Here is a 59,647-nt window from a genome sequence, read left to right on the forward strand (position 1 = left end):
GTGTTTACAGTGTGGACACGCCCCCCCCCTCCTGCACTGACGTCATATGATTTGTCTCCTCACCTTTGCTCATGTTGTTTACACGGTGGACACGCCCCCCTGCTACTGATGACGCCAGCGAGGATGCAGGAGCACATGATGACGACGACGGTGCAGCTGACATTTGAGGAGTGACAGAAGCAGCACTCCTCAGCGAGCTGCCCAGGCAGAGAGGTTCGACCTGCATGTATGGGACAAGCAAATATGATTTAATGACAAAATGTGCCTAACATGATGTGTCTAACAAGATAAAGCACTATCATAACAAAAATGACACAGACGAGACTTATTCTGGCCGGCGGGACGGCGAAAGGAATTCTCAAACAGTATCAAGTAACTTATAGACAGTTGCATCTCGTATGTATAGTCTTGCAAACGTGCAAATGCTCGGGACACGGCTCTGCAAAGTATTTTATTTCTAACTCAAGTTAGCTGTGAGTTTACCAGCGCTAAACTAGCTGGTTAAGGATAGTTGGCCAGCTGCCCAGCTACCTGTTGTGTTTTTGTTGGTTGCCGTTTTCTTGTGGTTGTCTTTCTCACTTCAGTGGTCATCCTGCAGTCTCTTTGTGGTCACGGCGGCACGGGGACAGGGATGGGATGGAAACCATTCCCGCTACCTTTAGCTAGCTGAGTTGCTATGCTAGCTAGCAACTTGACGTCTCTTTCAGCAGAAGCTAACCCGATATGAGTCTCAATAACCAACTTGGCTTGTTACATTCTTGATATGTCGGAATCTTGGCAGGTTGCGTGTGTGTGGTGGTCAGGCGAGACTACAAAGTGTAGCGCGCCGACCAAACGCTTGAGAACCGCTCAACCCCACATCCAATCCCAGGACGGCAAAGGCATGTCCCGTCCTACTCTGCTTCTGATTGGCTCTGGGCATGAGGAGGTTGGGTTTAGAGTCGCGGCGTCATCTCCAGAGCCATTCACCTCTTCGGGGTGCGCTATTTGACCCGCCCTTCTCTGCCTCTGATTGGCCTAGCGTCAAACGTTGTTCATCCACGCATACATTCGCCTATCCTGCGTCTCTATATTTACCCAGGATGGCGAAGGCATGACCCACCCTTCTCTGCCTCTGATTGGTCTAGCGTCAAACGTTGTTCATCCAGTCACATTCGCTTAGCTATCTCTCTATTTATTTATTTTTATTGATTTTTATTGAACATCAATACAGAGTATGCCACTTCAATAGGAATAAAATAAATAAAAAAACAAACGGACAAACAAACAGGGGTATCATGTTAGAATAAACTCAGGCATTAACAAAAATATTTAAATCTTTACAAATATTCACAGTTTTTAAGGCTTTGCTGTTCTTGAGACCACATAAAGTTTTAATGTAATGTCCAAATTCAACTTTGAACTGTTATATGTGTGGTTTCTTGGTAGTCCACTTGCACTTATGTATATATTTCCCATATAAAATAAAAAGGTTCAAAATAAATAATCTTTTACAATCAATATCACTCTTTTCATAAAAAAATATAATGTCTCTTTTTTCTAGTGAACAGTTGGACCAGTCAGCTCCTTGAAGAGACACTCTATCTCTATCCAAAATAATTTTGCACATAAACAATCAAAAAATAAATGACATTTAAATTAACAAAAATTATATACCTTTTTTGTTTGTCATAAATACAAATTGAATTCACCCAAACAAATATGATACTTTAGTTTAGACTGAGAGGGACTCGTGTGAAATTTAGACCAACTACAAGTGTGACGCTCCGCCGCCCTCTAGCGGTTCGTCCACGCGTCGCACTGCACTGCACCGCACCACCCGCAACGCACTGCGCTGTTTCCGCGCAGCAGCGACGCAGCAGAGGCAGAGAGGCAGGCCGGGCGCGTTGTTCCGGGCACGTGACGGCGCGGTGGGTGTGTCTGGGCCGCTGATGTAAACACCGAAGACGTCTCTCTCTCATCCTGTCTGTCGGATCAGAGCCGCAGACAGCGGACCGAAGCGGACGGATTAACCCCAATATATCTCTCCAGACGTTTCCCCTCGCTGTGTGCTATGCGCTAAAGCGCGCACGGCGCCTGGGCCATGGACTTCTACATCAATCTGAAGGTGAATTTCAGGGGAAATGCCAAGAACTTCCTCCTGTCGGGATCCGACACCAAGAGCTGGGAGTCGATGGAGGCCATGGTAAGCCAAGCCAAACCGAACCGAACCGAACCAGGCCGGGACTCGTTGTCCTCACACAGCAGCTGGACACACCAGCACACGTCAGCCTCCCGGTACCAATATAATAACCCGATCACTCATCGATTTCACAGTCAGGAGGATCGATCATGATTTGTGACATTGCATGGTGTCACATCGGTGTTGTGTTAACCCCTAGGGAAAACAGCTTAGCCTGTAATAGGTTCGAGCTAGAGGCATACTGTAGCTACACATCACATCAAAAACATTACGTAGCCTATAACGTTAGCTAAACAGGTTACAACCATGCAGTAAAGCCGCGACAAGAGATAAATGGCATTAATATGTGTGTGTATACACACACACACACACACACACACACACACACACACACACACACACACACACACACACACCATAGAAGACTATAGAGAGAGAGAGAGCTGTGCATTTGCCTTATTCTAGGTTATGGGCCTATGTAGGGCTTGGCGATGTGGACCATATCTCTATATTTGTAGGCTGAATGGCGATACACCATAAAATATCTCAGTATTTTCTATGAAGTGGAAAACACAAAGACTGTGATCAAAATAACATGCAATGACAGGGTTTCCTTCCCTGACTATTACGGTGCTGCCTTTCACCAATGATTGACACAATGAGATTTTTGATAAATAATCATAACTGATGTGGATATAATAGCTAGTGGGTAGTCTCCAAACCCCTCAGCCTATAAAACCAGGAAAAAACAACATTTATGCCATATCACCATATTACCATATCCAAAATGTAAGACAATAGTCTCGTAGCACAACATTGATATATTTCCCAGCCCTAGGCCTACGTCATTATACGAGATATGAGATATCCAGCATTTGACATTTTGACATCTGCTCTGAACAGCTGTTCACTGGCGTGAAAATAAAAATCACCGTCTATTACTATTGAAATTATTCATCTATTATCAATCTGAAGCATTTAAATCACAAAAGAGTCACATTCCAGACCATGCAGTGTCTGTGTTCCAAATAGGCTACAGTGAACAACAGCTAATGACTGTTTTCAGGAGTAATTTCACATATTAAATAGGAATACCACAGAAATAAATACCATTATGAGATACTATATAGTATGATAAGTATGATGATAAGGATGCTATAAAATCATGAGTGAGCAGACCACCACAGACAAAATCTATCTATCATAACCACCACAGACACAGTTTTAGTACCTACTGTATATATCAATGATATAGTAGGTAGGGATGCATTGATTGAGAAATTCTGGGCCGATACAGATACCAACAATTTGGCCGATAGCCAATACTGATGTGTTTTTGTCCCCTCTCCCTTTTGTGAAACAACGAAATCTTCATTATAAACAAACAACGGAACTGTTGTAAAGTATTTTGTGGCAGGGAAACAAAGAAATCTTCATTATAAGCAACATAACTGTTTTAAAGTCATTCAGCCCTTCATCACACTGTTTGAATGAGCACAAATTCAATCGTTTATATATAACCTTATTTCACATGAGATAGAAACATCTGCCACTGCCATCGGTGAATGTCATCGAATTTGCTGATAGGCCGATGGCAGTCAACAAGGCCAATACAGTGTACTCCGTCCCATATATTGGTGCAATCCCTGGCTAATATTATAGTGATATCTCTCATTGTATGGACGGACGCCCGACCAAACCGGAGGCAACATGGCGGCTGGAACCTGCGACCCCCGTGTTGGTAGGCAGGGAATACAGTATATCCCGCTGCTCTGCACTACCCGGACGCCCCATGTGTTCTCTTCTCCTAGTTTTTGTTCAAACTCTTTCATTAGTGAGAAAGGCTCAGTGATGTAAACGGTCACTTCAGACCTCAGGAGCAGCTCAGGAGCTGCAGTGTGCCAGCTGGATTTATCACCCTTTTCACTTAATAGAGAGTTTCTTCTCTACTGGTCACTGGGCCAATATAGAGCCATATGATTTCCGCAATGCAGAAAAAAATGGTGGAAATCATGGAATTTTCCATAATTTGACTGAAATTGACAATTATTTCATAATTGGGGTGTTTTGAGAGGGGGGTCCGTCTTGCGTCACCTCCACAAATGAGTTTTTTCACTTTGAGGAACATGTCAAACAGGCTCAACAGTGAAGTCCAATTTGGAAGAAAAGGGTCCTGGTGGATCAACAGGTGAAATAGGCCAGTAAACAGGTGTATGAATAGGCCAGTAAACAGGTGAAATAGGCCAGTAAACAGGTGAAATAGGCCAGTAAACAGGTGTATGAATAGTCCAGTAAACAGGTGTATGAATAGTCCAGTAAACAGGTGTATGAATAGGCCAGTAAACAGGTGTATGAATAGTCCAGTAAACAGGTGTATGAATAGGCCAGTAAACAGGTGTATGAATAGTCCAGTAAACAGGTGTATGAATAGGCCAGTAAACAGGTGAAATAGGCCAGTAAACAGGTGTATGAATAGTCCAGTAAACAGGTGTATGAATAGTCCAGTAAACAGGTGTATGAATAGTCCAGTAAACAGGTGTATGAATAGGCCAGTAAACAGGTGTATGAATAGTCCAGTAAACAGGTGTATGAATAGGCCAGTAAACAGGTGTATGAATAGGCCAGTAAACAGGTGTATGAATAGGCCAGTAAACAGGTGTATGTATGAATAGGCCAGTAACAGGTGTATGAATAGTCCAGTAAACAGGTGTATGAATAGGCCAGTAAACAGGTGTATGAATAGGCCAGTAAACAGGTGTATGAATAGTCCAGTAAACAGGTGTATGAATAGGCCAGTAAACAGGTGTATGAATAGGCCAGTAAACAGGTGTATGAATAGTCCAGTAAACAGGTGTATGAATAGTCCAGTAAACAGGTGTATGAATAGGCCAGTAAACAGGTGAAATAGTCCAGTAAACAGGTGTATGAATAGGCCAGTAAACAGGTGTATGAATAGTCCAGTAAACAGGTGTATGAATAGGCCAGTAAACAGGTGAAATAGGCCAGTAAACAGGTGTATGAATAGGCCAGTAAACAGGTGTATGAATAGGCCAGTAAACAGGTGTATGAATAGGCCAGTAAACAGGTGTATGAATAGGCCAGTAAACAGGTGAAATAGGCCAGTAAACAGGTGTATGAATAGGCCAGTAAACAGGTGTAAGTAATTAAATTTATATATATTGAAAACTATAAATTAATTGATATGAAATATCCTGAAATATGAAATAAACCTATAATACTTATGTAATAATTATATATAATGTAAGAATGATAGGCCAGGTAAACAGGTGTATGAATAGGCCAGTAAACAGGTGTATGAATAGTCCAGTAAACAGGTGTATGAATAGGCCAGTAAACAGGTGTATGAATAGGCCCAGTAAACAGGTGTATGAATAGTCCAGTAAACAGGTGTATGAATAGGCCAGTAAACAGGTGTATGAATAGGCCAGTAAACAGGTGTATGAATAGTCCAGTAAACAGGTGTATGAATAGGCCAGTAAACAGGTGTATGAGATAGGCCAGTAAACAGGTGTATGAATAGTCCAGTAAACAGGTGTATGAATAGGCCAGTAAACAGGTGAAATAGGCCAGTAAACAGGTGTATGAATAGGCCAGTAAACAGGTGTATGAATAGGCCAGTAAACAGGTGTATGAATAGGCCAGTAAACAGGTGAAATAGGCCAGTAATCAGGTGTATGAATAGGCCAGTAAACAGGTGTATGAATAGGCCAGTAAACAGGTGAAATAGGCCAGTAAACAGGTGTATGAATAGGCCAGTAAACAGGTGTATTGAATAGGCCAGTAAACAGGTGTATGAATAGGCCAGTAAACAGGTGTATGAATAGGCCAGTAAACAGGTGAAATAGGCCAGTAAACAGGTGTATGAATAGTCCAGTAAACAGGTGTATGAATATTCCAGTAAACAGGTGTATGAATAGGCCAGTAAACAGGTGAAATAGGCCAGTAAACAGGTGAAATAGGCCAGTAAACAGGTGTATGAATAGTCCAGTAAACAGGTGTATGAATAGGCCAGTAAACAGGTGTATGAATAGGCCAGTAAACAGGTGTATGAATAGTCCAGTAAACAGGTGTATGAATAGGCCAGTAAACAGGTGTATGAATAGGCCAGTAAACAGGTGTATGAATAGTCCAGTAAACAGGTGTATGAATAGGCCAGTAAACAGGTGTATGAATAGGCCAGTAAACAGGTGTATGAATAGTCCAGTAAACAGGTGTATGAATAGGCCAGTAAACAGGTGAAATAGGCCAGTAAACAGGTGTATGAATAGGCCAGTAAACAGGTGTATGAATAGGCCAGTAAACAGGTGTATGAATAGGCCAGTAAACAGGTGTATGAATAGGGGCCAGTAAACAGGTGAAATAGGCCAGTAAACAGGTGAAATAGGCCAGTAAACAGGTGTATGAATAGTCCAGTAATCAGGTGTATGAATAGGCCAGTAAACAGGTGTATGAATAGGCCAGTAAACAGGTGAAATAGGCCAGATAAACAGGTGTATGAATAGGCCAGTAAACAGGTGTATGAATAGGCCAGTAAACAGGTGTATGAATAGGCCAGTAAACAGGTGTATGAATAGGCCAGTAAACAGGTGAAATAGGCCAGTAAACAGGTGTATGAATAGTCCAGTAAACAGGTGTATGAATATTCCAGTAAACAGGTGTATGAATAGGCCAGTAAACAGGTGAAATTAGGCCAGTAAACAGGTGAAATAGGCCAGTAAACAGGTGTATGAATAGTCCAGTAAACAGGTGTATGAATAGTCCAGTAAACAGGTGTATGAATAGGCCAGTAAACAAGTGTATGAATAGGCCAGTAAACAGGTGAAATAGGCCAGTAAACAGGTGTATGAATAGTCCAGTAAACAGGTGTATGAATAGGCCAGTAAACAGGTGTATGAATAGTCCAGTAAACAGGTGTATGAATAGGCCAGTAAACAGGTGTATGAATAGGCCAGTAAACAGGTGAAATAGGCCAGTAAACAGGTGTATGAATAGTCCAGTAAAGAGGTGTATGAATAGTCCAGTAAACAGGTGTATGAATAGGCCAGTAAACAGGTGAAATAGGCCAGTAAACAGGTGAAATAGGCCAGTAAACAGGTGTATGGATAGTCCAGTAAACAGGTGTATGAATAGTCCCAGTAAACAGGTGTATGAAATAGGCCAGTAAACAGGTGAAATAGGCCAGTAAACAGGTGTATGAATAGTCCAGTAAACAGGTGTATGAATAGGCCAGTAAACAGGTGTATGAATGGGCCACTGACTCCCGCCGGCGGGGAAACCAGCCACCTGGCTGGAAATCCTCCAGGAAAACATTGGCACTCCATGGAGGAGGTGTTTTCAGCACCTCGGACAGCTCTCAGAGCCAGGTGTGGTCTAGGTCAGTGGTTCCCAACCGTTTTTTGTCTTGTGTACCTCTTGAGGTTTTTGCCATGCCAATAGTACCCCCTCACTCATGTTCTTAATTTGTTCTATTAAACTCACATCAAACTTTTAGTAGGCATAAAATCTGATTATTAAATGTAAATAATTTAAATAACTCCCCTTTAATACAATTCTGACAGTTTTCAATTGGAAAAAGTCATCAGTTTTACCAAGATGGACCTATTACTTGGAATATTGTTTTTTTATCATTTTGGAAATAAAATGTAATCCCCAATCGTTCCAAGTACCCCCTGCAAGCTGCTCAAGTACCCCTAGGGGTAGACGTCACGTACCCCTGGTTGGGAATCACTGGTCCTAGGCCCCGGCTGTGGACAGGGTTTCAGCACCTCGGACAGCGCTCAAGCCTGCAGGACTGACTCCTGGGCTGGGTAGTTATAACAGCCGTCTCCTGAAACCATTGAAGTGAATAGGAGTGTCTTTTTACAGCTTGAAAACAAAAGTCGAAAATGTCCGTTCACTTTCTCCAAAAAGTTCTGTGCTGCTATTTCAATTCAAACTTTATTCAAGACACACACAGGGGGGGTCCATAGTGAAGAACACATAAAACATATAAAAAACAAGACAAAAACAAAACAATAAATCAACAGGGCATATATAAACAAGGCAGGAACTTTCAGCCTTATCTCTGCACATACAGGCTAGAGCGCCAGTGTCTCCATAGCTTAGATGACAGCCTAACAGAGCTCTTGGCAGGATTAGAGAGTGATACAATGATGCTGTTCACAGAGTCTGTTAACCTGTATATAAATCTATACATCAGGTTTGGTAATACAGCAGGGCAAGTGGGTACATTTATTTCTACAAACATTTGACTGGCACTACAGCATCTTGGGGCTTTGAGCAGTAGCCTCATGCAGTCGTTATAGGCCACTGTCACTTTTTGCAGACTGCCCTTTTTGTAGTGTCGCCACAGGTGGGCCGTGTATAGCGGAGTGCAGTAAGCTTTAAAAAGTGAGATTTTCACTGGTACTGAGCAGAAATTGAATTTGCGAACAAGCATGTTGGCTTGGGCATACAGTTTACGGCGCTGTTATTTTATTTGCATGCTAATGAAGTGATGATTATGAGCTGTGGTGGCTGCTCATTGGTTCACAGCAGGACAATTGTGGGTTCAAATGCCGGCAGATTTCAACGAATCCCTGCGCAGCTGTCGCCAGAATAAAACATTTGAACTTGACGTGTCCTGAAAACACAGGGATATCTAGAATATCAATTTAAAGCAAAACGTCTGCAAAATACATTTCTAAAACATTTACCTCTACAATCTCAATGTACAATTTGAAACAAAACGGTGCTTAATTTTAAAACCTTGCTGCTTTTCTAACGTTAAATGCAAATAAAATAACTTTGTTTAGGTTTAGGCAAGTAAAACAACTTGGGTTGGCTTATGGTCTGGGTTAGGCTTAAATAACAAAAAGTTAGATATGACTCACGGTTGAAATGTAGACTTAGGAAACACACTGTGACCATGACTGGAAGACGTTTTTCATCACATCTGCTTTACTAAACACAGTTTGAATTTGTGTTACTTAACGATCGATTTGCGCTCCATCTTCTGATTTCTTAAGTGTTTTCTAGCTTTAAAAAAATCGTAAAAAATTGTGCAAACAATGTAACCCGCTTCCTTTCCTAAAAAGATCAGCCGGTCTATGGAACCAACATGGCCACCGCTGAAAACAGCCCGGGCAAAAGTCCAGAAAGCCCTAAAAAAGAAAAAGAAAAAGTCTGTGTGAGGAGAGTCAGACCTCTGGAGAGGAAACCTCATTTCTCTGAGTGCTGCTGAGTCACAGCTGTCACACATCAGCTGAGAGAGAGAGAGGGGGGGGGGGGGGAGTGAAAGAGGGAGGGAGAGAGAAGGGGAGAGAGTGAAAGAGGGAGGGAGAGAGAAGGGGGGAGAGAGAGAGGGAGAGAGAGAAACTGAGCCCTCTCTTCCTCTGTCCCATGGCAACTGAATGAAACACTCATCGACATCATCACACACACGCTAGCCGCACACACACACACACACACACACACACACACACACACACACAGTCACTGAGTTATCGTCATTGAAATGTCTGAAATTCTGACTGCATTGTCTCCCCTTGTGCTCCAACTCTCTCCCTCCCTCTCTCTCTCTCTCTCTCTCTCTCTCTCTCTCTCTCTCCTCTCTCTCACCTCTCTCTCTCTCTCTCTCTCTCTCTCATCCCCTCTCTCTCTCTCTCTCATCCCTCTCTCTCTCTCTCTCTCTCTCTCTCCCCTCTCTCTCTCTCTCTCTCTCTCTTCTCTCTCTCTCCCTCTCTCTCTCTCTCTCCCTCTCTCGCTCTCTCTCTTGCAGGTGAAGCGTTCGTTTCGGCCTGTGTAACCTCCAGCTCACCTATTTTGATGAGGAGAACGAGGAGGTGAGAGCATTCTCACAGCTCATCAATTACCCACACATCACTTTGCCTCCCTTGACAGTCCCCAGTGGGCTGTGTGAAGTATTGTCCGTTGCAGGGATTGGCTCCTGTATTTGTGATGTCACAAATCACTGGTTGAAAATGGCCATTTCAGTGTCAAAGAGAAACCTTCCACTTTCAGCAGACTATTATGATTATTATTATGATTATTATTATTATGATGATTATTATTATTATGATGATTATTATTATTATTATTATAACTGTGTCACCAAAGCAATTCACAAAATCAAACTGCTGCCAGATGCCAACAGATAATGTCATCGTCTTCCCCTTTCTTCTCACAGGTGTCCATCAACAGCCAAGGTCAGTGACAGAAACAACAACAACAACAACAACAACAAGTAGTAGTAGTAGTTTATTCCTCATTGCATAATAAAATCATACAACGAAATTGCAAACTCCCCTTTGTGCAAACATACAGTACAGCCAGACAATACACCAACCATTCACCAGACCCCACAGTAGATAGACTTAATAATACATAGGGGAGTAATGGTAGTAATAGTAGTAAATGACTATGTAATATACATCTATATATATATTCATATATACATATACAACAACAACAAGCTCCACAAGCAAATTCATCAATCAATGTGTTCTCCTGCATATTAATGTCATGTTAAAAGTGACTGTTTCTCTTTTCATTCCAGCCGAGTATGAAGAGGCGTTGAAAGTAGGTTTGAATTTCACAAACCATCCATATTTACAGAGTTCTAGAAACGCAATTAGTACATCTCTTCGTGTATTAGAGGTTCCCATAATGGCACTTTTTTGCTTTTTCATTCTGTTCATAAGGCAAGTTGTTAGCAATGTGGCTAAGTTGTTAGCAATGTGGCTAAGTTGTTAGCAATGTGGCTAAGTTGTTAGCAATGTGGCTAAGTTGTTAGCAATGTGGCTGACACACAACAGCTGCAATGTGTTGAATCAAGGGAATTTGACTCTATTGTTGCTGCACAGAACGTTAAGTAGATGCTAACGTGAAACTGAAGCGTTTCAGTGGCTGGTTGAATACAATTTCTGACTATATTGTTCTTTCTCTGACCGGCAACTGAGAAGAGCCCTACAGCCTATGAGATATATTTAACTTTAAACCAACTGCATCCTGTTGTGCTTTCACTTGAAATGACCTCCCTCTTACAGTCTGCAGACACACCAGCACTCCTAAGGGGCACTTTACACGAGGACGGTTTCCTATGGAAACGGGGAATTATTGTATCGTTAGTGGCTCCCGTTAAGACGGCGACGGTGAATTCGCGCTTAGGAAACGACACATTTTAAAACCACCCTCCAGAGTGAAATTGTTAGAGACGCTTCCCGCTGAGCGCTCCATGTAATCGCTTTGGAACGGCACATTTCAGAAACTCTGACGTGCCTGTAGCATGCCTGCACACGCGACACACGCGATTACGCCATAGCCGTGCGCGAGTTGGCAACCAAATACAACGTCAGTATGAATGAAGTTTGGCAACACTCAGAATTAAGCTACACTGCGGCCAACTTCAGTTACATGTTCAGAACGTTACTGCTGCGAGGAGCCGATGGCTGTACCTGGTCAGCATTTAACGTTAGTTACAAAAGCAGTCGACAGTGTTTTCTCACTGCCAGTAGCAGTAGGGTGACAGATCACAGTCAGCGCTCCCGGTCCTCGCTGCTCGTTAAAGATTTCCAATAGGCGTTATTCTGATAAACTGGTCACATATATGTTACATTCTCACCCGACAAATATTAAAACTTTAACAGTTTGTTTTTTTTAGCTTGAAAAAAGCTTTTGGCAAGTCTAAATGACTGCGGAAAGTGTACTCTACTTCCGCGTTTAAAGCGAAATTACATCATGCAGAAGCGTCCTTGTATGGGCAAAGAATAAGGTGATCACACTGCCACCTAGCGACCTGGCATGTACATTACGGCATTTTAAAAATTCAACAGCGCTCATGTAAACAGGGATAAGGTGTGAAGGAAAAGGTGTGAAGGAAACGCTATTGTGTCGTTTCTTTCAGAAACTGTCCTCGTGTAAAGGGCCCCTAAGTCTGCAGACACACCAGTCGTGAAAGCGCTGCGAATAGCCACAAAGCGCCTGTAAGCACAGGCAGTTTGCCCTTGTTAACAGCCCTGCAACGCCAGTTTTGGCGTCTGGTCTATTTTTTCCGTGAGCCGAGAGCGATTGTGTCAAGTTGGTTACAAGAACAGCATAGAGCATCTGGTAAATTGTCGAAAGAAAACACATTTCAAAATAAAACACCCTGATTGATAACAGCGTCTGCTGTCCAGCCTATATTCTTGTCAGTTGTGTCGACAGAGGGAGAGAAAGAAAGTGAAACCGGCACGGAGCAAAGCACATCTGGTGTGAATGGCAGGGCTCCTGCTCGAGTGTGAAGATCACATTTACTTTTTATTAGTATTTATTTTTTTAATCTTTATTTATACACTGAGAGCAATGCTCTCTTTATTTATACAGGGGGAGTGTCACTGAGAGCAATGCTCTCTTTTTCAGGAGCGCCCTGTTCACATTCACACACACATTCACACCTGGAAGCTGACCAGTACAACCACAGTCTGATCTGTGGGCCACTGGGCAGCTCCACTGGAGCAGTTGGGGTTAAGGGCCTTGCTCAAGGGCACCTCAGTGGTGGTAATGAGGCAGGGGAAAGCACTGCTTTTCACTTTCCCCACCCAGATTTATCCTGCTCATCCCAGGGATTGAACCGGCGACCACAAGCTGGCTTCTCTAACCTATAGGCCACCACTGCCCCTACGTTAGGCGGCCCTTTCGGAGCCAGTGTGTTTGTGCCGTTAGGAACCACTTGTTTGAAGTCAGTTGGGGACAGTGAGCAGCATCAGGTGACACTAACTCAGTGACTTGTTGTGTTTCCCAGAGTGCAGCACGGCAGGGGAACCGCCTGCACATGAACGTGTATGAGACTCGGGGCCAGCCGGCACGCGTCCCCACCGCCAAGGCCAGCGGGGCGGAGCCAAAGAGAGGCTTCAGGCCCCCGCAGCACTGCCCCGCCCTCGCACAGCCCACGCAGCACTGCCCCGCCCTCACACAGCCCACGCAGCACTGCCCCGCCCTCACACAGCCCACGCAGCACTGCCCCGCCCTCACACAGCCCACGCAGCACTGCCCCGCCCTCACACAGGCAGTCAGCCGCAAGATCCAGGCGGCCGTCCCCGAGCAGGGCATGGTGAGCCAACGCCACAGGTCGTTTTAGGCACATTCTTGTTGGGACTATGGATCGGTCTGTATTACCATCTTTTCAAAAGTTCATTGATTAACCAGAGAGGGCGCTGCTACATCATTTGAGTGTTTGCCCTTGTCCCAACTCCAAGGTGATCTTGAAGGAACTGAAGGGGACCAAAGAAGAAGACAAGACTCCTCCTGCCTGGTTCACCTCCTATATGGAGAAGGTGAGAGCGGCTTAATGGAGACGTTTAGGGGTGGACAATAAGTCACCGTTATTAGTAGCGATGGGACCGATCCGATCCAATATCGGTATCAGGTGCCGATACTGACATAATTCACGGATCGGAATCGGGGATTTTTTATTTTTTTATTTTTTTGCAATCCCAGCCGTAATTTGCCCATGTATAATAATATCCTTCTTTACCTTGTATGTTTTCTTAATTTTGTCTGCTTTTTGCAAGGTATATTTAAAAAAAAATCTTTAATTGGCCAAATCTTTGCCTATACTGTATATTCAAGAAAAATATCGGTATCGGAATAATATCGGTATCGGCAGATATCCAAATTCAGGTATCGGAATCGGAGTGAAAAAATGTGGATCGGTACATCCCTAGTTATTAGCGATCGTATCGTATCGATCAAATACATTTCCGATATTTTCAATAGACATTATTTACAAGAATCAGTCATGACTCTGTGCAGCACGCTTTCATTACGCAGAATGCAATAGACTTGGCACATGTTTTTGTGACATCTGTTGTGACATAAATGGCCGTTCTTGGCCGTTTTCCCTGTGGCCTTTAAACCCTTTGCACACATTGTTTGTGGTGGTAAGGTACCAGTTCTTAACTGAGCACATAAGTACATCGGCCCACTCTTTCAATTAAACGTTATATAATGTTCTGTCAAGTAACTTTTTTTAAATTTAATCATAGTGTCTGAGCTTTGGCTTCCAGCAGATGCAAATGCTTAATCTGAGTTTGACATATATTAATCTGTTAATCTGTCCCCACTTTATCCTTAATCTCCTCCTCTGCCACCCCACCGTCTCCGCCTCTCCTTTCTCTCTCTCCTCTTCTTCCTTTCCATCGCTCCTGTGTCCACCTCTCCTCCCATCTCTCCCTCTCCTTTCTCTCTCTCCTCTTCTTCCTTTCCATCGCTCCTGTGTCCACCTCTCCTCCCATCTCTCCCTCTCCTTTCTCTCTCTCCTCTTCTTCCTTTCCATCGCTCCTGTGTCCACCTCTCCTCCCATCTCCCTCTCTGCAGTTTAAGGACCAGGTGGTGCGGGAGGCGGTGGAGAAGATCTGCCGGGAGTTCTCAGGCCAGTGCTGCATCCACAAGCCCCTGGGCGGAGGGGGAGGAGGGGGAGCCGGGTCAGGCAGGGGCGAGGCTGGAGGAGGAGTGGAGGCCCAGCAGGTCCCTGAGGTGTCCTCCTCCACCCTGCCCGGAGCACCCTCCTCATCGTCCTCCACCCCGCCCTGCTCCTCCTGCAGGGGGCAGACCACCGGAGGAGGCTACCAGTGCAGGTATCACACCTGCTCCTAACATGTGTCCTGGCCCTGTTCCCACCTGGTATTAAAGGAGAATTACGCTATTTTTCAACCTGGACCCTATTTTCTTTTTCTTTTTTTACATATAACTAAGTCATGTCAACACAAATCTTTGAAATTGATGCAGTATTTTATTGACCAAGATCGCTTCAGTGGGCAGCCGCTTTCCCCACATCTCTTGTTTCTTCTTTATTATTTTGTAACTATTCCAATCCTCACATATCCATCGTCTGGAGGTGACAGTGTGATGGAATCGCAGGGCGCATTTAGTGAAATAATTCAATGTTCATAAGATTCAGCATTGAATTCTATCTTTCGCTGTGGCGCTGATTTGAAGAAGTAGTATTTAAAATCTCAGTTAGCATGGCCACACTGAAGTATTTCAAAGCTTTATATATTAATTAATTGCAATGTGTAGTCTTCAATCAAGTCTTCAAATCTTCAAAGCTAAACACAAAACTTAAAATATCCTGTCACACTAGAGAGTCACACCTTTGCCCCCCAAAATGGTACAGTTGGCCTCATATTGGGGAAACCCTAGTGTGCATTATGAGAGTGCATGGCTGCTTTTGTTTTCCTGGTATCTGAAAGCCAAGGATGGGAGTTAGTTTCTGTTCAGCAGAACCGCATCCTCCAGGTCCTGCTGCCTGTATAAAGACATGACTGAGTCACACAGTAACTGACAGTCCTCAGCCTCTGTCTGTCTGTGTGTGTTCACTGCCCTGTCCAGGTAGGCTTCTGCACAGTTGACCGTTTTGGGAGTTTCTGTAGTTCTCTGGAGTGTGTTGTTTTTAGATGGATGCTTATCTTGGACCCAGAGGTTGTGTTAGACTTTCTCATTGTGTCATTGTCATTTTGACAGACAGGGTCATAAACATCCTGTCATAATCTATCATTACCTGTGTTAAAATGATCCTGTTGTAATCTATCATTACCTGTGATCCTATCATAATCTATCATTACCTGTGTTAAAATGATCCTGTTATAATCTGTCATTACCTGTGTTAAAATGATCCTGTTATAATCTATCATTACCTGTGTTAAAATGCTCCTGTTATAATCTATCATTACCTGTGTTAAAATGATCCTGTTATAATCTATATTTACCTGTGTTAAAATGATCCTGTTATAATCTATCATTACCTGTGTTAAAATGATCCTGTTATAATCTGTATTTACCTGTGTTAAAATGATCCTGTTATAATCTATATTTACCTGTGTTAAAATGATCCTGTTATAATCTATATTTACCTGTGTTAAAATTATCCTGTTATAATCTATCATTACCTGTGTTAAAATGCTCCTGTTATAATCTATCATTACCTGTGTTAAAATGATCCTGTTATAATCTATCATTACCTGTGTTAAAATGATCCTGTTATAATCTATCATTACCTGTGTTAAAATGATCCTGTCATAATCTATCATTACCTGTGTTAAAATGATCCTGTTATAATCTATCATTACCTGTGTTAAAATGATCCTGTTATAATCTATCATTACCTGTGTTAAAATGATCCTGTTATAATCTATATTTACCTGTGTTAAAATGATCCTGTTATAATCTATATTTACCTGTGTTAAAATGATCCTGTTATAATCTATATTTACCTGTGTTAAAATGATCCTGTTATAATCTATCATTACCTGTGTTAAAATGATCCTGTTATAATCTATCATTACCTGTGTTAAAATGATCCTGTCATAATCTATCATTACCTGTGTTAAAATGATCCTGTCATAATCTATCATTACCTGTGTTAAAATGATCCTGTTATAATCTATCATTACCTGTGTTAAAATGATCCTGTCATAATCTATCATTACCTGTGTTAAAATGATCCTGTTATAATCTATCATTACCTGTGTTAAAATGATCCTGTTATAATCTATCATTACCTGTGTTAAAATGATCCTGTTATAATCTATCATTACCTGTGTTAAAATGATAGACAGCCTTCAGATTTTCCTGTCATTGTTAAAAGAAATCTGTGAAATACGGAAAATATTTGGTTAACTGCTATCATTCCTACCACCAGTTTCTCTGTCAATAACTCTCCCTTTCTCTCATTGCTTTCCTCCCTCCATCTTCCCCCTCCCCCCCTCTCTCTCTCTCCCCCTCCCCCTCCCCCCCTCTCTCTCTCTCCCTCCCCCTCTCTCTCTCCCCCTCCCCCCCCCCCTCTCTCTCTCCCCCCTCCCTCCCTCTCTCTCTCCTCAGTGTGTGTACATCCTGTACTCTGTGTGAGCCCTGCAGTTTCTCTCATGATCCCAGTCACAACCTGGTGAGGGCCAGGACTCCTCTGTCCATCCCCGAACACGGATCTCCTGCCCCGGACCACAGCAGGTAGGAACTACGTTACTATTGCTTTCACATCTTTGTGCTCATTTCTATCAGTGGTATTAAGCATATGTGACCATTGGCAAGAACAACCGGAATTATGGGAATTGTGGTCTTAATTTTGGGACACAAACTAACAAGACCAATGAGAACGCATAAGTGTCATGTGCTACTGTGACAAAGCTTTATGCTGAAATGCAGTAGCTAAAGCAGTAAGGAAATAAAGGTGTAAGTGAGGTTATTGCCCTCCTTTTTATGCCTCCGGTGGTGATAGCAGGCCAGAGGCATTATGGATTCGGGTTGTCCGTCCGTACATCCGTCCGATGTTCGTTGACGCGATATCTGAGGAATGCCTTGACGGAATCTCTTTAAATTTGCCTCAAACGTCGACTTGGACTCAGGGATGAACTGATTAGATGTTGGTGGTCAAAGGACAAAGTTCAAGGTCACTGACCTCACGAACGCCATTCCCAAGGTCGTTGATTTCGATATCTCAGGAATGCCTTGACGGAACTTCTTCCAATTTGGCTCAAACGTCGACTTGCTTGGAAAGGATGAACTGATTAGATTTTGGTGGTCAAAGATTAAAGGTCAAGGTCACTGTGTCTGTGACCTCTCGAACGCCATTTTCAAACTCGTTAACGCGATATCTCAGGAACGCCTTGATGGAATTTCTTCGAATTTGCCTCAGATGTCGACTTGGACTCAAGGATGAACTTATAAGATTTTGGTGGTCAAAGGACAAAGGTTAAGGTCACTGTGACGTCACGAAATGCCATTTTCAAGCTTTTTGACCTAACGGAGCCTGGTTTTTTAATTAGGTCATTAGGGCCGATTAATGGCCGAACTTGCGATGCTGTACAAAGGCTGCAGCCTCCATCAGTCATCACTGCACAGGTATTCCACTAGTTTAGATAGTTGAAGCTGTACAACAGATATATTGTAAATGGAATGTCTTTTCTTGCTTGTGATCTCATTTTAGATTCAAGATTCAAGATTCAAGATTTTTATTGTCACTCCATGGTACAAGTATCACGTGTGAAATTCTTGTGCTGTGAACTCCGTTTACAACATAGTACAACTATAACAGGGCATTTGAGTGCAAAAACAACAAGAGACACAACAAGCAATAAGGCAGTATAGTGATAAGACAAGTCAGAGACAGTGGCATATTCACTGCACATAGGTGCACATGTCGTGTGCATACTTTAAACGTGCTTAAACATTTTAAATTCGGCGTATTTGACATACAGGTGCCAATAGCATATTCCTTATTAAACATACAATTAAACTTGGCGTTTTAAATTCGGCGTATTTGACATACAGGTGCAAATAGCATATTCCTTATTAAACATACAATTAAACATTAGACATACGTAATGGTAGCAGCTACAGTACGGTACAGTACGGCTACTTCACTATTTGTGTATGTTAAGGAGTCTCGTGGCCTGCGGGAAGAAACTGTTCCTCAAGCGATTTGTGCGTGCTTTTGGAACCCTGTATCTTCTCCCTGAGGGTAGCAGGGAGAACAGGCTGTTGTGGGGATGGTTTGTGTCTTTGATGATCTTCAGGGCCCTCCTGAGGCACCGCTGTTTATACAGTTCATGCAGTTCTGGCAACTCACATCCTGTTACGCGCTGGGCCGTGCGTCTCACTCTCCGTAGCGCCCTGCGGTCCATGGTGGTACAGTTCCCGTACCAGGTGGTGAAGGCTTTCAATGGTGCCTCTGTAGAAGTCCGTAAGGATTTCTGGCCTTAGCCCAAATTTCTTCAGGCGCCTGAGTCCGTGTATTCGCTGTCCGTGTATTCGCCGTGTATTCGCTTAAAGAAGACAATTTGTTCATGTCTGTGCTCCATTTGTCTCCTCTGTGCCTGAGGATGTGCATGCTCTCCCTCTGTGCCTGAGGATGTGCATGCTCTCTCCTCTGTGCTCTGCAGGTTCTACAGGCGGGGGGACCGTAGCTTCCGGAAGGCGGAGAAGCAGCGGCTGAAAGCGGAGAAGCGGCAGCTGAAGGCGGAGGTGAAGGAGATCAGGAAGCAGCTGAGGATGGAGAGGCGGGGCATACAGTGGAGCTCCTCCCACCGGGACGGAAGCTCCTCCCCCGTCCTGCTGCAGCCCCGCGCCACCCAGCACAACAGCCCCGAGTAGGTTACTGGGAAAACTGGAGGAGATTAGAAAACATAGGCAAGTTAGGTGGAGGACACACTACAGGAGAAGAAGTCGCACTCTTCAATGATCCCAACGTGCTTTTTATGAAGAAAATGATTCAGTTTAAAAAAATCCCAAGACACATAGTTCAGTTATGTTTATAGCCCCTTATCAAATAGCTTCATCACAGTTATATATATATCTACACACAACATAGGTTACCTACAGCATACATATTTGACTAGATTGTATACATTACAATACTACATGTCTTTGGACTGTGGGAGGAAACACATGCAAACTCCACACAGAAAGGGCCGGGGTGGAGATTTGAACCCACAACCTTGTTGCTGTCTAACCACTGAGCCACCAATCTGCCCAATCTGTGTGTAGCCTGACATCTCCTGGTAAAAAGCATGCTACTTGGTTGCCAGGTGATGATGTCACCTTCCCGCTAAGATCAGCCAATAGCAGATGGTAATTTCAGTAGCATGCTTTTTACCCGGCTTTACAGGGGTTTGGGTTTGGGCTTTACTCCCTCTGTAAGTACAGTTCTACGTGGTTCTGTAGCTCAATATAACACTGCTCAGTCTCCACTGGGCCACCCATGATACAAACGTAGAGTAGCCTACGTTCTAATGGTGCTGTGAGCGAGATCTTTTCCCCTACTATGGGTCTGGGATGACCACGCCCCGGACTCATTTGATTAGTCGCCGCAACTGCTTCTTCTTGAAAACGTGTGGCAAGTAAAAAGATATGGTTCAAATTAATTAATTAAATTATTTTTTGGGGCTCAAGTTGGGCTTGGGCTTGTGGCTTAATGGGTAAGGGGCTTGCCTTCCAATCTGATGACTGGGGTTCAATTCCTGGTCGAATGCATTTTTAACAAGCATTTTCCTTAAAGGGATACACCACTTTTTTTTTTAAGTTTAGCTCATTTGCCACATCCCCCCCACATAGCCAAAATACCCCCTGCCTTTACCGCCATTGTCCAAGCAGTATACAGTGAGATACAGTCGTGAAGTTAGTAATTATCGCCATAGAATGGAGGCCAATGGTATCGCTGTTAAAAATCCGCTAAAACACACATCTCACGGCGCTAAAATACATGTTGTGCTTCGGGGAGTCACCTCACGATGAAATATCAATCCAAAATGCACATAGCGGTGTCTTTGAAGGAAATAATCGTTCGTTATAATCGCACGTCATGCTTCAAAGGCGACTTGACGACGATGAGGACCGTGAGGACTCAATCACAGCAGGTCTCCGCTGATAGACTACCACGGAGATCTCTGTTACAGGCACAGGCACTTTACGCCTCCTCCTGACCAGGCGTAAGAGTTACGCCTGGGCTTAGTGAAAAGAAGGCTTAAGCCCTCTTGGTGCAACCGGCGTAGCTGTTAGGTCGTAAAGTTATGACCGACTTAGCTTATACCCATTCTTAAACCCTGTTGGTGCAACCGGCCCCTGGTGTTTAAGCGCTGTTGGCGGCTAGTGTTTTTTGGCGGTGCGCTCTGGGCGTCTCAAGCTGAAAAAAGTTCAACATTTGGAGGAAAAGCGCGCTGCTCGTCAATGTCACTCCTCCTACCTCTTCTCCTGCCAGGGGGATCTTCAACCTCCGCTGCTGCCAGAATTGCCAATAATCTGGCTTTCATGTTCACAGTGCGAACAGTCAACAATATCAAGCAGACAAAACCAGCAGGCTAGCGTCTGTGTGATCGTTGCGTCCTGAACTGTACTGCACGCGATGTCAGGGAAAAACAAAACAAAACACACAAAAAACGCTCCATGCGCTGTGTTTTGTGCGCATTGGAAGCGCTGTCGACATGATTTCCAAAGCGTTCTTATGTGAAAAACATACATCCTGTCTGCACGCCACCTCAGTCAGCTAGAAGCAGAAATGGCTGAGCTGGCAAACAGCTGACGCAGACATTTTGTGTTGCATTGTGTGTCACATTTACAATGATGTTATGGGGGAAGAGGGGAAGAGCCTGCAGGGTTTGCTGCAGCACAGATGCAGTGTGCGTGTGTGTGTGTGTGTGTGTGTGTGTGTGGGGGGGGGGGGGGGGGGGCTTCTGCGTATAGCACTAATGCAGCACAGATCCAGACAGAGCCTCTCTTGCTCCTCTCTCAGGCGTCCGAAGCGCCCCTGTCCCCTGGTGGTCCCGGCCATGACGGCTGTCTTTCTGGATGAGAACCTCCCGGACGGAACCCGCCTGCGGCCCGCGACCAAGTTTATAAAGTACTGGAAGATGAGGAACACTGGAACCATCAGCTGGAGCGCAGACACCAAGGTAAGGCTCTCTGCTGTGTCCTGCTCTACTCTGGGATTATAAACACGTAATACCCTCACTTTTCAAATGAGTGGGAGTTGTCAGCTGGAGCGCTGATAGTTTAGTACAATACTTTAGCACGTATAGTTTAGCACGAGGGCTGGGCGATATGGACCAAAGATCATATCTTGGTATTTTATACAAAATACCAACACAGCCTAATCTTGGCAGGTATGTGTTTGTATAACTGAGACTGCAATCTGCCTCCAGTATTCTTTATCATGTCATGAATAAGTAATGAAACAAACTCCAGGTCTTTTAAAGAGATCTGTATTAAAACATGAGGACCAGCTCAGTCAGCTGATCATGTCATGTGACTGCAACATGGTCTGCTTGACAATGTGAGAGTGCCTTACAATTAAAGGTTGTGAGTGTCTTTAACGGTAAAGCGTGAATGTGTTTTTATGTGTATCATTATGTTATCATTACTCGGACTACAGCTTATGACCATAATACTCAGCAGTGAGTGACTCCCATAACGCCTTGTTCTCCTCCTGCAGCTGAAGTTCATGTGGGGGAACCTGGCCGTGGGCTCTGGGGACCGCTGGAGAGAAGTGTCCGTCCCCTTCCTCCAGCCCGGACAGGTCAGATGACAAGACGAGACCAGCTTTCATTTTCTCTTATCTTGGCAAAAAAAAGTCCCTTCTTCTCACTTAGCTCATAATATGTCTTATTTTAAAAAGTCTCTTCTTCTTGTTCTTGTTCTTGTTCTTGTTCTTGTTCTTGTTCTTCTTCTTCTTCTTCTTCTTCTTCTTCTTCTTCTTCTTCTTCTTCTTCTTCTTCTTCTTCTTCTTCTTCTTCTTCTTCTTCTGCTCACATGTCTTATTTTATATTTATATATATATATATATATACCAAGTCAAGCCGTTTGGTTTCCTCTCTCCTGCTTGTGCAGGCATGGAAGAGAACGACAGCAATACGCTTCTAAATGGCTCGTTTTACTTAAAAAAACTCCCCAAATGGCACAGTGGACAAGTCGAGAGCCGTAGTTTGCACCTTGTGTAAAACGTAATTAAAATATCACCGAAGTACATCGAGTTTGAGGCGAGCGATCACCTAAAAGTAGCTAACGGCCAGCTAGCAGCCAGCTAGCAGCCAGCTAGCTAGCGCGAGACTCATCACTCATTCTTCCTTCAGAGTCTCGGATGCACGGGTCCTCTAACCACTGGGAGGTCGGCTCCAATGGCTTCACGCGATATACACGTTATCAATACACAGTTTCCAATACCGAGCGACTGCTCGACTGCTCCACAGCGCCGCCGCCGGAAGTATCGGTTCTAGATATATTTTGTAGACATTGTTACCTCCTGTCTACATTCCACTTCTATTGAATTGAAAATAAATCTAAAATTCAAGATCACAAAGTACAGTTATTTGCATTCATTTGATTCCCAATCATGACACACTGTAAGAATGATTAATATCTCATTAAAAATGCTTTGAAATGCAAAATAATGGCATTTTAAACATGCGATGCAAAGATGCGATTAATCGCAATTAACTATAGTTAATCGCAAGATTAATCGCGATTAATAAAATTAATCGTTTGACAGCCCTAATATATATATATATGTATATATATATATATATATATATATATATATATATATATATATATATATATATATATACATATACATATATATATATTAGGGCTGTCAAACGATTAATTTATATTAGGGCTGTCAAACGATTAATTTACATCATATACATATATATATATATAATATACAACAAACACATTGTTATAGTTGATAGTTATTGTTCTCGATGTGAATGGGCCTTGATCCTAACACTTTTTACTATTACGTGCTTGCAGTGTTGGTCTACAAATTGAACCTGATTCTACTTTTGCATCGGTTGCAAAGTAACAGTGTCCCTCCCTCTGTGTGTGCAGGTGGGTGTGGTGAGCGTGGCGTTGTGTGCGCCCGGTGTGGAGGGCTCCTACACGTCCCACTGGCGCCTGGCTCACGGTGGGGAGCAGTTTGGGCCCCGGGTGTGGTGCAGCATCGTGGTCGACCCTCTGGCCCCCGCCGCCATGATGGCTGACGGCATACTGGTGTCCCCCTGCGTCACGCCACAGGTGAGAGGAATCATCCTCCTGCGTCTTGCTGCATACAGTAAAGTAGTTGAAGAAATGCATGGATGCATGTATCATTAAGGGAGGGAAGGGGAAGGTAGCAGACAACACAACTAAATATGCAGGATCAGTGTTGCATGCTGCTGTCACCCTCAATCACACCACAGATAAATACACTCAGATACATAAACACATGATCACACCACAGATAAATACACTCAGATACATAAACACATGATCACACCACAGATAAATACACTCAGATACATAAACACATGATCACACCACAGATAAATACACTCAGATACATAAACACATGATCACACCACAGATAAATACACTCAGATACATAAACACATGATCGCACCACAGATAAATACACTCAGATACATAAACACATGATCACACCACAGATAAATACACTCAGATACATAAACACATGATCACACCACAGATAAATACACTCAGATACATAAACACATGATCACACCACAGATAAATACACTCAGATACATAAACACATGATCACACCACAGATAAATACACTCAGATACATAAACACATGATCACACCACAGATAAATACACTCAGATACATAAACACATGATCACACCACAGATAAATACACTCAGATACATAAACACATGATCACACCACAGATAAATACACTCAGATACATAAACACATGATCACACCACAGATAAATACACTCAGATACATAAACACATGATCACACCACAGATAAATACACTCAGATACATAAACACATGATCACACCACAGATCAATACACTCAGATACATAAACACATGATCGCACCACAGATAAATACACTCAGATACATAAACACATGATCACACCACAGATAAATACACTCAGATACATAAACACATGATCACACCACAGATAAATACACTCAGATACATAAACACATGATCACACCACAGATAAATACACTCAGATACATGAACACATGATTACACCACAGATAAATACACTCAGATACATAAACACATGATCACACCACAGATAAATACACTCAGATACATAAACACATGATCGCACCACAGATAAATACACTCAGATACATAAACACATGATCACACCACAGATAAATACACTCAGATACATAAACACATGATCACACCACAGATAAATACACTCAGATACATAAACACATGATCACACCACAGATAAATACACTCAGATACATGAACACATGATTACACCACAGATAAATACACTCAGATACATAAACACATGATTACACCACAGATAAATACACTCAGATACATAAACACATGATTACACCACAGATAAATACACTCAGATACATAAACATATGATTACACCACAGATAAATACACTCAGATACATAAACACATGATCGCACCACAGATAAATACACTCAGATACATAAACACATGATTACACCACAGATAAATACACTCAGATACATAAACACAATGCACATTCTCGGGGTGGTTAGTGATGGGACGATCTGTTTATCTCAACGTACGGCTCGTATCTGTGGTTCATGATTCAATACAAGAACGATACGATGCAAGAAATCAAAGTTTAGTGACAACAAAGTCTGACTGTGCAGAATTTTGTTTATTTCTGACACACAGATCTTTCTATCGATGTCATTGGCTGCTAGAATGTAAACAACAATTTAAAAATACTATTACAAAGTGACAATAATATAATTGGGATGTGAGACTGTTGGTCAAGCATCTCATTTGTGATTACTACAGTAGAATAACTGATGATAACACCATTTATTTTTCTGCCACACGATATGTTACACATTTTTTGTATGGCGATACATTGAATTTATTTATTTATTTATTTATATCTATCTATATATCTATCTATACAGTCTCTCTTTCTTTCTCTCTCTCTTTCTCTCTCTCTCTCGTCCCATCCCTGCTCAGAGTGTGTGTATGTGCTCAGAGTGTGTGTATGTGCTCAGAGTGTGTGTATGTGCTCAGAGTGTGTGTATGTGCTCAGAGTGTGTGTATGTGCTCAGAGTGTGTGTATGTGCTCAGAGTGTGTGTATGACTTTTGTGACAGTGTTTTGTTTGATGCTGTTCTGTCTGCAGGGGAAGAACCCAGCGACTAAGGATGGAAAAGCCTGTGCAACTTCTCGGGACCAGCCTCTGATGTCAGTGGACCAAGAGGAGTACTACATCCCATCTGTTGACTTGCTTACTGCACAGGTGAGCTGATGCTTTCATAGTGTAGAATAGACAAATCATTCTCAACTCTTTTCATATCAACGTACCTCTAATTCCATCAGAGCCACATACCCTATTTGATGAGCTTTTATCTTCTGGATCCAAATCTGAGAATATCTTTATTGTGAGATATGCTTTGGTTCAGATCTGTATTGCAGGTGGAGATAACAGTGGAACTATGATCAAAACAGTCATTCTTCTACAGTCTCTAATTGTGTTCACTTCTTGTAAATGATATAATGCTGAAGTTGAACAATTCATCAATCTGCCGGGAAAACCCCCGGCTGGAGCCACCTCTCAAGGACCCTGGAACCACTGGAACAGCTTTGGGAAAACTGATAAGCTCCTGCACTACTGATATATGTTTTTTCGCTCTTCGATCTTGTGTCATTTAAAGGAACTTTTTCTTGAGACTTTGTTGTGCGGCAAGAATCAACCCTTTGCAGTAGAATAGAGTATTATACTACTACAGTACTACCAGTAGTATAATATTGTGAGCATGTTCTTGGTGTTTTCAGACCTGCTGCCCTCTAGTGGTTTCCGCCCATGCTACTGTACATAGCTTGCAGCGGACCTCACAGCAAGAAGGTCCCGGGTTCGAACCCCGGTCCCTTCCAGGTCCTTTCTGTGTGGAGTTTGCATGTTCTTCGCGGGTGCTCTGGTTTCCTCCCACCACCTAAAGACATGTATGTTAGGGTTAATACTCCTGCCAATGCCCCTAAGCAAGGCACTGGCAAAAGAACTGGAGTTGGTCCCCGGGCGCTGCACTGCGGCTGCCCACTGCTCCTAGTTCTAGGAAGGTTCCTAGTAGAGGATGAGTCAAATCAAATGCAGAGGGATGAATTTCCCCACGGGGATAAAATAAAGGATAAGTTAACTATCTAGCACTTACTCATGACCATGGTGTGAAATTCAAAATGTATTTGTGGTTATCTGTCAGGACCTGCTGTCCTTTGAGCTGCTGGACATCAACATCGTCCAGGAGCTGGAGAGCGTCCCAAACAACACTCCTGCTGGTAAGACCCCTCACAACCAGTACAGCTCACAACACACTTGCTATGAAATACAATAGCATTTGCATGAAGGCAGAGTACAAATACATGAAAGAACTATATTATAAAGCCAACTATGTAAAACTATATAAAAACAAACAAAAACATGGGATAAAATGACATGGCAGAAACATGGCAGAAGGGGAAGACAACAACTAACATATGTGGACACTTTAAGGCGAGACACCGGGCTGACTGCAGGCGAGGGAGGAATGGAGATCCATCATTGCCCGAGGAACCCACTGGACCTGATAATGGAAACAGTGGTCTCAGTAGCCTAGGGCCTGTGTCCACCTAGCGTCTTTTTCCGACGTTAAACGCTGGGAGTGCGCTGGGGAGCGCTGATCCCAGCGCACAATATACAAGGAAGCAGTCTGAAACTAACGTTAGTTCAGTGCGGTAGTAGCTTGATAGCTGACAGCTAGCAAGCTAACAACACAGGTAGGCTACGCTATTAAAAGCAGTAAGCACAACACTTACCAGAAATATTAAGTGTCTAGCCAATCTGCTCCCACAATTGAGCCTTTCTGTCTCTGTTGCGATAGTTTCTCCATATGATTAGTTGCCAGAAAAGGAGCACCCGACACCAGCGTCTTTCTGAAAAGTTAAATTATTCTCAGCTGGGAGTGCTGAGAGCCGGTGCACAAAAACGGCGGAGTGCTCTGAAAATAGACGCTGGGTGCAGCGCACTTTCTCTAGACGTCCGTGTGTGCTCGCATACGCTCTCCCCCCATTGGAAACAACTGAAAAAAGACGCTGGACCTGAGGAAAAGACGCTAGGTGGACACAGGCCCTAATGGTTAATGAATAGGTCTACCATGCAAACTATGGTAAATGGCCTGCATTTATATAACGCTTTTATCCAAAGCGCTTTACAATCAGTAGGTACTTTCACTCATTCATACACCGATGGCGGCAGGCTACCACGCAGGGTGCTGGCACACCATCAGGAGCAATTTGGGGTTCAGTATCTTGCCCAAGGACACTTCGACATTCAGACTGGAGGAGGCGGGAATCGAACCACCGACCTCTTTTATCCAAAGTGATTAGTGGACCTCCTCCTCCTCCTACCTCCTGAGCTACAGCTGCCCTAACTCTAGTTCTTCTCAGCAGCAAAACTTGAGGAGGCGCAGTAGTGCAGTGGTAGCACTATCGCCTCAAAGCGAGAAGGTCATGGGTCTTCTTGCATGTTTCTTAGTGGGGGTTCTTATATGGAGGAAGACCCAGGGGAGCACATGGAGAACATGAGGAAGACCCAGGGGAGCACATGGAGAACATGAGGAAGACCCAGGGGAGCACATGGAGAACATGGGGAAGACCCAGGGGAGCACATGGAGAACATGAGGAAGACCCAGGGGAGCACATGGAGAACATGAGGAAGACCCAGGGGAGCACATGGAGAACAAGAGGAAGACCCAGGGGAGCACATGGAGAACACGAGGAAGACCCAGGGGAGCACATGGAGAACACGAGGAAGACCCAGGGGAGCACATGGAGAACATGAGGAAGACCCAGGGGAGCACATGGAGAACATGAGGAAGATCCAGGGGAGCACATGGAGAACATGAGGAAGACCCAGGGAAGCACATGGAGAACATGAGGAAGACCCAGGGGAGCACATGGAGAACACGAGGAAGACCCAGGGGAGCACATGGAGAACATGAGGAAGACCCAGGGGAGCACATGGAGAACACGAGGAAGACCCAGGGGAGCACATGGAGAACATGAGGAAGACCCAGCTAGGGGAGCACATGGAGAACATGAGGAAGACCCAGGGGAGCACATGGAGAACATGAGGAAGACCCAGGGGAGCACATGGAGAACATGAGGAAGACCCAGGGGAGCACATGGAGAACATGAGGAAGACCCAGGGGAGCACATGGAGAACATGAGGAAGACCCAGGGGAGCACATGGAGAACACGAGGAAGACCCAGGGGAGCACATGGAGAACATGAGGAAGACCCAGGGGAGCACATGGAGAACACGAGGAAGACCCAGGGGAGCACATGGAGAACACGAGGAAGACCCAGGGGAGCACATGGAGAACATGAGGAAGACCCAGGGAAGCACATGGAGAACATGAGGAAGATCCAGGGAAGCACATGGAGAACATGAGGAAGACCCAGGGGAGCACATGGAGAACACGAGGAAGACCCAGGGGAGCACATGGAGAACACGAGGAAGACCCAGGGGAGCACATGGAGAACACGAGGAAGACCCAGGGGAGCACATGGAGAACATGAGGAAGACCCAGGGAAGCACATGGAGAACATGAGGAAGACCCAGGGGAGCACATGGAGAACACGAGGAAGACCCAGGGGAGCACATGGAGAACATGCAAACTCCACACAGAAATGCCCCTTCTTACCAGATAGCCCACCAATCACCATTGATCGACTACCTTGATTTCAATAGATCCACTGTCTGCCTTCCCTCCACCCAGACATGACTCCCTGCATGTCCCCGCTGCCCCACGAGGCCCACCTGCAGGACAAGAGCAGTCCCTCTCTGGGTCTGATCCAGGAAGAGAGCGAGGTCGTCACTAGCATTATGGGTAATGGAGTTTCCTATTCATTCATTTTGGTTTGTGGAGGAACTAAACTCCAAACTCTGCCGAAAGCCCGACAGCTAATGGTAAAAAAAAAGGAAGCATGTAGCTGACCATAGAGTGCCTAAAAGTCACACCCTCTTCTGCGTTCTGTATACCTCATTCAGACCTCATGCCCCGCCCCCAGGCAAATGTTCTATGTGTTTTATTTTTATTTCTGCAGGCAATTAAAACCAGAATGCAGATCAAGGAAAACAACAGAAGACTGCCGGTAGAGACAGGAAACCCTCTTGGGCTTATCCTGGGGCTTATCCTGGGGCTTATCCTGGGTCCTATCCTGGGGCTTATCCTGGGGCTTATCCTGGGTCCTATCCTGGGGCTTATCCTGGGGCTTATCCTGGGTCTTATCCTGGGTCCTATCCTGGGGCTTATCCTGGGGCTTATCCTGGGGCTTATCCTGGGGCTTATCCTGGGTCTCTACCTGAGAAATTAAACCTATATTGATAATAATCCAGACAAAGCAAATCAATGCCAATAGATAGATCATGATCTACCGGTAGATCAATAAGTAGCTCGCCAAAGAAATACAAAATGTTGTTGTTTTTTCTTGAATGCATGAACTAAATCCCACTCATGTATAGCTACTGTAACTCAGTATCTACAGTATTTAACATGATTAAATAATGTTAAATAATATAATACTGTTAAAATGTGCTAAAAATGTACTTGTGTGGGGGACAAGGGCAAAATAAGTTTGATTAATATTTGTTGTAAGTAGCTCTCATCCTAAAACAGTTTGGGCAGCCCTGCTCTATGGTCTCTCGTAATTCATCTTGTAGCCGAATCCTTTGGTTTGTAAGTCAAACTCTTTCTAGAAGGGTTTTAACAAACATCAATGGAAACATTAATGGGGAAATTCGCTTCTTAGGTCCCATGCGTAACCCGGAAGAGGATGTGACGCAGACACTCTATTGGCTGATTTTTGAAAATGGGTAATGCATGAGTTTCTTCCCTTTCCGTCAGATGTGCCCCAGGGGGCGGGGTCTGGATCAGAAGTGGGCGGAGTCCCGGCCCAGGAGGAAGGGGACGATGACATCAGCGGGACTCAGTTTGTGTGTGAGACCGTGATGCGATCCTTGACCCTGGAGGAGGCTCCAGACCACACCCCCCTCAGAGCCACCCGCCCCAGCACAGGGAAAGGTCAGTCAGCTATGGAATGTAGGGGATTAAAAAGTCTTGAAATGTCCTCAATAGGGGCGTCCGGGTAGTGCAGCAGTAGATTCCCTGCCTACCAACATGAGGGTCGCAGGTTCGAGCCCCCGTGTTACCTTTGCCGTGGTCGGGCATCCATACCATACAGGCACAATTTGGCGGGTGGGAACCGGGATTAATCGTGCCTTCCTTTATAACTGGGAACTGGTAATCTTACGACTTCAAAGGTCATGAGCTGGGTGGTGACGTCACCAGAGCTGGTATTTCCCATTCCAAACTCGTAGGAGCCTCAGCAGCCCCGACCTCAAAAATCCAAGATGGCTGCAACAGTAGTTATAATCGTAGTAATGTTGTTTAGCACTTCTGTTTTGTTTGTGTCTCATTAAATCAGCTGTACACACAGCACTGCCTAACTTCTATCTGTGTGGACATGTTGCTGCAGGGTTTGTATGCTCAAAATGCCGTGAAATGCCTTGTTATCAACTGTCATTGCTAACAATGGCTAGCCTGGCTAGCGACTGGATCTGACCAATGAACAGTGAACTTCCCAGCTCAAGTTTTCTGCAAATGGAATTTTTGAGTTGTTTTTATATGCATGTTTCTCTGTTTTACATGGAAGAAAAGTATTTAAAAAATATGATTGGTTATAAGTACTGGCAAATATTGCTGATGAAATGTCTATTCAAAAAGTGTTTTAGAATAAAAGGTCTACACCCTGAAACATGTTCCAAAGGTGTATGGATTTCTTAACCCCCATGTTGTGATATGTGGAGCTGTCTGGATTCTTTTGGATTTGTGTTGACCTTTTTAACCTCTGTGTAACAAGCTCATCCCAATGAGTCTCATGTTCACTGTAAGGATTCATCATGCTTTTCCTGCTTCCTGCCAGTGGTGCGGCCGGCAGCGCAGGGTGGCTCCGCCTCCTGTGGGAGGAGTAAAACGCTGAAGACAGAGAGCAGTCCAGAGAGCAGCCCCAGCAGCTCCAACGCCCCCCTGAAGACGTCTCTGCCTGCTCCGCTCAAAGCCTTGCTGCCGGCCCCTCTGTCGGTGGCCCCACCCCCTCTGACGGTGGCCCCACCCCCTCTGTCAGTGGCCCCACCCCCTCTGTCGGGGGCCCCGGCCCCTCCTCCGGTGGCCCCGGGGCCCGCCCCCAGCTCAGCCCCGCTCTCCGCTCCGCCCCGGGTGTCTACGCTGCAGGAGCACAGGGTCACAGGTGAGCTTGTGTCTACGCTGCAGGAGCACAGGGTCACAGGTGAGCTTGTCTTTACTGGAAGCTCACTAGTGTGGTTTTTCCATACCTGGCCCGGCCTCGCACGAGAGAACGAGTTACAGGCATGGCTGGCCCAGTGCGGGTGGGGATTTGTATTTAGAACTGCAATCGACAAAAAATGTATCGACAACTATTTTGATCATTGATTAATCATTCTAAGTATTTAAAAAAATCGAATCTATAGATTCTGATTGAAACTGATCAACTGTATTGATTTGGATACAGACGAGGGCGTGGAGTCAGATATCGAGAGCATCTGTGTGGAGCCAAGCGGGAAGGAGGGAGAGGAGGAGGAGGGAGAGGAGAAGAGGAGGAGTCGCTCCTCCTCTGCCTCCTCAGAGGATTACATCATCATCCTTCCGGACTGCTTTGACACCAGCCGACCACTAGGGGAGTCCATGTACAGGTAGGTACGCGCGCGCACACACACACACACACACACACACACACACACAAACAAACACTAGTTTAAACAAACAGAATCCAGGAGGTCTTGCTTGACCCTGATGAAGACCTAGTAGGTCGGTATGCGTTGGTCTGTTTATTTGTCTTGTGCTCGACAATTAATTAAATATTATTTTTCATTTGAAGACGGAGAGCCTTCGTTTTATTCCATGGTTGTCTGCATCAAAACCTGTGGACTGACATCAAGCAAGACCTCCTGGACCACCTGGGCATACCGCTCACCTCGGCGTACCGCTCACCTAGGCATATGGGAAACAATGAGGGCTAGTTCATCTGTTGGGGAAGCAAACGTTTCCTGAGGTTGAAAATGATAAATCAATTCCTGGAATGTTTTCACAACTGCCTGATGACATCACAGTCGAGCAGTTGTGTGACAGAATTTCCAGTTGAGTGACATCACTTCACACACACACACCCTCTTCCTCGTTGGCTCGGGTTTCAATCATGTTTACCCCTCTGTCTGTCTGTCTGTCTCTCTCTCTCACACACACACACACACACACACACACACACACACACACACACAATATAGGTGTGTGTGTAAGAAGAACACATATTCTCATTCTCTCTATAATTGCCCTTCCTTGTCTCACTCCAGCTCGGCTCTGTCCCAGCCTGGTGACGTCCCGGCTGAGACCCCCACGGATCCAGATACGCCCTCTTCTGACGGGCCGGGCCGGACTACCCCGGAGGGGGAGCAGGGAGAGGCGGAGGAGCCCGGCGCGGGCCCGGGGAGGTCCAGCGTGTCCGGGACTAGCAGTGCTAACGACATGCTGTGCACCTCTCAGACGCTGGACGACGAGCCGCTGACGCCTGAAGTGGTGGCTCCGCCCAAAGCCATCCTCACACCCAGGTCAGCTGACTCTTAACACACCCAGGTCAGCTGACTTTTAACACACCCAGGTCAGCTGACTCTTAACACACCCAGGTCAGCTGACTTTTAACACACCCAGGTCAGCTGACTCTTAACACACTCTTAACACACCCAGGTCAGCTGACACTAACACACCCAGGTCAGCTGACACTAACACACCCAGGTCAGCTGACACTAACACAACCAGGTCAGCTGACACTCACACACCCAGGTCAGCTGACACTAAAGCCCCTTTCAGACATGCCTTCAATAGTATATGCAAATGAACATGCCTGGACCGAGAGCTCCCCTTCATTCACAGAACTTCCTGGTCCAAATTATGTCAATTTGGATCAGTTTTGCCATGATGTCACTATTACTATTAATAGTAGAGAGAAGCGTCTGCACATGCACTATGCAAACCAGGTGCTAGACCAGGGGTGGGCAATTATTTTTCATGGGGGGCCACATGAGAAACCCAGATTGTTGCCGGGGGCCGAACAAATATTGTCATGCTGTAACCCATGGATGGGTAACTTTGATGATAGAGAGGGCCACAAAAAATGTCCTCGCTACCAGGTTTTGCTGAGGGCCGAACGGCGCCAGCGTGAAAAATTTGGTGCATTTGAAGCCACGTTTAGAGGAATAACTAATTTTAAATTAACAGTTGTGATGTCATTATTCAGTCTTAACCACCAATATTTCATCCTTTTCTCACTCACTCCTATGTCACCACCTGCTCTCAGGGCTTGAAATTAACTTTTTTGACCACCTGCCAATATGGCTGCTAGATTTTAAAGTTACCAGCCAATTAGAATTTCCACTAGCCAAAATGTTTTTCTTGAAATAAATCAGAATATGAGTGGGTTAATTTAAGCATAAGTATCAGTAAGTGGCCCGGGATGATCAAAGCCTGTGTTGAGGGTCACACCAACAAAAATGCTGTCTTGAAGCTAAATAAATCCAAAACCAATGAGTTAATTATTTAAATTTCTAATTCAATGTAGCCTTTTAGTCATAAAGATTATTGAAAGATATTCCATATTCCAGACTGAATTGCTATAACAGAAGTGGAGTATTGGCCAGAATGACATGAACATTTGGACACTTATTCAGCGGGTATCTTGCATGTTGCGTTCAGGTGCAGTGTAAAAAAAAAAAAAAAAAAAAAAAATTGCAATTCCATCGCGGGCCACACAGGTGGCGCCCACGGGCCGCATCGTAGTTTGCCCATGTATGTGCTAGACTAACAAGGCTATACGTTGAAAAGGAAAAAAGTCTGCACTCTGGAGCATACTTAAGACTTAGAGGAGTTTTATTGATAACGTTTCGGTTCAACAACCTTTCTGATGAAGGTTGTTGAACCGAAACGTTCTCAATAAAACTCATCTAAGTCTTAAGTATGCTCCAGAGTGCAGACTTTTTTCCTTTTCAACTATTACTATTAATATCACTATCACTTTGATTATAGCTCTCTCTACCATCATTCTCAGAACTTCCTGGACCAAATTACATTATTATGACATCATTTTTGGACCAGGAAGTTGTGTGAATGAACGTGGAGCTCTCGGTGCAGGTAAGATGGAGGGAAGTTAAACATGATTCATTTGCATAATACTACTGATTTTGTAATGATACAAAGCTGGTTGAAAATGGCCAAAGTGATTATTCAAATCAAAGTGCTGTCAGGGTGTTTTATTTCACACTGGGAATGACCATGGCTCCATTAGAACAGAGCTTTTCAATGTGGGCTCCAGCAAACTGATTCTTCAACTTCAGAATTATTTCATGTGTTTGATTATAGTTTCAGTGTTCTCTCTCTGTACAGATACTCATGGAATTCTGAATAGAATCATATCTGACGTTCGGAATATTCTCAGATTTGCGTCTGAGAGATGGAATCTCATGAAATAGGGGTCCGTGGTCCTAATGTGGACTAAATACGAAAAATGCATGAAACAGTTGAATTTGGCTTCCTGAAAGCTGATGCTGAAATCAGTGATACTCAACTGGCGGCCCGCGGGCCACATGCGGCCCGTGGGCGCCCCCTGTGTGGCCCGCGATGGAATTTTTTTTTTTTTTTTTTTTACAGTGCACCTGAACGCAACATGCAAGATACCCGCTGAATAAGGCCATGTTCAGACTAGGAGGCCAAATCTGATTTGTGAACTTTAGTGACCTATTAATGACTTTATCCAGATTGGTTTTATGAGTCTGGACGCTCCAAGTCTGATTTGTGTCACTTGTCCCAAACCACATATGGAGGTAGTTTCCAATCAGCTTTCAACTGATGTGACTTGAGTGCGGACACGCAGATCCACCAAATCTGATTTGAACGTCACTCGCAACTCGTCATCAAATGCTTCTGCGCAGGAAAACCATGTCACCAACGTACGTATTTACTGACGCCCACGTCTTTACCATAGAAACCCATGCAGATAGGCTGTTTAGGTCTGGACACACAGATCCGACTTGAGAATCAGATTTGTGGCAGTGCGGACACACTCCCAAATCAGATTTGGGAAACCAATCAAGATAATGATGATTAATGACTTTATCAGCAAATCGGATTTGCCTGTAATGTGAACATGGCCTAAGTGTCCAAATGTTCATGTCATTCTGGCCAATACTCCACTTCTGTTATAGCATTTCAGTCTGGAATATGGAATATCTTTCAATAATCTATGATTTAGCTGCTAAATTGTCAAATACCGCCGTCTGCTCGCTACCCAGGCACTTATATATGTACTTAACCTAACTAACTATCCGGTGTGCACAACATTGTCAGACTAAACTCCGGCTGACACCCCAAAAACCTACAATCCGCTACAGAAAAATGTATATTGATTGTTTATTAACTGGCCCCTGGCCTTCTATCATTTCACGAAAGTGGCCCCCGGGCAAAGCAAGTTGACTATCCCTGCTCTAAATGAATGATCATGTAAGATGTGTTGTGTGTTGTGCAGTTAGTTGACATTCATCTCATGCTGTTGTTGTTGTTGTTGTTGTTGTTGTTGTTGTTGGTGATGGTGATGGTGGTGTTGTTGGTGATGGTGGTGTGGGTGGTGTTGTTGTGCAGTCCAGAGAGCAGTGGACAGACAGACACTGATGCTGATGCTGCTGCAGAGGGAGGAGCAGAGCGCCCTGAACTGTACCAGACTGAGGATGGTAAAGCACACGCACACACGCACGCACGCACGCACACGCACACACACACACACACACATGCACGCACGCACGCACACACACACGCACACACACACACACGCACACATACACAGGGGATACAGTCACACGCACACACACACACACACACACACATACACAGGGGATACAGTCACACGCACACACACACACACATAGACAGGGGATACATTCACACACACTTCTCGCAGTTTGGTGATCAAAGCGTATTGGTTGACAGGAATCATGTGTTTGTGTATGTGGTTATCATGTGCTGTTTAAAGCTATTCCTTCATACTCACATGCTTCATCTGAAACAGTGTGTCTTTGTTCATCTGCCTCTGTGTGTGTGTGTGTGTGTGTGTGTGTGTGTGTGTGTGTGTGTGTGTGTGTGTGTGTGTGTGTGTGTGTATGTGTGTGTATGTGTGTGTGTATGATGGATTTTTTCTTGTATCCCAGGATCTGGTCCTGGCCAAACGCCCACAGACGAGACCGAAGCTGCTGAAGACGCAGAGCAAGAAAACCCAGAGGACCCCAGGTCTCTCTCTCTCTCTCTCTCTCTCTCCCTGTCTCTCTCACTCTCTCTCTCGCTCTCTCTCTCTCACACACACACACAAACACACACACACAATAGAGGGTATGCACGTGACATCAAAAAAGGCAGAGGTCACTGCGGGGTCACGCCCACTGAGTGGCAGCCATTCAGCTTGAATGCAGTAATCAGCCTAGATAAATTACACCTGCTGCTCCAAACAACAGGGAGGAACCTGCTGAATGTTTTGCCACTCAGTCCCAAATGAGGGGGTGGACTGTGGGGAATAGTGTGATCCTTCCACACGCTACGTTCTGCCGCTGAAACTCCTCGCTGTCAGGTGTAAAAGAAGCGGCTGGCGACTGCACATGTATCGGAGGAAGCACGTGCGAGTTGCCAACTCTCCCCAGATCGACAGAGCGGGGCGGAGCAACGACCGAGACAGCTTGGCAGGGGGGATTTTTCCATTCAACTTTTCTGTCATAATTCACATACAAACACTTGGATGGAAAGCCAGCCACTATTTTCATATGGTGGATATTATCTGTGTGAAATGAAACGTTGGTCTCCTGTGCTCAAACACCCGGGACGCACTGTTATGTTAGCGTTAGGGTTAGTGTGGATATTATCTCTGTGAACTGAAACGTTGGTTAGCGTTAGGGTTAGCGTGAATATTATCTCTGTGAACTGAAACGTTGGTTAGCGTTAGCGTTAGGGTTAGTGTGAATATTATCTCTGTGAACTGAAACGTTGGTTAGCGTTAGGGTTAGTGTGAATATTATCTCTGTGGACTGAAATGTTGGTTAGTGTTAGCGTTAGTGTGAATATTATCTCTGTGAACTGAAACGTTGGTTAGCGTTAGCGTTAGGGTTAGTGTGAATATTATCTCTGTGAACTGAAGCGTTGGTTAGCGTTAGCGTTAGCGTTAGGGTTAGCGTGAATATTATCTCTGTGAACTGAAGCGTTGGTTAGCGTTAGCGTTAGTGTTAGCGTGAATATTATCTCTGTGAACTGAAACGTTGGTTAGCGTTAGCGTTAGGGTTAGTGTGAATATTATCTCTGTGAACTGAAACGTTGGTTAGGGTTAGCGTTAGGGTTAGTGTGGATATTATCTCTGTGAACTGAAAAGTTGGTTAGCGTTAGGGTTAGTGTGAATATTATCTCTGTGAACTGAAACGTTGGTTAGCGTTAGCGTTAGGGTTAGTGTGAATATTATCTCTGTGAACTGAAACGTTGGTTAGCGTTAGGGTTAGTGTGAATATTATCTCTGTGAACTGAAACGTTGGTTAGCGTTAGCATTAGGGTTAGTGTGAATATTATCTCTGTGAACTGAAACGTTGGTTAGCGTTAGCGTTAGTGTTAGTGTGAATATTATCTCTGTGAACTGAAACGTTGGTTAGCGTTAGCGTTAGGGTTAGTGTGAATATTATCTCTGTGAACTGAAACGTTGGTTAGCGTTAGCGTTAGGGTTAGTGTGAATATTATCTCTGTGAACTGAAACGTTGGTTAGCGTTAGGGTTAGTGTGAATATTATCTCTGTGAACTGAAACGTTGGTTAGCGTTAGCATTAGGGTTAGTGTGAATATTATCTCTGTGAACTGAAACGTTGGTTAGCGTTAGCGTTAGGGTTAGTGTGAATATTATCTCTGTGAACTGAAACGTTGGTTAGCGTTAGGGTTAGTGTGAATATTATCTCTGTGGACTGAAACGTTGGTTAGTGTTAGCGTTAGTGTGAATATTATCTCTGTGAACTGAAACGTTGGTTAGGGTTAGGGTTAGTGTGAATATTATCTCTGTGAACTGAAGCGTTGGTTAGCGTTAGGGTTAGTGTGAATATTATCTCTGTGAACTGAAGCGTTGGTTAGCGTTAGCGTTAGGGTTAGCGTGAATATTATCTCTGTGAACTGAAGCGTTGGTTAGCGTTAGGGTTAGCGTGAATATTATCTCTGTGAACTGAAACGTTGGTTAGCGTTAGCGTTAGGGTTAGTGTGAATATTATCTCTGTGAACTGAAACGTTGGTTAGCGTTAGCGTTAGGGTTAGTGTGAATATTATCTCTGTGGACTGAAACGTTGGTTAGCGTTAGCATTAGCGTTAGTGTGAATATTATCTCTGTGAACTGAAACGTTGGTTAGCGTTAGCGTTAGGGTTAGGGTTAGTGTGAATATTATCTCTGTGAACTGAAGCGTTGGTTAGCATTAGCGTTAGCATTAGGGTTAGTGTGAATATTATCTCTGTGAACTGAAACGTTGGTTAGCGTTAGCGTTAGGGTTAGTGTGAATATTATCTCTGTGGACTGAAACGTTGGTTAGCGTTAGCATTAGTGTGAATATTATCTCTGTGAACTGAAACGTTGGTTAGCGTTAGCGTTAGGGTTAGTGTGAATATTATCTCTGTGAACTGAAGCGTTGGTTAGCGTTAGGGTTAGTGTGAATATTATCTCTGTGAACTGAAGCGTTGGTTAGCGTTAGCGTTAGGGTTAGCGTGAATATTATCTCTGTGAACTGAAGCGTTGCTTAGCGTTAGCGTTAGGGTTAGCGTGAATATTATCTCTGTGAACTGAAACGTTGGTTAGCGTTAGCGTTAGGGTTAGTGTGAATATTATCTCTGTGGACTGAAACGTTGGTTAGCGTTAGCGTTAGTGTGAATATTATCTCTGTGAACTGAAACGTTGGTTAGCGTTAGGGTTAGGGTTAGTGTGAATATTATCTCTGTGAACTGAAACGTTGGTTAGCGTTAGCGTTAGGGTTAGTGTGAATATTATCTCTGTGAACTGAAGCGTTGGTTAGCGTTAGCGTTAGGGTTAGCGTGAATATTATCTCTGTGAACTGAAGCGTTGGTTAGCGTTAGCGTTAGGGTTAGTGTGAATATTATCTCTGTGAACTGAAACGTTGGTTAGCGTTAGCGTTAGGGTTAGTGTGAATATTATCTCTGTGAACTGAAGCGTTGGTTAGCGTTAGCGTTAGGGTTAGCGTGAATATTATCTCTGTGAACTGAAGCGTTGGTTAGCGTTAGCGTTAGGGTTAGCGTGAATATTATCTCTGTGAACTGAAACGTTGGTTAGCGTTAGCGTTAGGGTTAGTGTGAATATTATCTCTGTGAACTGAAACATTGGTTAGGGTTAGCGTTAGGGTTAGTGTGAATATTATCTCTGTGAACTGAAACGTTGGTTAGCGTTAGCGTTAGGGTTAGCGTGAATATTATCTCTGAACTGAAACGTTGGTTAGCGTTAGCGTTAGAGTTAGTGTGAATATTATCTCTGTGAACTGAAACGTTGGTTAGCGTTAGCGTTAGGGTTAGTGTGAATATTATCTCTGTGAACTGAAACGTTGGTTAGCGTTAGCGTTAGGGTTAGTGTGAATATTATCTCTGTGAACTGAAACGTTGGTTAGCATTAGGGTTAGTGTGAATATTATCTCTGTGAACTGAAACGTTGGTTAGCGTTAGCATTAGGGTTAGTGTGAATATTATCTCTGTGGACTGAAACGTTGGTTAGCGTTAGCGTTAGGGTTAGTGTGAATATTATCTCTGTGAACTGAAACGTTGGTTAGCGTTAGCGTTAGGGTTAGTGTGAATATTATCTCTGTGGACTGAAACGTTGGTTAGCGTTAGCGTTAGGGTTAGGGTTAGTGTGAATATTATCTCTGTGAACTGAAGCGTTGGTTAGCGTTAGCGTTAGTGTGAATATTATCTCTGTCAACTGAAACGTTGGTTAGCGTTAGCGTTAGGGTTAGGGTTAGTGTGAATATTATCTCTGTGAACTGAAGCGTTGGTTAGCGTTAGGGTTAGTGTGAATATTATGTCTCTGAACTGAAGCATTGGTTAGCGTTAGCGTTAGGGTTAGCGTGAATATTATCTCTGTGAACTGAAGCGTTGGTTAGCGTTAGCGTTAGGGTTAGCGTGAATATTATCTCTGTGAACTGAAACGTTCGTTAGCGTTAGGGTTAGTGTGAATATTATCTCTGTGAACTGAAACGTTGGTTAGCGTTAGCGTTAGGGTTAGTGTGAATATTATCTCTGTGGACTGAAACGTTGGTTAGCGTTAGCGTTAGTGTGAATATTATCTCTGTGAACTGAAACGTTGGTTAGCGTTAGCGTTAGGGTTAGTGTGAATATTATCTCTGTGAACTGAAGCGTTGGTTAGCGTTAGCGTTAGCATTAGGGTTAGTGTGAATATTATCTCTGTGAACTGAAACGTTGGTTAGCGTTAGCGTTAGGGTTAGTGTGAATATTATCTCTGTGAACTGAAACGTTGGTTAGCGTTAGCGTTAGGGTTAGTGTGAATATTATCTCTGTGAACTGAAGCGTTGGTTAGCGTTAGCGTTAGCATTAGGGTTAGTGTGAATATTATCTCTGTGAACTGAAACGTTGGTTAGCGTTAGGGTTAGTGTGAATATTATCTCTGTGAACTGAAACGTTGGTTAGCGTTAGCGTTAGGGTTAGTGTGAATATTATCTCTGTGGACTGAAACGTTGGTTAGCGTTAGCGTTAGTGTGAATATTATCTCTGTGAACTGAAACGTTGGTTAGCATTAGCGTTAGTGTGAATATTATCTCTGTGAACTGAAACGTTGGTTAGCATTAGCGTTAGGGTTAGGGTTAGTGTGAATATTATCTCTGTGAACTGAAACGTTGGTTAGCGTTAGCGTTAGGGTTAGGGTTAGTGTGAATATTATCTCTGTGAACTGAAACGTTGGTTAGCGTTAGCGTTAGGGTTAGTGTGAATATTATCTCTGTGGACTGAAACGTTGGTTAGGGTTAGCGTTAGGGTTAGTGTGAATATTATCTCTGTGAACTGAAACGTTGGTTAGCGTTAGCGTTAGTGTGAATATTATCCCTGTGAACTGAAACGTTGGTTAGCGTTAGCGTTAGTGTGAATATTATCTCTGTGAACTGAAACGTTGGTTAGCGTTAGCGTTAGGGTTAGGGTTAGTGTGAATATTATCTCTGTGAACTGAAACGTTGGTTACCGTTAGCGTTAGTGTGAATATTATCTCTGTGGACTGAAACGTTGGTTAGCGTTAGCGTTAGTGTGAATATTATCTCTGTGAACTGAAACGTTGGTTAGCGTTAGCGTTAGAGTTAGCGTGAATATTATCTCTGTGAACTGAAACGTTGGTTAGCGTTAGCGTTAGCGTTAGGGTTAGTGTGAATATTATCTCTGTGAACCGAAACGTTGGTTAGCGTTAGGGTTAGTGTGAATATTATCTCTGTGAACTGAAACGTTGGTTAGCGTTAGGGTTAGCGTGAATATTATCTATGTGAACTGAAGCGTTGGTTAGCGTTAGCGTTAGTGTTAGTGTGAATATTATCTCTGTGAACTGAAGCGTTGGTCTGCTCTGCTCAGGCACCCGGGACTCACCGGCGGGCTGGTGAAAGGAGCTCTGTCTGTGGCAGCCTCTGCCTACAAGGCCTTGTTCACCGGACAAGGCCCCACACAGGTCAGCAACACACATGTTGTTATCATGTCTTATGTCCAATTTAGGGCCGTATGATTTCCGCAAAATGGGAAAAACTGACAGAATCATGGAATTCGGTAGTACAAATTTAATCAACTGTAAAACTTAGAATATTGCAGAATTTTTCATAATTTGGCTGATATTGATAAAAAAAGTAGGCCTGATTTATCAAAATCAAAAGTGTATTGCTTTTGTGTTTGCTATTCCTGTGATGATCACACACACGCACACATGTGCACACACACACACGCGCGCGCGCGCACGCACACATGCAGTGCCTTAGAGGGGGGCTGGGGGAGAAGGGTCCGACCTGCGTAAACCTGCACTCCTTACTTCAACACCTGGGTGTGATTTTTACTTGATACATGATGAAGGCTTAAAGGAACACTCTGCCCATTTTCAACCAGCTTTGTATCATTAGAACATCAGTAGTATATCAGAAAACTGTAAACTGTTCTGAAGTCTGTCATTTAATTTGACAGTTATTGAGTGTTAAAGTGTGGACCAGTGACATCACTGGTCCACACAAACTCAAATGAATAACTCATTAACTCAAATCAACTCTCAATAACTGTCAAACTAGATGAATGATGAATAGTTTGACAGTTATTGAGAGTTGATTTGAGTTAATGAGTTATCCACACTTTAACACTCAATAACTGTCAAATTAAATGACAGACTTCAAAACAGTTTACAGTTTTCTGATATACTACTGATGTTCTAATGATACAAAGCTGGTTGAAAATGGGCGGAGTGTTCCTTTAACGGATTACCAATATAGAAAAAACATCACATGGATGCAACTGGGACATATCATCAGTGATGTACCCTGGGGTCATAGGATGTTTCGGGTACTGCAACATCATACACCCTCGCCCAGGTGACCCAGCCGGGGTTGATCAAGCCCCGACTTACGTCCCAGTAGCTACCCACGGTCAGCCCTCTTAGGGAAAGACAGGGCCACTCAATCCGCTGCTCCGGAACTACTCTGCCGGGACCGGGAGGCTCTGGCTCATGGAGGGACTGGGCTCTGTGGGTTGACTCCTGTCCGGGCTCCTCCTACGTCTCACCAGGTCCAGGACCTGTGCGTTGCACCAGACTCCCCCGCTCCCAACATTTCATTCAGGTATGATGTTTCTTGGGCCGTGGTGGTACTGCAGGCTCCACTTGCGGCTTGAATGGCCCTCCTAAAAGGCCTCTCGTGGATTTGTTGGGCTTCTTCCTCACGGAAGACACAGGCTGGGGCGCTAACCCACACTGCTCCCGGGTGCCGTCTACATTCTGGCTGTCAACTGTCTCTCCAGTGGTCACCAATCTATTCCTGGTTGTCACGTAGTCTATTCCTAGGAGTCACTGGCTAGGCCAGGCTAACTATATAGAAAAAAACATCACATGGATGCAACTGGGACGTATCATCAGTGATGTATAAAGTTATAATAAATGAATGTCTTGTCGATGGACAAGTGAATGAGATGGTTTCACCTGCAGTGTGATCTTGTCCCCTGTCCTGCAGCCTCCGGTGGACGCGTCCACCCAGGAGACCATGATGGCGGTGCTGGTGGAGATGGGCTTCGGGGATCGGCCGTTGAACCACCGTCTGCTGAAGAAACACAACTACAACCTGCTGGACGTGGTCAACGAGCTCGTCCAGATGACCGACAACGACTGGTACTCCACCCGCTACTGAGGAGAGAGGGAGAGGAGGTGACGAGAGACTGGTACTCCACCCGCTACTGAGGAGAGAGGGAGAGGAGGTGACGAGAGACTGGTACTCCACCCGCTACTGAGGAGAGAGGGAGAGGAGGTGACGAGAGACTGGTACTCCACCCGCTACTGAGGAGAGAGGGAGAGGGAAAGGAGGTGAAGAGAGACAAAGAAGAGGAGGAGTAGCCTGGTCAACCATCCAGATCATGTGGAGCTCCATGGATCAGTCTGCACTTCCAGCCCCGCCCCCAGCCATTTCCAGAAATTAGAATGTAACCGGGCCAATCAGGGACCTGCGCCGTACTTGACAACGTAAACTGGCGAATCAGAGAGGCAAAACAATAGTGGTGTCTCCCGGAACAACATTAACGTTAGTAGAGTAAACACAGCCATAAGTGCTGTTATTGCAGAAATAGACTCAATAATAAGAATTAAACAAGAAAAAGAGTACGCACCAACAGAGTTTCCAAGCGTTTCTAAGACGTTTTCGCCGTGCTTCTGACTGGATTTGGATTGTATTTTGTGACGCCGATTGGCTGAAGGAGTTGTCTGTCAAGGCAAGTACTCCCGCCCACTGAAATCGATGTGGGCGGCTGGAAGTCCAGACTGATCCATAGAGCAAAACAGAATGTGAGGTCATGTTATCAGGATGGTTTTAACCAGGCTAGGATGAGAGGACAGATGCCTTATAACCTCCCCCCCTCCCCCACACCTCTCCTCTGATTGGCCCAAGCGGGACAGGAGGCAGTCCTCTCTACGACCATATATGGAGACATTCCGGCACACTCTCTGGGATAATGTAGTTGACTATCAAACAACCGCAGTCTGTAGTGTTAGGTTGAGTTTAGGCCTTGATAGTGACAGAGCGCTGGTTAGAGAGACACACAGAGTCTTACGGTCTTGGATTGAAGGTGCTGCGCGTCAGATTTTGCGTTTCTCAAAAGTGAAAGACCACATTTCCCATAAAGCCACATTGAGGATGTTGCTGCTTGTCTTTGTTTTGAAGGTGAATAAGGATTAAGAACATTTAAAGAGCAACTCAACCCCGAACCGGAACAGTCACATGACATCTCTTGTCCCAGAAGTGAGTTTCCCATTCATATTCAAATTCATTTTCAAAATAAAGACGGGGGGGGGGGGGGGGATCTGAAATTATTATTGTTGTATTGTATTATTGTTATTGTTTTTGCTCCAACTGAAATGTTTTATGGTCACTCACAATGCAGTAGGTCACAGGTTGGATTGGTTCCAGCCTTAAAACTCGTCATATAAGGATTTTTCAAAATGTCTATGGAGAAAATGAATGGGGAAACTCACTTCCGGGGCAAGAGATGTCACGTGACTGTTCAGCTCTATAGCAGGTGGCTATTTCATCAGCATGCTTTTTACCATCAGACATCAGACAGAGGTGGAACCAAGTCCTCTTTGCTCCAGCCCCAAGTCTTCACGCACAAGTCTCAAGTCAAGTCTCAGAGTCTAAATGTAGCAAGTCACACAGCAAGTCAAGTCAGAACAAATCAAATGTCCAGTATCAATCTAATATCTCAAAGAAGATTAAATATATAGGACTTTTCAATATGGTTTCACGTCTAATAGGATACAAAACATGGTAAGAGCATCATGAGTTCGATTTCTATCATCAGTTTCAACTTCAATGAATTCAATCATTCCACACACATTCAGAAAACCCAATTTAAATTCAGTCGTCTGCTGGAACAAATCTCATCACTTTCAATTCAAGTCATTTAAGTCATTTATACAAACGCAAGATCTCAAGTCAAGACTTTAGAAACCTTTTCAAGTCATCAAAGTCAAGTCCCAAGTCAGCAGAACCCAAGTCAAGTCTCAAGCGTTTAGAATTAGGACTCGAGACCAAGTCATGTGACTCAAGTCCCCACCTCTTGGCTTGACACAGATTTGGGGGTTAGTGGTTTAGTGACTGTTTTTAGAGGAGGTCAACTGACCTGAACACTGGAACATGTGTTTTTAGATGAGGTCAGCTGACCTGAACACTGGAACATGTGTTTTTAGATGAGGTCAGCTGACCTGAACACTGGAACATGTGTTTTTAGATGAGGTCAGCTGACCTGAACACTGGAACATGTGTTTTTAGAGGAGGTCAGCTGACCTGAACACTGGAACATGTGTTTTTAGAGGAGGTCAACTGACCTGAACACTGGAACATGTGTTTTTAGATGAGATCAGCTGACCTGAACACTGGAACATGTGTTTTTAGATGAGATCAGCTGACCTGAACACTGGAACATGTGTTTTTAGATTAGATCAGCTGACCTGAACACTGGAACATGTGTTTTTAGATGAGATCAGCTGACCTGAACACTGGAACATGTGTTTTTAGATGAGATCAGCTGACCTGAACACTGGAACATGTGTTTTTAGATGAGATCAGCTGACCTGAACACTGGAACATGTGTTTTTAGATTAGATCAGCTGACCTGAACACTGGAACATGTGTTTTTAGATGAGATCAGCTGACCTGAACACTGGAACATGTGTTTTTAGAGGAGGTCAGCTGACCTGAACACTGGAACATGTGTTTTTAGAGGAGGTCAGCTGACCTGAACACTGGAACGCTATTTAAGTTGTGTTACTTGCAAAGTAAAAAATGATTGTTTTGTGCCGTAAATCAATCCAGCAGATTTCCCTCCAAATCTGACCCGGTGACACACCATGTAAAATACAGTAGAGGCCTGTTTGTTTTATGGTAATTACACCTAATATCTCAAATGTAACGTGGTAGTGATTTATTGATGCTGAAATGCGACCCATCTCACCTTTAAGCTGCGCCCTTTACTGTGACAGATTGCTCGAGTTGCTCTGGGAGACTGATCGAGAACGGAAAACAGCGAGAAACTCAATATTCAAAATATTAAATATCCATCATCTGCAGTGAGAGAGATTGCGAGTAGACTTTGCATCACATGTAGCTTTTGTATCGTCACCCTAGACATTCTAGTCCTATTCAAAACGTATTGTATGTACACGCTAGTTGGCCACAGACTAGTCTCTCCCCAGACTCAAATATTACGTTGAATCGCTGCGCTCCGCATACTACATAAATGAGTCTGTGCCAGTTAACAGCCACTGCTGGTTTTTGAAGGCAGGTTGAAATTGAATGAGTGACAGGTCGTAGCACCGATGAGAGAGCGGTTCGAAAAATGGCCTGCGCCTCCCGTGTCGTCTTATCGCAAAGATTTGATTTTGATTGGGGAGGACTGAAGCCATCACTGGCATATGACTGGCCAAGTGAACGGTTCCTTCCAATAACCAGCCGGCTGGGGGCAAGCGTCCCAGACCCAGAGAGAGCTCTGCAGCATGCAGTAACGTAGTGTATCAGCGTAAGAACTCTCATGGGTCTGGCGTTGAGACTAGCCACAGACTGACACATGTACTGACCATGTACATTAGCCATACACCTGTATTGATTAGAAGTTGCAAAGTAATTCTCTTTGCACATTTATAGGTCAACGTATGTTAGAGTATGGCTGCAGTGAAGGGGTTTGAAGTTATTGTTTGTTTTTTGAGGATTAATTATTTATGTCCATATCACTGGAGCATATACTGCCTTATGAACCTGCTGTGGACAACTACTGAGAGCATAAACACACATTCCCCCATATACAGTAAATAACATGAGATAACAGAGGTGTAGTGCTATCTGGAGAAGTGGGGGAACGCACCTATATGGTGAACACCCGCACACGCACAGGTCCCAAACCCCCCCCCCCCCCCCCCCCCCCCGCACGCACACACACTGACACACACGACTTAGCTTATTGTGTCCTCTATAAACACTGCAGAAGTAGCCCATGACATTTGCAGCTCTGAAACTAAAGACGTATATGGGCACAGCAGAGCAGACTCAGCAGAGTCAGTTATCAACACAAACAGCTAAACAATCTCTCAACGAGTCTCAAGCATCACACTAGTTGCACAAGGCATTGATCATCATTTGGCACGGCGGCCGGCATTTTTACTAAGTAACTTACCATTTTGTGGTGAATTCTGGCGATGCAAATTGCAATGGGGTGATTTGCGCTAACTTTTGATTCAACTGTGTTGAAAAGAAACACGCTTTTAACATTGTTTCTTCATGATTGTAAATGTACCTGTTTAGCAGCTGGTCCGAAAAATGAAACTTTGAAAATGAAATTTTGGCTGCCTTTTCATCTTTACTTGTTATAGAGAGGTAGTGGGAGAGAAAAAAACATATTTGGATGCTGAAAAAGCCAGTAGCTAGTTAAGGTGGAATGTTTCCTTCTTCCTTCATGCCACGAGTTGAATCATTCAGCCCACCTTAAATATAGGACGAACGACAACTTTGCCCAGTTTCACTCGTTTTATTGGCTCCACATGCACACACACAAAATACCCCTTGGAGGAGTATGGGAACGCCGTTCCCCCCGCGTTCTACGGGCACTACACCTATGGATAACACTCGAGAGGAAACATACCCTGCCATGCGACTTTGTGGAGAATTTCTTTGGTACTATTGTGTTATTATTATGTATATATTATTGTTACTATTGTGGGGGGAAATATATGAAATAGATGTGGGTATATTTCCACTCTAAAATCCTTACAGGACAAAGGGACCATTCATATTCAGTACCTGCCAGTGACTTGTTTAAATTTCCCCTCAAAAGCCACCATGTACAAATAATATTATAACTAATATTCCTAATATTCCATTGCATCCTATCCACACACTGCTGACTCCCGGCTTAAGCGTCTCTCCTCAGCTTCTTTCACTGCAGCGCTTACTGTCTGTTTAAGGCTTAGGGGCAGGCTGGAGGGTGAGGGTCTGTCCTGGGTATCTGAAGCCGACGAGTCCTGGGGCTCATAGTGTGGGGTCCCATGCGAGACGTGTGTTGAAAATGACATGCTTTTTTAAGACTGCAACAGGAATATGGACAGTAAGTTCATTCCAAATTTGCAAAACTGGAATCAAATGTTTTTTGTTCGTTTGTTTGTTTTTCTCACAAATGTATGATTACAGAACCTAAAATTAAAAATAAAATAAGAGTCCGCATATATATATATATATAGATATATCTATATAGATATATCTATATATAGCGACCCCCTTAAACCCCCTCAAGGACCCCACTTTGAGAACCATGGGTTTAAGTGTCTTCTCTTTGAATGCTTTGAGGCCATTTGGAAATGTAAAAAAAAAAAGGAAAAAATAAGCTGTGGATGAACTTTTTGCAGTTTATCTTTGTTGTTGTGGTTGGATTTGCTCTGGTGTGCGTGTGTGTGTGTGTGTGTGTGTGTGTGTGCGCGTGCGTGCGTGTGTGTGCACGCGCGTGTGTGTGTGTGCGTGCGTGTTTGATTAGTTGGAAATGTTACCAGAAAAATATTGCTCAAAAGAGGAATAATTTGGGGGCCAGCCCAGAGTTGAAGAAGTAATTCAAAAAAAGTCACTTAACTTATTGTCGTATGATCATGATAAAAACATATTACACTCGGAGATAAATTCCATGGCAACCATTTGCTTTTGTCAAAATCATCTTAGTGCTGAACATTTTCTAACTCAGCGCTCAAAGATAGCGCTAAGATGCTGTAGGTCTGGTCAAGCTGCAGTGAAATAATAAATACTAATATATTCGTAAAACCCTCATGACATTCTCCCCATCTTGGTTTCTCTCCATTAAGGTAATGCTGAAGTTTGAGTTGAGGTAAAGGATGAAGCAAGTATCAAAGCTTTAGTTGAGCTCCAGCTTTTCAGTGGGGCCCGAAACGAAATAAACAAACCCAACCCAGAAGAGCAGATGAGGGTATTTAGTATTTTTCCTCATAGCATTCCTCATGTTGTCATAAAAAAGGTATTCAAAGGTGAATCCTACCATTGAAAGTAGACGAGATTTTAAGATAATAGGCCAGTGAGCTAAAACTTGTCTTTTATTTGTTGCTGATGGCTTATCTACAGTGAAATGTGTGTTGAAGGGCCAAACGACCAGTGTGTCACCTTTTAGTTAGGTGTCTCAACTGGCCTCCAAGCAGCTTCATCCCACTGCGTCCCAACACCTCAACCTTACTTTTTACTGACTGTAACTCTAGTGTCGTCAGCATAATGTAAGATAATCATAGTTCAAATAGCAGATTAAAGCAGTTTTGGTGACCAGTAGCTTATGTAAAAAAATATATCTGAATGGAAAATATATTTGTGACTTTTCAGAACCCGTTTTGCATTCACACTGGTGTTTCTGCTGCCTCACATTTGTCAGGGCAAAAAAGAAAAAAAAAAGTTTATTTTGATTTCAGTGGAGAATTGAAGCAGCCTGGGGTGAACACTGGTTCACCGCTGCAGGTCTCCTGCTCTCCACTTAATGGTAACCAGGCTTTCTTCAACATTTTTCAGCCAAACACCTAAATTAATAATGATGTAATAATGAAGTAATTAATCATGATGTGACTTGGATTCAACGAAACAGCAACATGGTTGGAATCTGCATTTGATTAAGGTGAAAACTTAATTCCACATCCTGTATGTCGGTGTGCTGTAACTATGATTCCATGATGGGGAGGGGGGGGGTGGGGGGGGGGGGGGGGGGGGGCAGATATTTTCATACTGGGGCGTGAAAAAAAGTCAAGTGTTTATTTAGAGACAAAGAGGATTGTATGAGCTTGTATTTATGTGTTGCACTTTATGGACATGTGGTGTACAAATCAGTCTGTCTCCAATTAAATTCACTACACTTATGAAGGGATTGCTGTTTCATTTCCTGTTTAGCCAAATAAAAACATCAGATCATAAAGATTGGCATTCTTAAAGACCCCCTAAATCATGATAAAATACTCTACTTTGAATAATAAGTGGTGTCTGATGGTTTCGACCCCACAAAAAAGTTTAATTATTTATTTAAATTAATTATTATTAATCCTTAAAATGACATCTACTTATCCCATTAAGGATGGGACAAGAAGAAAAACACATGTATTATCATTATTATTATCATCATCATTATTATTCTTATTTTACTTTAGGAGGTCTTTAAAAAACTGCTGGTAGAATGCCCCGGATAAGCGGTTGAAGATTGATGGATGGTCTTTAAAAAACGAAAGAAATAAAAAAGAAGAAGGGAGCGCAGGGCCCGGTACCAGGGGGGGCTAGTGGGGTTTTGCCCCAGTTGAACATCTCTTCTACTTCTCACGGCGCGACATTGCTGTATTTCAAAGGCTGTTGCGGGCTCATTTTTAAAGCTAGAGTGAAGGTCCTGGGCTCATATGAAACTAGGAGCAATCGATTGGTACTGTTGAAGCAGGATAATCACGTGGCGTAGCCATTTAAGAGAATGGGAGGTGCTAGTGATTTTATGTAGCGAGTGAGTAGTGGAGCAAGAGAGAGCGAGTGGGCGTGTACGTGCATCAGTCAACGTCAGTCAGTCACGGAAGAAGGCTGTGAATGAATGAAAGAAGGAGTCTAACGTAGTACCAAAGTTAGCAGCACGTAGCATAATAATAACTGTACTGTACGGAAGAAGTCGGTAATAAATGCAACAACGTCTCTGTAGAAACGGTCCATAATGGCCCACCGTCAGGCCTGTTCTTGGGGCAGTCGATGCCTACCAGCCGGGCGCGCCAAGGACGTAATGATGATGACATCATCAACGTTGACAATGATGTCATAGCATAGAGTTCACCTGTGAGGTCATCGGCGATGTCAGACATAGCACCGATGATGTCATAGTTCCCTCGAACGTTGTGACATCACCAATGACGTGATGTCATACACCGGAACGAGCGACCATATAAACACAGTGTTCCGTGACGCTACAACACATCCGAGAGATCTGCTTGATTCCTTCGAGATTACATACCCTAATAATGTCAACCATTAGCGAAACCAAACCCGGACCCGAACTGAATCCTAGCCCATCTTGCAACCCGGCCAGGCCCTGGCGACAGACTGTCTTACACCCAGTCATACCAGTGGTATTTCAACCGCGTCCCAGGACCGACCAGTCGGCCCCTATCTCCATCCCCGTGATTCTGACCGATCAGAGCGTGTGAGCCTTCATACACGATCCAGCACACTTCACGAGGCAAGCCCCAAAGCTTTGCCCCCAGCGAGCACACTAGCTTCGCTACAGTCTCAAGGCTAAAGGTGTGTCCCAGTGTGCTGCTGTGTCTCCCGTCTGCGGTATATTATGGGTAGTTGGTCCCGAAGCTAAAACTAAACTACTTCGGGCCCTGGAGGACAGAGGAAACCTCCCCTGTGCTTCTCGACTACGGTCTGGGGGCAGAAGCAGGAAAGATCTTCCAACAGTACCAACCCTGTCATGCTAGCTTGTCGGCAAGGGGGTGCAATAACGCTCCAAGGTTAGGCACATTTTTGGTGAGGGAAAAACTGGCATGGCCATTTTCAAATAGACTACATGCACAACTTCTTTACTTTCCTGAAATTAGTACAGCTTCTTTATTTCCTGTCCTACACTATTGGATGAACTGATTAATCAGGTGTGCCTGATCATTGTTGTGACTGCAGCACACCTGACATTAATCACTTCATCCAATAGTGATGACAGGAAATAAAGAAGCTGTACTAATTTCAGGAAGTAGTGGAGTTGTGCATGTAGCCCATTCCCCCCTCACCATTTTTAACTGCCACCCTCAGTCACTTCATCCTGGAGCCGGGCCTGAGGAAGCGTTATTTAAACCAAGGAATATGAGAAAAAAGAGAGCGAGAGAATATGGGCGAGAAAGAGATGATAGAAAATTAAAGGGAGTGCACATCCAAACACACATCCAAACTGGGCCACACTGGGCCAGGGTGCTGGATCAAAAGGTTAGACAGGGACACGCACATCCAAACTGGGCCAAACTTGGTGTGCGGATCGTTCTTTTTTCACAGAAAATTAAAGGGAGACATTAAGCGGAAAGGGGTAGGATAGAAAGGGAGAGTAACAAAAAATTGGGAGACCCCCCCCCCCCCCCCCCCCCCCCCCGTCTTTATTTTTGTTTTTGCACCAAGTGAAATGTTTTATGGTCCCTCACGATTAGGTCACGGGTGGGCTTGGTTCCAGTCGTCTATAATTATTTTTCAAAATGTCTATGGAGGAAATGAATGGAAAACTCACTTCCGGGGCAAGAGACGTCACGTGACTGTTCGGAGTGTATATTTGACCAATAAGCAGCATTGTTATGTTAATGAATAGCATTATCATAATACAATTAAAAAGGTGGTGATGATGAATAAGGTGTGTGGACCATCGACATATAAAAGATATTTATATATCTCAATGGTGTGGACAAGTGTTGCCTGTTCTGTAGGCCGAGAAGAACTCATGACCAAACATCAGCAATCAACAACTGGTGCGTCACACCAGCCTGCTGAGCGGCAAGCCAACAGTAATAACCAAGATAACACCGGAACTAAGGCGGGGTTGCCTTTAAAATAAAAGCATACAAAAAAAAGAAGCCAACAGGAAGCTCACACTCTACACTGGAGGAAGGCCAACTGATGACAAGGACCGACTGCTTTTCCATATTAGGTGCTCACAAAACATATTACAAAAAGATGTCATGAGCAGAGCACATTCGTCAAATAAATGGGGGTTTTATTTCGAAGGTTACGACCGGAAATAGACGTTTCTTTCTTTTCTTCCTCTGGTGTGTTTTGGTTTTTCCTGGATGAGCTGCAGAGTGCAGACAGAGTACAGAAGCTGTAGTTAAAACAACACGGAGGAGCAGGGCAGCGTCCTTCAGCTGGGTTAACATGAAGAAAGTGACAGTGATCAAACACTAACGCAGGTGAGTGAGGCTACTGCTCCACATCAGAGCCGTTTACAGCCTGTCAGCCACAGTGTTAGCCTGATTATGAAACGGCATCGTCAATAATAAACTCGCACAACTGTGGAGTGGGCGTGGCTTCGAAGGTCTGGAGTCAGGCTGCCAGTGTTGAGAATGGATCAGAACATGCCTTCAATTAGGTTTTGCCAACAGATAATCCATCTTCTTTGTGCCTGAAACGTCAAGTTTGTTGTTTTTTAGTTTGTGTGCTATTATTTTTAACAACACACAACTTGTTATTAGAGCGAGAGACTACATGCGCCTCTTCACTCTCTTCCTGTGAGCCACTCTCTGAACTAGCGTCACACAGTGTAGCATATTGGAAATTGCGGGGCTCGAGCGTTCAAAACGCTGTCCTTCCCGTCTCCGACATCGGATCTGCGATCCGAAGATATAATAACCCCCCTACGGAAGCCAGGCGGGGGGTTTAAAATCATATTCCTGTGTGAAACAACCGTTTAAAGGGGGGCTAACCCGTTTGTTCAACTAGACATCTCACATGCTACGCATGCTCCATTCCTAGGCTCCTAGGCAGCCTCACCCGCAAGCTGTGCGGGCTCACTCTTATGACATCACTGATGATGTCATAACTTCGCATCACTGATGACATCACAATTGCTCTTATGAATCATCACTGATTATGTCACAATGGCTATGACAATGCCTCCTATGACATCATCAGTGGGACACAAATTTAAACAGAGACACATACACATTGCCCACATCCTCCCTTTTATAGCTATATTGTGCATTCCTTTATAACTGGGAACTGGTCATCTCTGACGGTTCAAAGGTCATGAGCTGGGACGGTGATGTCACCAGAGCTGCTATTTCCCATTCCAAACTCGTAGGAGGCTCAACAGCCCCGACCTCAAAATTCCAAGATGGCTGCTCCGCGCAACAACAGTAGCTATAATTGTAGTAAATGCTGTTTATTAGCACTTCTGTCTTGTTTGTGTCTTATTAAATCAGCTGTACACACAACAGACAGCACTGACTAACTTCTATCTGTGTGGACATGTTGCTGCAGTGTTTGTATGTGCAAAATGCCACGAAATGCCTTGTTATCAACTGTCATTGCTAACAATGGCTAGCCTGGCTAGCCACTGGATCTGGCCAGTGAACAGTGAACTTCCCAGCTCCAGTTTTCTGCAAATGGAAAGCTAACAAAACGGATGTGACGTCATTTAGTCTCCACTTCCCAGTTATTTTGCGAAAAAAAGGAACGGGCCAATAGATGCAGGCTCACTGTTGTGAAAGAAGCAGAAGAGCGTTTCCTCTTGTCTCACTATACTCTTTGTCTGCTGTCAGACCGGAAATATTAACCGGAACCGGCGCCATGATGACAGTTCATTTGGACAAGCCAAACAGAAATCACATTCAAAAATGTTTTTCCATTCTTGTTCTAATGAAACCGTATTATTCCTTCATTCATTCATTGTCCTGTGTAAGCAGCAAGAGGTGTTTCTACACCAGTTTTCTTCTCTGGTCTGTTTTTTTTCTATTTACTATTTACTCAAGTGTTGTGAGCAATCTGAACCGGTCAACCGATTTGTTGGGTCTGTTATTGCACTTGCATTTTCTCAGCAACAACCAACGTTTTCTCCTCAGGTATGGGTATAGTCCCCAGCAGATGTGCTGGTGGCAGTGAGGGTGCGGGATTAAAACGCAGTGGGACTGACAGCCAGCCAATCATCGAGCAGGATGAGGGCAGGAGGCGGAGCTCCAGCAGGAGACACAACTCAGGAGAAACACTGGACTGTCCGACCTGCCAGGGCACTGGACGCATACCCAGAGGTAACAGACACACACACACACACACACACACACACACACACACAAAGATCTTAAGAAGTCCCGTTTTCTCTTTCTCATACTCTGAGCCCAAAATCTCCACTTCAGTAGCACTTACATACACCCCCCGAAGGCGGTCGGAGACCCCCAAACACAATACAAAACTAGAACGACCGCAACGCGGACTTATGCCTCCGCCATTAGTTCATTCTGGGGTCCAAATCGCCATTTGAGGCAAATTGGAAGAGATTCCGTCAAGGCGCTCCTGTGATGTTGCGTTACAGAGCTTGGAAATTGGGTGTGTGAGAGGTCACAGTGACCTTGAACTTTGACCACCAAAATGTAATCAGTTCATCCTTGAGTCCAAGTCGGTGTTTGAGACAAGTTTGATTAAATTCCGTCAAGGCATTCCTGAGATATCGCGTTAACAAGCTTGAAAATGGCGTTCGAGAGCTCACCTTGACCTTTGACCACCAAAATCTAATCAGATCATCCTTGAGTCTAAGGCGATGTTTGAGGCAAATTTGATGAAAGTCAGTCAAGGCATTCGTGAGATATCGCGTTAACAAGCTGGAAAATGGCGTTTGAGAGGTCACAGTGACCATGACCTTTGACCTTTGACCAGCAAAATGTAATCAGTTCATCCTTGAGTCCAAGTCGATGTTTGAGACAAGTTTGATTAAATTCCGTCAAGGCATTCCTGAGATATCACGTTAACAAGCTTGAAAATGGCATTCGAGAGGTGACAGTGACCTTGACCTTTGACTTTTGACCACCAAAATGTAATCAGTTCATCCTTGAGTCTAAGTAGATGTTTGAGGCAAATTTGATGAAATTCCGTCAAGGTATTCATGAGATATCGCGTTAACAAGCTTGAAAATGGCATTCGAGAGGTCACAGTGACCTTGACCTTTGACCAGCAAAATGTAATCAGTTCATCCTTGAGTCCAAGTCGATGTTTGAGACAAGTTTGATTAAATTCCGTCAAGGCATTCCTGAGATATCGCGTTAACAAGCTTGAAAATGGCATTCGAGAGGTCACAGTGACCTTGACCTTTGACCTTTGACCACCAAAATCTAATCAGTTCATCCTTGAGTCCAAGTCGATGTTTGAGACAAGTTTGATTAAATTCCGTCAAGGCATTCCTGAGATATCGCGTTAACAAGCTTGAAAATGGCATTCGAGAGGTCACAGTGACCTTGACCTTTGACCTTTGACGACCAAAATCTAATCAAATCATCCTTGAGTCTAAGTCGATGTTTGAGGCAAATTTGATTAAATTCCGTCCAGGCGTTCCTCAGATATCGCGTTAACAAACATCGTACGGACGGACGGACGTACGGCCGTACGGACGGACAACCCGGATCCATAATGCCTCCGGCCTGGCTATCGCCGGCGGAGGCATAAAAATGGTCTTAACTCATTGAGTGCCAGCCACTTTTGGAGAACGGACGCTCCCAGTGCCAGAGTTTCAGAGCGTTTTCAGTGATTTCTCGAGGCCCACAGAATATTGTGTGATATTACTATGTAAACACCGAACACGCACAAAGAACGATGAGACTCTCTTCTATCATCTGCAAAAAAAAGTTTATTGATACCATTTTCCGTTCTTTAGTTATGAGCCGGAGAAGATAGGCTGTTTTGAGCAAAAAGACAGGTTTCAAATTATAAGCTGAGATATTCAGCCTTTTGTGAAATGAAGCATTTCAAGCACATTCACTGACTCTAGCTAATATTTTCTGATGTAGTGACGTGGTGTAGTTGTGTGGTGCCTGCGTGCCCCACCCCCCTCTCCCCCCCTCAGCTGCAAACTCCTCCCCACACTAACACACAGCCTAACACGCACCCAGTCTATTTTCGGAGCGCTCCGTTTGTGTGCGCCGGGCGGCTCCCAGCGCGACAAGGAAATGCCAAACCGGACTGCAGGGAAAGGTTTGGCCCTTCGGCGTCGGGTGCTGCCTTTCTGGCGGGTAATCGTGTGGAGAAACTATATGCAGACAGACAGACAGAGGCAGAGGAGCTCAGTTGTGGGCGCGGATTGACTTATGTTCGCAGCCAACGTCAGCTGCAGACAGAGCAATATATATGGCTCTGGCTGCAGCATGCATCGGTTTCTCTTTGATCACGGCTTTTTCCTGTTGTTTTCCGGACCTTTCTGTAATCTGGAGAGCACTGTCGCCACCTAATGAGTCTGTAAAATAGGTTATACACCTTCAATAGCTCCCATATTTGTACAGGAGATGCCTGAGGCTTTGATCCACGTCCCACCGTCAAAAAACGCAATTGACGAACATACTCGTCCTTGGCACTCTACGTTACTAAACGAAATGACGAACATACTCGTCCATGGCACTCAATGAGTTAATGTAAGTAATCAACTGGGGAAGTTTCATGGTGATATCTATTAGTTAAAACATGTACCCTACTCACCTGTAGTGTCTCACCTTAAAGGTGTTCTTGTTGCAGTCAAGGTAAACAGGTGACTGGTGCGTTGCAGGTCAGGAGAGCAAGCTGGTGGCTGTCATCGCCTGTAACGACCAGAGGCTGAGGCCGCGACACACGTAAGAGAGAGCAGCCACACTCTGTTACACACATCACACTCTGTTACACACATCTATCAGTCCCTCCAGGAAATTGCGATTTTGCGATCGCAATAATTAATGCAAAGTCAACCAAACTCCGCGATATTTGCGGGGGCTTGCAATTTTTCAATATTCCCGCCATTTCGCCGCAAAAAGTTAGTAAAATGCCGCATCTCTACCTGGGTTTGAGATATGTGTGCGCTGTCATCTTGCCTGGTTGCCGTGGGAACGAGGGACAACAATAGGAAATTACGAGAGTATGGGACGTAACGTAACACGTCATCGCATTGCAATGAGGAGGGCAAACCCCTCACATTTGCCAACAAAAATAACTGCAAAACAATGACCAAATGTTTTGCATGAAAGTGGAGGCAAACTATTTTGCACTCCGTGCAATGGAGAAACACAAACGGAAATCGTCACTGGACAGCCACTTTGCTAGCGCGAAGCATTTGAGACCCACACACACACCCACCCCCACACACACACACACACACACACACACACACACACACACACACACACACACACAGATGGTATATTTAGCATAGGGTCTAGTAGTTTGAATATTTAACAAGGAACAGGGATGAGGAGGACAGGGAAGGCATGAAGAGGAAATAAGGATAAGAGGAAAAATATGAAGCACTAAGCAAAAAGTATGAGAAAAGTATGAGAAAAGTGATAATAGCATTATTGAGGATGAGGAAGAAAGGAGAAGAGAAACGATGAAGGGAGGAAAATGTAATAAAAAAATAAAATGGCAATTTTTGCCAGTTCCCGCAATTTTACCGCAAAAAATTACATAAAATGTCGCAAATTGCATCACACATTTTGAGAAAAGCCGCTGCAAAATCAAGCATTTCTGATCGCAATAATCACAAAAAAACTGCGAAATCCTGGAGGGACTGATCTATGGATGGACTTTATTTAAATCTACTAAGGCAGCTGGTGTGCAGGTGAAGGGAAAATGCACCCACCATTCAGGGTGGGCTTTTTGGCTTTACTCTATGGCTATTAACCCATTGATACCTGATGCAGCATTTGTGTGTGTATCCCTTTAAGACCGCGAACCGCGTCACACGGCTTAAAGGGATACACACACAAATGAGGGATATACACGCAAATGCTGCATCGGGTATCAATGGGTTAAACAAATGGCAGAGAACAATAGAGAAGTTCTATTTAAAGGGATAGTTCACATTTTTTAAAGCCTAGCTCT

The 59,647-nt window shown here is 44.1% G+C and overlaps 1 protein-coding gene and 1 pseudogene across 2 annotated transcripts in view; both read left to right on the top strand.

Annotated features, from left to right (window-relative positions):
- Positions 1-2,083: 2,083 nt before the first annotated feature.
- On the top strand, positions 2,084-46,144 carry LOC310787897 (next to BRCA1 gene 1 protein-like; the record flags this gene model as incomplete). The annotated part of the gene is given in 24 exon segments (XM_083649351.1): positions 2,084-2,185; positions 9,963-9,974; positions 9,976-10,026; positions 10,371-10,389; positions 10,740-10,762; positions 12,963-13,271; positions 13,417-13,494; positions 14,537-14,796; positions 17,039-17,164; positions 19,096-19,302; positions 21,441-21,600; positions 22,140-22,223; positions 23,537-23,722; positions 25,824-25,940; positions 26,899-26,974; positions 29,455-29,565; positions 30,583-30,759; positions 31,661-31,984; positions 32,267-32,447; positions 33,105-33,359; positions 36,439-36,527; positions 37,002-37,080; positions 42,420-42,513; positions 44,045-46,144. Coding segments are annotated over 24 exon segments (3,294 nt in total). The 3' UTR covers positions 44,219-46,144.
- Positions 46,145-53,881: 7,737 nt separating this feature from the next.
- LOC310787632 (transmembrane protein 106B-like) overlaps positions 53,882-59,647 on the top strand; it is a 16,104-nt pseudogene continuing 10,338 nt past the window's right edge. Inside the window, exons 1-3 of the transcript XR_014554090.1 lie at positions 53,882-54,012; positions 55,663-55,848; positions 58,344-58,407. The product of XR_014554090.1 is annotated as a transmembrane protein 106B-like (transcript). The remainder of the gene's footprint in view (positions 54,013-55,662; positions 55,849-58,343; positions 58,408-59,647) is intronic.

The sequence above is a fragment of the Poromitra crassiceps genome (assembly GCF_964638095.1).
Source record: "Poromitra crassiceps genome assembly, chromosome: 13".
NCBI lineage: Eukaryota > Metazoa > Chordata > Actinopteri > Beryciformes > Melamphaidae > Poromitra > Poromitra crassiceps.